This window comes from Acomys minous (genome assembly GCF_964271855.1).
Source record: "Acomys minous genome assembly, chromosome: 8".
NCBI classification, from domain to species: domain Eukaryota; kingdom Metazoa; phylum Chordata; class Mammalia; order Rodentia; family Muridae; genus Acomys; species Acomys minous.
In genome coordinates, this window is record NC_140489.1 from 23957135 (window position 1) to 24018149 (window position 61015).

The 61015-nt window shown below is 35.5% G+C and overlaps 1 long non-coding RNA gene across 2 annotated transcripts; it reads right to left on the bottom strand.

The window, feature by feature from the left end:
* Positions 1 to 53680: 53680 nt before the first annotated feature.
* On the bottom strand, positions 53681 to 58947 carry LOC311603777. Of its 2 annotated transcripts, XR_014781258.1 has the most exons (4): positions 58827 to 58933; positions 56050 to 56339; positions 55739 to 55811; positions 53681 to 53829 (listed from the first exon to the last, which is right to left on the bottom strand). It is a non-coding gene; the product is annotated as an uncharacterized lncRNA (long non-coding RNA). The 2 variants fall into 2 exon arrangements; XR_014781257.1 differs by lacking the exon at positions 56050 to 56339 and having other exon boundaries at positions 58827 to 58947.
* Positions 58948 to 61015: the final 2068 nt, after the last annotated feature.

The window sequence follows — 61015 nt, forward strand, 5'->3', positions numbered from 1 at the left end:
CTATTAGTGTCATAAATTTATCTGGGATTGTTTGTTAGTGTCAGGAGCCTTTTATCCCAAAGATAGTCTAGCTTTCAGAGAGTATTACGATTCAGTACAAATTAAAACCTTGAAAGGCCAAGTCTGGTCATGTGAGTGACAGTTTTCTTTCTCATTAGTCTATTTATACATAACAGCACATATAATAAAATTCAATATAAGAACTATATCAAAATTAATAGGTTCTACCATTCTTAATCGTACCATCTTACTCTTTCTACAATAGACAGTATATATACTTCATTTGTCTATAGGCTTATTCATAGTTTTATTTTGTTGTCTTTGCTGTTGTTTTTTTTATTCTTGACTAACCTAACTTTGCCCCAGTAAAATTCTAGCACATACTGCATGTTCTCCAGTGAACTAACTAAAGTATCTATAGTGAATCAGGATATTCACCATTTTATAATTCCCTTATCAGTGACTATATAACAAATAGAAAATATGTTATAGTCTTTTACTATTTCATCTTGTTACTAGCATCATATACTTGCCATTAGATGAACTTACATGTGACACAAGTTAATGTTTTGTCAGTCACTACCTTTTCTTCTGGATAGTTTATGACTATTTAACACAAACTAGTGTTTTCTGAAAGGATGGAACCTCAATTGAGAAATAGTTTTCATAGAATCCTGCTGTAGAGCACTTTCTTAATAAGTGGGTAATGGAGAGGACCTAGTCCATTATGGGTAGTGTCATATCTGGATTAGTAATCTTGGGTAATAAAAAAAAATAGTCTAAGCGAGCCATGAACAAGACAGTAAGTCACACCCCTCCATGGTCTCTGCATCAGCTCCTGTCTCCAGGGTCCTGCTTGTTTGAGTTCCTGCCCTGACTTATTTCAGTGATGAAAAGCATTAGCAAAGTGTAAACCAATTAAGCCCTTTCGTCGCCATCTTAATTTTTTTCATGGTGATTCAACACAGCAATAGAAACTCTAAGACAAGCTTAAAACTATTTTTCCTTAATATTTTTACATATGACTTTTGAATTTTATTCTATATCTGTGGGTGTTTTGCCTACATGTATGTGTGTGAATCACACTCCATATGGAATTACACACAATGGAGATCCCCTATATGGGTGCTCAGGATTGAATCTGACACTCTGGAGTAACCAGTGCTCTTTACCACTGAGCCAATCTCCCCAGCCTCATTGCTTCTTATTTTATATGTGTCAGGTGCCACATCCATGTTATTGTACATGGCAAGGTTATTGTGATTAATAATAACTTATTATAGAAAGAGTAATTTGGAAGGTTATGAGCATTCACAGAGAATCTGCAGTGGCATCATAGTTACCGACACTATCACCACCTTCACCATCAGCATCTCCTTAAGATAATATAAGTTATAAATACAAAATTCAAGTTTGTACATATACTACTGCCATAGGTAAATTATTAGTATACTTTGGTGTGAATACAGTTTAACTTATTGATAATTTTATTCTCCTCTTCTGCTCAATCCTATTCTCTAGTCTGCCTAAAAACCATGCAGTTCTCTAAACTCTTTCCTAGCTTTATTGTATTCATTGTAAAAATTTCAGTGTCAATTTAATACAAATTCCTAGAGCATTCTTTTCAGGAAAATATAAACTAGACAGTGAGTAGTCCGAGGTTAGATGTTGGCTTAGATGTTTTTGAAAACATACTTTGCTTAGGATTCTTAAACATTTAAATTTCACTTTAACCCACTGACCTCAGGAAGGGGAGAAAGGCTGTTAATAGGAAAAAGGGATCGAGAAATTGTTAGTTCCTTGGGCCAATTCCACTTTGGGTTGTCAGGATACCAGTCCAATAATAAACACCAACCAGCGACAGAAATCTGTAGCAATCCAGCACAATCCAACAGAAACAGCAAGGCTCGGGAGAATCAGTGTGAGTCTCGGGGAAGTGACTAAATTCAGCCAGGATACTATGAGAAATTCTCTAGTATGTTTCTCTTTGTGAAGCAAAGACAAGCGAAGACCAGGAAGATTAGTGAAGACCAGCTAATCATTGCATCGTGTCGGTGTCCAAAAGTGTTGTCTAGCTGTTTGTGGGGTTGATATTCTTTCTAAACATCACACACCCTTTAATAAGCAGTTTTCAGGAAAAACATCATGTGTCCTCTTACAAGACTGTTTTCAGAAAAATATCACACGATACAACTGAGTTTGTTTGTTTGTTTGTTGTTTTTGTTTTTTGTTTTGCTTTGTTTTGTTTTTGTTTTTGTATTTTTAAACCAGAAACTTCCGCTTCAGTTAGGTGTTCTACAGAGAGGCATGAATAGCGTGTTTTTTCTTAATTCTTGCATATAAAAATGTGCGTACTAGAAGATTCATTGGCTGCGAGGATTGGCTCAGGGAGTAAAGTGCTTACCATGCAAAAATGAAGACCTGAGTTTGGGTCCCCAGTCCTCTTATAAAAAGTCAAACTTGGTGGGACACAAATCTATAACTCTAAAATTATGTGTAGGGAAGAAACTGATGGATCTTGGGGATGGATATCAACTCCGAAAAACTAAGGTGAAAAGCAATCTCAACCCATGGGTTCCACAAACACCCATGGATGAGCATCCACACAGTGTCCCTAAATCCACATACTAAAAAACATGCTTCAGATAACCATAAATTTTTATTTGTGGAACATTTTATTTTATGGTATTCATATATATTAAAAGTCAATTCTTTAAGGTTTCCCTCAACTAATTTAGTAAAACTAATTAAGAGTTCATGTTATTAATTTCGGTTTTGTTCTATAGAATACATGGAAAGTTGTCTTGAGGGACTTGAAGGATATTCTAGGGCTTGTCTTGAACAATTCAATACTTTATAAATTTAAAAACTGAGTAGAATTTATTTCCATTATTTTTAAAACTATAATTACTCTGTGTCTATTGCTATATACACATATTCCAGTTGAAGACTAAAAGCTCTACTGTGTGTCAGATGAACCATGACAAGAGTGAGACCTGATGACACAGTTCTGAGAACTTTCTTTCAAGGTTTTACTCATTCCAATTGCATAGAAGAAGACAATTACCTTCTTGCAATGCCATATCCATTTTCTATTCAGCTACCAAATCATGTTAGCCTCTCAATCTATCCCTACTTTTAGAATAAAAAAGAAAAATAGATAAGAAATGTTTAGCTAGCTAAAGTTGGCCATGTTGTAAGCGTGAACCAATAACTGCTTTGGATGGATAGTGAAATTACTCATACACTTCAGTTTTCTTCAAAGTAGGAAAGTGACATTCCTTTGTATTCTCCTGTCATCATCAGGTACTTCAAGCTTAAAAGAGTCATTACACATGTATTTGGTGAATGAAACATCTGATCATCTGTCTGCTTTACATGAGGCCCTAAAGAAAATCATTGGGTGGAAAATGCCCTAAATGAATTCAGGAACTCTAATATGAATGAACGATGTGATCAAGAAATGAAACTGCTTGAATGGCTTCTCTAGGCTTTTCCATTCATGTGCCATATAAGATTTTGCTATAATGTTCAAAATTAAACCACATTAAAGCAGTCAGCATCCTCTCAGGCTTAACTCTGTAATAATGATGATTGAAGCTTAAAGGTACATCTGGCATTCATTAAGACTAAAACATGGAAATTATTTAAAGTAAAATTAAAAAAAAACTTTTAAAAATTGTTTGCATTTTAGAATATTAATACAGGAAGTGATCAGGTGGAAATGACTGCACAATAAAAAATGGCTGTAGCCGTTTTCTTCCTTTTTAATTGTGAACCTTTGAACACAACAATGTGGAAAAGGATGGAAGTTTGGCAAAGCTGTTTATATGAATTCAATATTTCGCCAATTTGTTTTCCATATGCTAGCATATTCCTCCCTTATTTTGCTCCTGGCGCTTCAGGAAGAAAAATTATATTTAAAGCTTTTCTCCCACCTATATAGCCCCTCCTTCCTCTTTATTTACTAAAAACATTTTCTTTTCCAACTAGCAGTTATTCTCTGAAAGCAGTTTGTGCGTGTTACTTCACAAATAGGCCTGTTTAGAATCTAAGTCCTTCAAAGTAGAAGTCCATTCTTCTTTTCAAGAATACGCATAAACCCAATCTTTCCAATTACAACAAACGATAGATTATAATGAAGATACTATAGTGCAGCAGAGAGATTATTTTTGATTAAGTATAAAATCAGTTAGGATATTTAAAGGGCCTTTGTTGAGGATTTTACAGGATCCACTTGATTAGAGGTAGTCAGTTGACATATTCTCCTTTCCAGACACTAGAACTAGCATGACCATTGGGTTTTATTATAATATTTTTGCTTGTTGCATGATTCAGAATACAGCTCCAAGCACAATAAAGACTGTATGTATTTTTCAAGATGGATAATTTCGCAAAACATGCATGTTTCACTTGGTCAGGCACAGCAAGTTAGGGAAAAAGAATGATGAAAACTATTACATCTTGTTTAGTCATCATTTGGATAGATTAAAGTTTTCAAAATGAGTGGCAACATATCAAAGATACTCTGTCCTTTCACAGCATTAATTTTTTCCATTCGTTTCACAAGCCATTGTAGAGGAATTCTGATTGAGAACATGGATGCTCTGACAACAGATCACACCCAAAGACATAGGTCTGTGTGATCCAACTGAAATACAAACATGCCTTTTTCTCAAGAAGACAGAGGCAAGCCTATCTAATTTCAATGCCAGCCTGGTATAAATCAAGTTTCTGGTAAAGAAAAGGTGATATTCAGGCATTGTGTACATGCCTTTAATCCCAAACAAGGAAGGTAAAGATAGTTTATAGAAGGAAACACTCACATTTTAAAGTGATGATGTCTAATTAAGTATCAGAAAATATGACAAATTAGAGAAAGATTTAACAGAATAGGATATACCCAACTCTCATGAGAAGAGAGAAGAATGGGAAGATACTTAGTGGGCAATGCAGAAAGAGGAGACAGTTTTATCTGGATAGCAATAGGAAGACAGTCAGCAGAAGGAAAAGAAGCGAGACACATCCGAAGACCGAATGAACCAGAGAATGGGAAGGAGCCAAGAGATGAGAGCAGATTGCTGGAGTTAGTTTTAAACCAGGTAGAGGAAACAATTCACTGGCAGAGAGAGAAGCCAGATTAAATAAATCAGCAGGGAGAGGAGTTACAAGCAGAGCAATGGGGTTTAAAGAGCCAGTCAGGAGCTCAGTATAAACAAGAAAGGGTGTACTTATTAAGCAGTAAGTCTCAGAGGCTGAAAACATTCTAGGCCTACGTTAGAACATAGGGAGGCAAGAAGCTTCCAGGACCAGGTGTAGGTTAGCAGAAGGAGGCAATAATCCTCTGAGTCAACAATTACCTCAGGAGAATAAAAATTCCTTTTACAAGCCAGTTATTTTTCCTCATATTTTCCATTCTTTATTTAGGAAACCATACTTGGCTATATGTCATTCCTTTCATGACAAATGTTTCTTTTCCTCCTCTGGAGATCTTTCCTGCATTTCCTATTTTTCGTGGAGATGTTCTCTCATATTGGACGCTGCATTCATATCACGTTGCCCTTTATGCCCAAGCCTACCTGTCAGTCTTCTGTATCTCATTTTCTCTATAACATAAATGTGGACTTGTGAACCTTCATACAGTAGCTATTTTAATGTCTCTCTTCTAAGTAGATTCACCTAACAGTGGATCAAGTGTAGTGAGTGAAAGTCTCAACATTGTTTTTGTTCTTTCTCTGATATTGAGACACACTGAGAATCTTACTAAAACATAGACAGTTTCCCTTATTTGTAATTTGCTTCAAAACACCCAAAACAAGTGAATAATCTCTATGCATCAACACTCTAAGAAATAAGAAAGGAATTCCTCTATAGATTATGATCAAAATCTATGCCATCACTGAAAGAAAGCTGGCATAAATTCAAGTCTGTTCCCTTCTTAGAATTCCTACCAGATCTATAGATTCATTCTCTCCCCATGCACAAACACGCTAAAATATGTCAGAGGATGAAATTCCTATCGCTTCTTTAGAATTATGTGTTTAGTCATTATTATGATCTTTCAATATGCTAGTTTCTGATACAATATTTACTTAATTCTTGAATAACATGAACATGTTCTCTCTCTGTCACTCTTTGAGAGTTTTTCTGTAAAGACTATGTACAAACTTGATAAGTTTCATCTACCTACATTGTTGAACATTTTAAATAGGAACTGTGTATATTTGTCTAATAAATTGTTAAATATCTTGAAAAACCTAATAATGAAATTCCTTAAAATATTTAAAAATATGTAGACATTACAAAGTTGAAATTGCAAAAAATACATTGAGAAATTTTATTGACTTAAATTATCATGTTATGTTAGCTTTTGTCATATTTAATAAGATTTGCCTATTTTAAAACTAATACTTTGTCTCTATATATTAATATTTCTAAACTTTTTATTTGATAGCTCTTTAAAATCATGAGTAACCAAAAATGTCATCATTGGACAGGAATATTAATTACAGTTTTTGCTACCTTATTTGCTTGCCAGTAGTGAGACTGAACCTGGGACCTAACATGTGCTGTGCAAGCAGTCTTCTGCTGATCTACGATTTATACACTTTTGTTGTTATGGTTGTTCATTTGTTGTTTTTGTTCTTCCAATTCCAGAATGTATAAATTCTTTCCACTCTGATGATAAATCAAGATTCATAAAAATTCTGCAGTAGACAATGTATAAATCAAAGAAAAAAAGAATTACAGCAATCAGACTTATCATCATCATCATCATCATCATCATCATTGTTTTCTTGAGCTGTGATATATTTTTAAATGCTGTTGGGTTACTTCCTCAGCTTACAATGGTTTACAACAGAGGTGAATGTATTTAAAGCTACACTTTTCTATATAATGAAACCAGTATTAAATGCTGGAACATATAGACTAAATAATTATTTATATGATATAAGGTATATCTTTGAATTGTTGTTTGGTATGAAGATATTTATTTAAGTCATGTATTGTGGCAGAAAATATTTTTTCAGACACATATTTTTGAAAGTGAACATTCATTTAGCTTAATAGCTATAGGTGTGTGGCTGACATCAGGGGAAAAAAAGACTGGTGTCAAATGGAGTTGTGTGCTATTTGCAAAGAAAGTGAGAGAAGAGGTGATAGGCTTCCATTTTCTCATATAAAAATCATTTCTTGCGTTTGTGTTGTTATCCCTTCTTTCATATCATTCTAAAAGGAAACATTTAAAGAATGGCAGTTGAATAAACCAAGAATATGTTATGGTTTGGATATTAAATGTCGCCTATAGGCTCATGTATTTGACCAGACCTGGTGTGGTGATTGAGAAAATCATGGAACCTAGGTATTAGGGCAGAGCTCACTAGAGAAAGTGGGTTACTGTTAGGTTTATTTAGAAATCTGCAGCCCAACCTACTTCTTGCTCCATCTAACCTTTTTAATTTACTTACATGTGAGTCATTTCTCATTCCCTCACCATGCTGCTACCGTATCTACATCTACCTAAACTGCACATTAAATTAACCCTTTTGCCATTAGGTTGTTTTTCAGGAATTTAAAAAATATACCACACAGAAAAGTGTGTAAAGAATTGTTTATTATAAATTAGGAAGAACTATCTGTACATTAAACCAAAGTGATCCACAGCTACAAATAAGCTTTTAAAGTTCCCAACTGACATGTTGTAGACATGCTATTTCTCTGTTAAAAAACATAATCATATTAGAGACAAATGAGAAGCATACCTAACCCAATTTCCATCAAGTAGAAAGACTCCAAAGAACAAGAATAATTGTCATCAGCAGTACAGTAGTGATAATAGTTTGTATTTCTTCTTCCTGGAAGATTCTAGTAACACATATTTTTAAATTGCAGTCAAAAGTTTAAGAATATTTTGTGACTAGAGTAAATATTATGAACTCATCAATCAATCATAATGCATTGAATTGTATTGATTATTATAGGAAATGGCATGAATGTCTCTTACCTTCAATTCTCTTTCCATACTATCCACTTCTCTCTGTGTTCTATCTATAATCAATCGTTGGTACTGCTGGTTATATGAACACACATTCCATACTGACTTGCTTAAGTCTCTACTATGCTAGGAGTATGACTCTTACTCCACATCTCACCGGTTTCAATGAGAGATGGTTAAAATAAGGAAATACAGAATTTCATTCACACTAATTAGGTATAGTCTGAATTTCAGCAGGATCTGTAGAGAATCTAAGAATAGCTGTCTAAAAATGTTATTTTCCATGTTGTATCTACACAATTATTTGAACTTACTCAAAGAAATAGAACAATAAAATAGACACAGCTTCCCTGATAGTCTCTCTCTCTCTCTCAGCCCCCCCCCCTTTAACGTAATGACCTCTCCTTTGCTAATATTATCCAAACTCTAAATCTCTACTGTCTGCCACTTATTGGAGAATATTTATCTGTTCCAAAAATTTCGAACCAGAATAGAAAAGTTCCTTAGCATTGTATATTCGGAGAATAGCGTATTTGCTGTACTGAAGAATCAAACACTTTGCAAAGTCAAGTATTGAGCTCTTATCCTTCATCCACTATCAAACAAGTTATGGAACTTGTTTACGTTTTCAGCAAATACACTGCAGAAGTAACTTCACCTGTTATCTATCCCTGGATGTCTACCAATAATAAATTAGCAGGTTAAATCTCTCACATTGAATTTATTAAATTGTAACCACCAATGCTTGGAAACACGGAATTACCCTTGGATTTCACCTATTCCTTCTTTTTTTCTTCTTCATAAACATCATTGTGAAGAATGTGACAATTATCACTATTTTCATATGATGAGATAGAAAAACCTTCTAATATAGAAATATTCAGTCATACAAAGCCTTTTGTAGGACACTAGTGCTGTAGTAATATAACACTATAGCAATAACAGCTGTAAACAACCAGAAACTCACCTCTCACATTACAAGAGGCTGTGGAGTCTCATGCTGCATTCATGTATGTATGTATGCATATTGTGTATATATGTATATATGTATGCTTGTTTGTTTGTAATATCTAATATATAGGAAAGGCCATTTCTGTTTTTCAGGTAATAACAGCGTGTGTCCCCACATGGTAGACAACAGAAATTGAGAGGAACATTACGTCTTATCTGATATAGCAATGTTCCCAACCATAAGGATTATATGTTAGTGACAGAACCCCCTTTTAAAGGCCACACCTCCAATACTGTATTATTGGGACATAGGATTTTGCAAGTGAAATAACTCAGCTAATGGCACAAGCTTTAAACATCTATCTGTGAGTCATAACTCATCAGTAACTTTGTGCTGGATCAATTAAGGTTGTAATTTGCTGAAGCCGTGGGTTCCTATAAAATGCTTTGTTAAGGTGAGAGTTTTCATTCTCACTTACCTGAGGAATCCAAGCATGTTCTTGTCCTTTGATAGGTGGTAATGACCTTAATTTAAATCATGAAGAATTCAGTCAAAATTGAACAAAAATTGTATTTGGAATTAAGACACAATGAGATTGTAAATGTGCTAATATTTAGATCCATCTAGTGTTAACCTCAGATATGACCTGTAAACAGGTAATAGCAATGGGAAGGTGAGGAGAAATTTGAAATAAGACCATTCTACTATTACTAAAGGCTGACAGAAATACAATATTACATTGTTAGAAAAATATTGTTATAGCGAAACAATGAAGAAGAAGATTAAAGCAAAATCAGTGAACATTTCACTCTTTCTCATATAAAGAAATAAAAATGTTTTTGTCTGTCTCTCTCTGTATTTGCGTGTATGTGTGTATGTGTGTGTGTGTACGTGTGTGTGTGTTCGATGTATTGGATTATGAATTAATATATTCAAATTTTATGTTATTATTGTTTTCTTCCTTTTGTTGAAAATATATATAACACATAATATATTTCTTACATAATGTAGTCTATTTTTAATTTACTTCCCTTCACTCCTTCTAACCCTCTTCTCCCCCACCTCCATTGTTATCCATGTTCTTTCTGTCTCTCCTTAGAAAATAAGCAGTTTTTTTTGGGATATTAATATAATGTAACAGAATACAATAAATATAATATTTAGAAACAAAAGCAACTGATCAGAATTGTATAAAGCAAACAGAAGAAAAAGAACTCAAAGGAAGGCACATGAAGTAGATATTTACTATTTCTAATAGTCAGGAACAGAATAAACAGTAAGGCAACAAGCATGGGTCAGCACTGAGACTTGGTGAAGTCTCTGTGTATTCATATAGGCTTTGATACTGTTAGTTGGGGTGCCTTCTTGTTTGGTGTCCTTGATTCCCTATAGCTCTGACACTCTCTCTTTCTCCTCTTCTTTAGGGTTTCCTGACCCTGAGGTTAGGAGTTTAGTAAACACATCTTGTTTATTCTGAGTGTTTCAGGGTCTCCAACTCTGCATAATATTTGGGTGTGGGTCTCTGTATTTGTTCCCATCTGCTGCAAGAAGATACTCTCCTATGATGGTTGACCAAGGCACAGGTATATGAGTAGACCAGAATGTCACTAGAAGTCACGTTATTGCTATGTTTGTTGTATTTATTTATTGTAGAAAGGCGGTATTGGCTTAACCTTAGGCCCCTTAGCAATGACTCAGGTTTGCTAGATGTTTTTTGCCGGGAGCTTCTTTGATTTAACATTTCTTTTGGCTAATGTACCCATTTTTTCTCATCATGTTTTCAAATCCTGTGATTCTATCTTCCATCTTTTGTATTCTATTGTTGAGGTTCCTGTCGTGTTTCTAAGTTTTTCATTGTCAGATTTCCCTCAGTTTTGGTTTTTCTGTTTTGATTCTACTTCCACTCTCAGATTTGAACTGTTTTTCCCACTATTTGTATTTTCATAGATTTCTTTAAGAGATTTCTTCATTCCCTCTTTAAAGACCTCAACAACGTTCATAAAAGTCTTTTAAGGGTCTTTTTCTTGTGCTTCAGCTATGTTGTAATACTCAGGCTTGCTATGGTGTGGTTGCTGAGCTCTAATGGACAATTTTACACACACACACACACACACACACACACACAAAGACGTTATAATCCTTATCCTGCTGCAAACTATGTTTCAAAAAAGCTGTGGTTTGAGTACACAAAGAAATAATAAAGAGAAAGATGCCATAATTGGATGATATCAAAATATTTGTTAATAGAGAATTTGAGGAAAGTTAGGCTTAGTGATACAGAAACAAGAAGAAATGGGAGAAACATTTTCTAGGAAAAACGGCTGTGCTGAGAGAAGAGAATCTATACATTTGATATAACTGAGATTCACGTTGTCTTTACTCAGCATCATGTAAAGCACTGAACTTCAAGGTCCAAATTGTATAATACATTAAAGTTTTATTTATGTAAAATATGATACTAAAATATAACAGGGAGGTTATGGTTAAGATAACAAGGAAGTTCTCTAGTGGAAACTCATAAGTCCTTAGATTGAGAAGAGAGAAATTGGAGGGTTGAATCATGTAGACATATGCAACATGAGGTCAAAGCAACGAAAGTTTGAAAGTGGAAGCAAAGATTTATTTATAGGACTAATTGGGAGATAATTTTCATATAGAGTTTCAGTAAATGAAATTTTAATTTAAAAAAGTAAACTATGTAAATTGCTAGCTTTTATGACAAATGTTAATTAGCAGAGGAAAAATTATTATTTTGCATACAAATTGGTAAATTAAATTTGGAGACGAATGAAAATCACCCCAGCATATATCTCCCCTAAATATAATTTTAGGAGATATAACTATTTTGAAGCTACAGTTCATCTTAGAAATTGAGTATGACCATCCCGAGTTGAGAAGTAACTGAGATGCTGATGGTTCTTCTGTCCCACAACCTACACAGCATGAAAAGGACAGATTTTGTGGTGACGTAAGATGAGTCCTGGATACACAGCTCAGAAATTATCTGAGTGAGGAAAAGATTAGACAATTCCAGGAAGCACAGCACAATAGACAATCTATTTACCATTCTCTTTCAAGAAAATGACCATTTCCATAAAGAAGCAATTCTCTCCTTTCCTCTTGTTTCATTTCTTCATTCTGCTACCCTCAGTCTCCCTCTCCCCATCATGTTCTATCTTTTTTCTTTTTCTTTCTCTCCCCTCAAAACAGAATCTCTCTTGTTATGATAGTCTTAATTGGGAAATCGTTATGTTCAATAAAACACGTCATCATTATAATGCTAATCCATCTCCAACATCCTCAGTTTTGAAGTAACACCAACCGGTGACTGATTCCTAGAATATGAGGAAAATTATAACTCATACCCATACAAAACTTATTGATTAAAGATAATGTTGTGCCTTAATCTGAAGAGGATACAAAGATGGCTAAGAAGGGATTCCACAAAGATTATTCCAAGTTCACTGTCGTGCTCCAGAAAAAGAGTTGAGGAGACAGAATATTTTTGTTTTAATCATTATTTCTTAAAATGACTAGCTCTATGAAGCTCCCTGTACATTTCACTGACATTCAATTTAATCTACAATGCTTACTTTCATTTAGTATTACTTGATGGTAAGGTTGTCCCATTACTCAATTTATTCATTATGATCTTGTCTACTTAATTTCTATATGTTTCAGAAAAGGATTTGTATGAATTTGAATAAGAAATATATTCAGAAAAAAAACTTGTCCTCACGTGAGCATACCCATGTACAGATAAACATGTGTATATATGCTTAAAGATATAAAGAATAGGCACTGTAGATCTGGACTAATGGCCTGAAAGCAATAACTCCCTGTCCCCACATGTTAAGATCTAAGTAGAAAACACATTTGCGGAATGGAAGATATACTCTAATTTACAAAAGACACAAGACAAAAAGCACCTCTAAATGCTGAATTTTCATCAATATTTTATCATTACTAATGACATGTGTAATGAAAAGAGAACAGTATTATCAAAGAGCAGACAGTTACATCTGTCAGCTTGATATCCTACTAGAATTGGGACCCTGGGAAAATAACTAGCTTTTATGGACTTTGTTAATCTAATTAACAAAAAAATGCATGGTGCCTACTCTTAAATATATACAGCATTACAATCAATACATATGTGTAGAGGAATTAAGTTTAGCCCAGTCTTCATATATTAATGGCTATTTCTTATAAGAAGAAATGAAGTAAATAGATTTCAAACACTGTATGAGATTAACAATATCCTAGGAAGGAAGGTAAGCAGATCTACTCAAGGAAAGAAGGCCACTCTAAAGTTTAAAACTTCATGGCTGAGGTGATCAAGATCATTGAAACAAACATCAAAAATTCATGAATTTACCTCTGTAATACTTACTTCAAAGACACAAAATATTATTATATTATGCTTAGTAGCTATAAAGCCCAGAACAGATAAAAAGAAAGTATTTGAATTTAGGTGGCCCTTTGAAGATTTTTGGCACATATTAGAAGATAGTTACTGCTTTTTGATGGTTGGTTCCTGTTTATTGAACAGTAATTTCTAAAGATAGAACAAAATGGCAGTGTGCAGATTGGAAAAAGATCTTGACCAACCCTACATCCAACAAAGGACTAATATCCAAAATATATTAAGAGCACAAGAAATTAAGCACCAACAAACCAAATAATCTGATTAAAAAGTGGGACACAGAGCTAAACAGAGAATTCTCAACAGACAAATATTGAATGGCTAGGAAACACTTAAAGAAATGCTCAGCGTCATTAGTCGTCAGGGAAATGCAAATCAAAATGATTCTGTGATCCCATCTTACACCCATCAGAATGGCTAGGATCAAAAACTCAAGTGACAGCACATGCTGCAAGGATGCAGATAAAGGGAAACATTCCTCCATTGTTGGTAGGAGTATTAATTGTACAACTACTTTGGAAGTCAATCTGGCAGTTTCTCAGAAAATTGGGAATATCTCTAACTCAGGACCCAGCTATATTACTCCTGGCCATATACTCAAAAGATGCTTTGCTCCACTATGTTCATAGCATGTTTATTCATAATAGCCAGAAAGTAGAAACAACCCAAATGTCCCTCAGTTGAAGACTGGACAGATAATATGTGATATGTTTAACAATGAAATATGACTCAGCTTTTAAAAACAAGGGAATCAAGCCCTCTGATGATGAGGTGGAATAGGTGGGTAGGATACACTCTCATTTTCTGAGGAATAGGGAAAGGGGAATGGGGAAAGAAAGGAGAGAGTAGGACTGGGAGGAGAGGAGGGAGGAATGTGAAGTGAATAAATGAATTCATTTTTAAACATGAAAAACATTAAAAACAAGGAAATCACAAAATTTAGGTAAATTGATAGAACTATACAAGATTAACCATGAGTGCAGCATCCCAAACTCAGAAAGATGTAAATGGTATGTACTCACTCATAAACATATATTAACCATATAGCACAGGATAACCAGACTAGAATTCATAGACCCAAAAAAATGTAAGTATAAAAAAGGGCCCAATGGAGGATGCTTTAATCTCACTCAGAAGGGGAAATGGAATAGATAGCAAAAGTGGATGAAGAGACGGAAAGGATAGGAGAGGGAATGCAGAGAATAAAAGGGTGGGATCAGAGGTTGGGAGAGTGGAGGCAGGTGGACAGACGGTTTGCAGAGAGAACAGAAACCATGGGCAGGAGCATCTCTGAAACAAGCTGGAGACTTACCACCAGGCTTCTTGGAGGCTATGTGGGTGAATCTTCTTGAGACCCATAGGGGTCATGGAGATTGAAGAGGCCACCCTCTAAGCAGACATTCCTCCTAGTGGAGGGAGGGGATTACTAACTCACACACAAGAACATTGATCAAAAATTTACCCTGCCTACAAGATGTGCAGGGATAAAGATATAACACAGATGGAGAGAATGTCCAACTAATGCCTGGTCCAACCTGAAACACACCCCATGGGAGAGAGACAAGCCATGATACTACTAATAACTCTTTCCTATGCTTGCAGACCAGAGCCTGGTGTGGCTGTCTGTGAGAGGTCCTACCTATCAGAAGATTGAAACAGATGTGGAGACTCACAGCCAAACATTGAGTGGACCACAATGATCCCTGAGGAAGAATGAGGAGAAATATAGAAGGACCCAGAGTAGAAAAGAGTTCCACAAGATGACGGACAGAGCGAACTAACATGGGCCCAGGGAGGCTTGCAGAGACTGAAGCACCAACCGAGGACCAGGCATGGACTCGTCCTACATCCCCTACACATATGTACCTAATGGGCAGCTTTGTCTTCATGTAGGTCTCCTAGAAAGGGGAGAGCTGGTTGTCTCTGCCATGGATGCTAGCACATGATTTTCCATAACTTTCCAATGCACATATACTTTGCTAGGCCACAGTGGTATGGGATAGTCTCAGTCCTGATGTAATTTGATGTGTGGGATGGGTAGGTGAGGGGGCGTCCCTTTTCTGAAGAGTAGGTGAAGGATGGAAAGACGGTGGGACCAGAACGAGTGGAGAGAAGGGGCTATAATTAAGATGTAAAGTGAATAACTAACTAACTAAATAAATAAAAACTGGATTGTCCCTTTGTAGGCTGGAGCTTACGGTGTAGCACTTGTCAATATCTAGAAGTATTAAAAATAAAAGAAAGACAGTCAAAGGTTCTAGCATTGGCTAGAACTGTTTGTAATACCTATTCCTTTGCATTGGACATTAATTAGGACAGGATTTGAGAAACAGAGGTTTACTGTAATCTGTGAAAATATAAAATCAAACCAAGTAACAGAACAAAATTTGAGTTGATTCTGAGAGTTTAAAAGGCCCTGCTGGGTGTGGTAGCAAATATTTGTAATCCCAACACTTGGAGAGACAGAAGCAGGTGGATCTCTCTGAGGCCATCCTGGTCTATGAAACTAGTCTACAACAGCCAAGACACAAAGAGAAATCCTCCCTCCACCAAAAAAAGTAAAGAAGGAAGAAAGAAAGGAAGAAAGGCACAGTGGTCATAGAAGGAATCAAAAGTAAAAAGACTCCTAATACCTAGTTGATGGGTTTACACCTTCAGTGTATAATAACAATTGTACACTATTATTAGCAATGGTATAAGGACATACTAGTAGTTGATGCCAAACATACTGTGGCTTTCTAGATAAAATTCTGCACCAAAAACCTTATTCAAATTTCTGAAAATCAAAAATTTATCCTTATTCCTTTTATGTATGATGCACATTTCTAGACACACATTTCAGTTTTCAGAGGATTTATAAGTTTATATATGCATTATATGAATAATGTACACTCTATACGATGAAGCAAAAAATATGAGTAATCAATTTCATGTCATTGTTAAGAGATTTACATGGAGATCAAAATAAAGTTTTATCCCTGTCAGATTAAGAATAAGTCAAAATAGAGTAAAACTGGTATACAGCATGTAAACTCTGATTATGTTTAGTATTATTAATATTCATGTTTCCTCTTATATAAATACAATGAAATGACGCTCACATTATTTCAAGACATGAGGTTAAAACTTGAGAAAAAACTAACATATCTTTATGTGAAGTAAACATCAATGTATGTTAAAAATGGGAAGAAAAAAGCGAATAGAAAAATTTCACTTCTATTTATATTAAAAACAACATTTCTGAATTGTGAGTAGTATTCTATGCCTACATAACCTACATTTCACTCTTTGATGTCTTGATAATGGGGCCATGAAATCACAATTCTTTTTAATTTTCAAATGCATAGGTTCTATATAATATGATAGTCTTGAATCTGTAATATAGTTTAAAATTGAAGTTCAGTTTAAATGGAAGACAAAAATAGTTCCTATTTGAAGTTTTAGAAACAGCTTGGAAAGGATTTAGTTTTTTTTTTTTTATCTAAAATGAGTTTTCAGTCCATAGGCAATAAATAAATAAATAAATAAATAAATAAATAAAATAGTCTGTTTCTGTATAGAGGCACTTTATTTGCAGCCTGACCGTCTCTCCAGAGTATGCATTTCTGAGTGTTGCCTCATGATCATGCACCAGCATTTTGCCAATAATATTCTCCTTCCCTAAATTGAATTTGCACATATTTTCACTGCTTCAGATACAAAAGACTGAGTTTTATAATGTAAACACATGTAACTTCGGTGCCCAGAAGAGAATCCCGAGTCAAAAAGACAAGATCAAAAGCAGGAAAACTAAGTAGGCATATGAGAACACATCAAATTTATGTTCACAATTATAGGATTAATGGATTTCATATTGGAAAGGTATGAGAATATGACAAAATAAACAATTCAAATCATAAAATATGTTCAAGAAATATGATCAAAGAAATAATAGTGTAATTCCACATGAAAGAGATCCTATCAATACGGATGTTCTTGTTACCCTAACCTCATAAATATGTCCTGGAGAAATAAATCAGTGTCTACATGACTAAACTCAGAGACACATAATAGCAATATAAACCCAACTGAGTATTAACATTCCAGCAAGGCTCTGCACAGTTACCTATGCTTACCTAAGGGCAAAACGTGTTTCAAAGTACCAAATAAAACCCCCACTAATAACTGTTTCAGGGTGGAATGTGGAGGACTGGGAAGTGGAGTACAGAGGCAATATTTTGTCTTTATCTGTTTTGCACAATAAGTGAATGTTCTTTGCTTTCCTTTTAATTACCTTTTGCTGACCATTTGATATGATAAACCTACGGGAATTATTTAGGAAGAATTTGGGGAAGTTCTTCTGGATAGACTCATGACACATGTATCATCAGGAGAAGTAGGGCTTTATCTTTATCAGTGTAAGGGTGGGAAAGGTAAAATTATTGAGATTTTCCAGGTGGTATTTTAAAAATAGAATGAATTAGTCTGCCAATAATGGTCACTGTGTGCTTCTCTGTAAATAGTATCCAGCCCTGAGGACAATAATGCATTAGGATAAATGAGATACCAAATGTGTTAGTCAGAGCTGGAACTTTTGTAGATAGGATAAAAGACATAGCACAGGGCGCAGAGCTTTTAACAATACTCCTCTGCTAATTTTAAAGTGATCAATAAAAAAGAAATAATTTTGTACCATCTCAAAATACTTTCTATTAGAACAAGTTTGAAAAGACACAAAACATCCAATCCTTCGCACCTGAAATGTCATAGTTGGAAAAGAAGAGAGTCCATTAAAAACAAGGAAATCCTGAAAATTTCAGGCAAATGGATGGAACTAGAAATGATCATACTGAGTGAGTTAACGCAAACCCAGAAAGATACACATGGCATATGCTCCCTTATAATTGAACACTAGCCCAACAGAGATGTCCCCTGAAAGTCTTCACTTAGCTGGAGATTGGGATAGATATTAAGAATTCCTACTGGGATTCTAGGTGTGAGAGGTAAGCAATAATGGGGAAATAGAAGCATCCAGACGGTCCTAGAATCCAACAAGAAGACCGTTAAGGCTGACAGATCTGGACCCAGGCGGGTTAGCTCAAACTACTGTACCACCCAAGGACAGTGCATGCAGTTAACCTAGTAGCCCTATCGAGATCTAGGCAATGAGCACCACATTTTCCATAATTGTGTGGAGAGCAGGGACAGATTTGCACATGAACTCTGGTGCCCCCTATTTGACCACTTCCCCTTGTTGGGGGGAACTGGTGACACCCAGAGGAAGAGTAAGCAGAATACCTGGAAGAGACCTGATAGGCTGTGATCTTATAGTGGGACACGAGGTCCCCTTCTGTCACAGACCTAGGGGTGGGGAATAGAATTAAAGAGGGAGGGAAAGGGAACGGGAAGATACAAGTGAGGGGATAAACATTGAGGTGTAATATGAATAAATTACTTAAATAAAAAAATTAAAAAAAAAAGAATTTTGTACAATCTCAAAATACTTTGTATTGGAACAAATTTGAAAATACACAAAACACCCAATCCTCACCTGAAATGTCATAGTTGGAAAAGCAGAAAGGTGATAAAAGAGTTGATCTAAAATGTGTAAGAAAACTGCCAATAAAAGGACAAACAGAACTGTGCAGGCAACACTAACTTTAAGAGAAGAGCTGGTCTGTCTGTAATGAAGAAAAAAGGAGTGCATTACCTTAAGTGAGTTTAAATGTTATCAGCATCTGACGTTAAATATAATATTTCAACAGCATTTTATCTGTCATTACTACCATCTGCCTCCTCTCAAAGGAGTCCTCCATTTCATAGTTGAAAACAAAAATAGAACCATAACAAGTTTTCCTGCTTAGTGGTTGCCCAAGCCTCGCCTCTGAAAACGAAAATATATAATTGTGACACTCCCTCAGTGTATGGCTTCAAGCTTATCTAAGACCGGTTGAGTTGGGAAGCCTGGGAATGGACCCCTGCAGGGGGTGCTGTGGACAATTCTATGGCTGAATGTTCTATTCACTGTGGAAATTAATATGATGGCTTTTATTACTGATCCATTAATGTCTGCTATATCAGTGGGTGGGATTTAAACATAAAGTAGGTTAGTTTTCTTGGACTAAAGATTTAGAAAGAACACTACAATTGAAAGAAGGCAGACCCAAGATTTTACTGTCAAAAAAGGCAATGTTTTCATAAATCTCTGAGATAAACACCGTAGTGCGAAGATGAGAATCTGGATTACTTCCCTATCCTTAGAAATAATCAAATGGGAAAATTTAGAAATCTGTATGGTTTGTACTAAGTGTTCTCCAAGCCCTGTTTGTTACAGATTATAGCATTTTATATTCTGGAGAAAGGAATTGTTTGATGTCCAGGAATGGCTTGAAGGAAAAAGTATGTACAGGGTGTACCATCTTGCAGTTTGAGGTTTGAGTTCAGTGGTAGAGGTTTTGCACAACAAGCCTAAGGTAATACTCAGTATTAAATAAACAAATATTTACCATTCAGAAGAGGGTAGTAGAATAGAGTAACCATATCCAAATAACTCTATGAAGAATGTATCAAGACTTAAATTGCATGTTCTGCTGAGAAAAATACTTTGAGAAATCTCAGATGTCATCCAAAAAGGAAAACAGGGGTACAATTTATTTTGCTTGTTGCTTTTTTTTAAAATTTCTGTTATGACTTTCAGGTTAGTGCTTTCATGGGATTCCTAAGTGTGCAAATGAGTGGGTCTCTGAATCTTGGGCTTCCTCTTTCATTCTTTTCCTTTTAACATTTTTTTCCTTTTCAATTTCAAAGTGATAGTTTGTTGTTTTATCGTATTACATTGTGTTTTATTGTTAACCCTGAGAAGCATGCTTGTTTTTAAATGAATAACAGAAAGATAACAGGAGAGGTAAAGGAGGATCTAGAAAGGGCAGAGGGAGTGGACATGGTAACCGGGACATAGTATGTGGGAAATAACTATATTTTCAATATAATTTACAAGATTAATTTAGCATCCAGACTATTATGTTTCAGTAAGACATTAGCATACATATATTTTTCTGGTTCTCCTCTTTCACCTCCTTCCACATCCATCTGATCATATGCTGCAGGTCTTCATTCTCCCCTTTTCTCTCATGGATTGCTAGGTCCCTCTTCCCTTCCTTTTACCACCAAATCATGACTTAAAAGTCCTTCTCCCTATCTCATTGTCCACTCTCTAGATTTATGACCAAATCATGCATATATAAAAATATGAGAATAATTAAAATCTCACAATCACATTTGAGATGATATTTAGTATTTGTCTTTGTGAGTCTGGGATAATCCTCAACATAATGATTTCTAGTCTCATTTATTTTACCATAAATGTCATGTTGCCATTTTTCATTATGCTTCAGTAGAACTATGTTGGTTTTTTGTTAAATAAGTTTCTTCTGTTTTCATTGGTCTACAGACAACCAGGCTTGGGGCACCTTTTGTTTGTGTCTTTCATGGAGTCTTAATTTCCTTAATTTCTCTTATTTATTTCTTCTTTCCAAGTTACTAAACATTTAATTATTCTGGCAACTCTCTTTCCTAAGGTATAACTTCATTCTCTTATTTAAATCTTCAAAATGGTTAGTAATCCTTTTAAAATTATTATTCTAAAATATTTTTCATCTATCTTATCTAATAAGTTATCTTTGAGATGATATGTGTCTGTGGGGTATCAGAGAAGGTTGGAAGACAGAATAGGGAAAATAGAGAGTACATAAGAATGAGAAGGACAATACTTGTTTCAGAAGTTTGAGAAGCAGAAAATGAACTACTATGAAGTAGATACTATGAGAAAAAATCCAGTGTGGCATACTTAAAATACTGCTAAGCAAATAAAGCACAGAAGTATAATATGAAATACATAAAAAGAAAATGAAATAAACAGTAGAATTAAATACAAATCATTAACCTTTCCTCATGGCATCCCAACTGATAAGATATGAATCTCACTGAATTTTATCTTTTTTCTGTCTTCACAAGAGTGGTGGCAAGATGCTACTCTCAATAGTTCAATCAAGTGAAGTCAATGAGATCCATGTAAGAAAAACTTAACGAAGTTTTTGAAGACCCTACTTAACTATTTTATCTCATGTAGCTATTATTAGACCTAGAGTATATATTTTTGTGATAAAATTAGACCAGTTCTTGACATAAGCATGATTTTCATCAATATACAAATTTCAATACCACTGAATTAAAAAAATAATTTTATTTGTGAGTAACAATTAGGGCCTTGAGATAAAGACAGGCTTCAACAATCGACTGTTTGTTCTACCCTCCCTCTATATTTTTATATCCCCCTTTCCTTCTTTTCAGCTCCTATCTCCTCTCCTACAAATGAAAGATAAAAGAAGAGAGATACATCCAGAATATGGCATATAATGATGTTTTTATTATTCTAAAGATTCTCTGAAAGCAATACAAGTTAACCCCTGGCAACACCCAGCCTGCAACAAAGAAGATGAGCATCAAAGAACCTCCTTACAGAGTTTGCCCCTGGGCAAAATGTCCTCATTTCTGCCACAGACAGAATTCTGGGCAAGTTTAGATGCAGGCAGAGTTGATAACCAAACTCTACCAAGACAGGGTAAGGAAGTCTTCAATAGTTCCTGCCTCGCAAATATGTCTGTCTGATATATTGGGCCAGAAGGCTGAAGATGATGCTCCAACATTATAGAGAGTGTTGAGTAACTGTTCAGGCAGTAAACTATTTCACTCATTTTTTCATTTTGGAAGCTGCTAACCTGCACTCTGGGTTCACTCAGGTATTTAAATTCGATCCCTTCTCAAGTCTCTGATGAGTTTGAAGACCAGATAGTATAGTCTTTCAACTAAGCTCAGTAGGTTAGGGGTTAAGATGTTTTTAGATCAAGATAGATGTTTTAAGTTAATAGAGATGAGACATGATAGATACCATTCAGAAATTTAGATTCAACAACATAGGAAATATTTTTGCCAAATTCAAATTGCCAAACCACTATGAACATAACATTTATACAATTCCTAATTGTCTCGTGGTTCTACTTGCTGTATGTGTTTTTTTGTTTTTTTGTTTTTTTTGGTTTTTTTTTGTTTTTTTTTTTTTAACTAATGTGTAAGGATATAAATGGGAGACCTGGTGGCACTCAGAGGAAGGACAGCAGGTTACCAAGAAGAGACTTGATACCCTTTGAGCATATACAGGGGGAGGTAATCCCCCTCAGGAACAGTCATAGGGGAGAGGAATAAGGGGAAAATGGGAGGGAGGGAAGAATGGGAGGATACAAGGGATGGGATAACCATTGAGATGTAACAAGAATAAATTAATAAAAAAGTTATAAAATACAAAAAGAAACATTTTTTTTCAAAAAAAAGGAAAGAAAAAGAAAAACTTGTGTGATCCAAATACATCCTTTGTCACAAACCCCATTCTAACATCATTGTACAGGCATGCAAATTAAAATCTTGTTTCAGGAACTTGGAGAATCAGCCTTTTTTTTTAAGTTGAGTTATTTGAATAATTTATCTATTGTTTCATGTTAAATTATTATCTATAATTTATTGTATAAGATTATTGTTTATTGTATTGTTATTAATTTACTTATTATTTATTATTGTATTTGTTTATATGTGTGCATTTCTCTCACTCTCTCTCTGACTGTGTGTATATATACGTTTAAGTATGTGTGTGTGTGTGTGTGTGTGTGTGTGTGTGTGTGTGTGTATAAGTATGTGTGTGTGAGTGTGGCAAAATGTGTGTATGGAGTTCAGAAGTCAATCCACAGGAATTGGCTCTCTCCTTGAATTTAGGCTAATAGCTTTTATAGAAAGTACATTTATTCTGCAATCACTTTATCTACCCTGGGATCAATCTTTTTTTATCCAGAACATGTTGTGACTAAGGATGTGGGGCCATGTGAAAAACCTCCTGACTATATTTATTTTATCTTTTGTCCATCAAGATATGGCTCTAAGTTCTGCTGTCAGCCTATGTGGTTTGTTAGAGCCATGGACGCTAATGCCACATTTTTGTTGTTCCTTCTACAGACTCCCGTGCTCCTGTTGTCTCTACAAACATTCTACCACGAGACTCTTATTTGATGTTTCTTTCTCTCTGGATTTTGCACTGCTAATCACCTATAATTGTTCTTCTTGGCAGCTAAAGTTGGACCAGGAAAATACACTACTGTGTTTTTGTTGATGCCATTCTGTACTGTACAGCCAACCAAAGGGGGTTTCAAGTGAATTTTGAAACAAATATCAAAATGCAGTGGAGTGGATTTATTGCCAAACTTGTCTATGCCTTGGACTCAGATGGTTCAGTATTTTCAGGCAAAAAGTAATGTTAGAGCCAATTGCTTTATTCATCGTTGTTCTTGGCAAGTGTGTCATGGTGAGAGGCAGCGTCTCAGGGTAGCACCAGGTGGTAAGGATTTCAGTGGGTGTCTCACTGTTTTAGACAGTTGTAATCTAACTTGAAAGCTGGCAATTAGTTGATGGACATCTGCATAGTAATCGGCTAGTTACCTTGTTTTATTTGCTTTCTGGAGGAACTAAGTATGAAGAGTTATATGTGGTGTGAATTGTCATCCAACTATTAGAAAAAAAAAAGAATAAGGCAAGTGAAATAAAATGCTGGAAGGACAGGAATGGTCTAATGTTGAATAATTTTCCCACTTAGAGAGGGAGGAAAGGTTCAGAGATTGTTAGGTATGATGATGAAAGTCTACCCAGGAAACAGTTAATTAACAGAGATGTGCTTATTTTCTATTTCTGTAATGGCCCACTGCTATATGTTTAAAAGCTTAAAAATCATAAACATATAGTCATGAAGACCTGGAGGGTAGAGCTGAAATCTTGTTCTCTTTGGCCTGAAATCAAGATGTTGACAGGACAGTATTCCTTTCTGGAAGTTTTAGAAGAAAATATGTTTTACCACAGGGATTTGTCCATAGTCATTGACTCTTGGTCCTTTTCTAACACTAAGCCAAAAATCTCAGGCTATACTAAGCGTTTTAATGAAATTGTGTGTCCCTCTTCTTACCCTTTTTTGCTTCCATTGATGTTATATTGGCTATATCTGAGCCATGTAGGATTACCTCACCACCGCATGGTCCCTCTCTTTATTTTGGTGTTAACATATACTTTGTCATCCATAAGTAGATTGGCACATACCAGGAATTCAAGCATGGACTCTGTGAAAGAATCTTATTGTGAGAGTCACTAAGCATCCCTGCTTAGATTGTCTGAATATCATGACTCTTTATTTCAATCAGAAAGATGATAGTGCCTTTCATGCTCTCTAAGTTTCAATCAAGGCTATTTTCTGTCTCAAAAAATATAAAAATGAAATGGAATTATTTATTAGAATAGCATATAGATTCATGTGAATTTATCTTAATTTATTTTCTGATATTAAATGTATGTTAGTATAAATTCCTTACCTTAAGTTCAGTAACAAGCAACAGAGTTGTCAGTGCTGTAGAAATCATAAAGTTTCCTCCCTGAGTCCATAGGCTGTAAAATACATTCTAACAACAGTTGAGCCCCTCAGGATCTTGTCTTGGAAATCACAATTCTAAGTGACATTTTTTTTTCCATCTGGAGCACAGGTCTCAGATTTGTAATAATTTGCCCTTTGTACTCCTTGGTAGAACCTCTTTCAACATCAAAGTGTATGCTTTCTAAACATTTCAGATTGTAAAAAGAAGAAATTTTGTGCTGCACCTCATTTATTTCACCTTCTCTCCAAGTTATCGTGTTTGTATGTGGGAGGGACAGTCAAGTTCTTCAACAATATTACTCAAGATTTGCCCAGTGAAGTAAGTCCATCTTTATAGAGTCAGCAGGACCACACTGGGGCCTTCTGCCTTCATTCACTGTTGGCATGGGAGTACAGTGAAGATTTCTGAAAGTTACAAGACTTTTGAGAGCCACTAGGAGATGGATAAATCACTTGAAAATAGAACAAACTGAAAAACTCTGAAAGATTGAGGAACAGAACACTGTTGGTTTGTGTAGGCGTTCACTTCATAGCTGTTAGAAACAGGAAAACAGAGTTAGGGCTGGAAAATAGAGCTCATTGAAAGGAGAAGTCAAAAGCTCAGATATTGTGACTGTGCTGAGATATGAATGGGAAGATGTGACCATTTATCAAAGGAAATCAAAATATGGTGAAGAGGGAGATGAGGGGTTGTTAGCCAGCAAAATGTAGGCATAGATTTTTTTCAAAACCTACTTTATTTAAGGTTCCTAAACACTTCAACCCACCAACCAGAGGAAGGAGAGAAAGAATGTTAAAGGAAAAAGGGCCTTCAGATCTCTTTAGACGCAGTTACTTGGGCCAATTCCACTCTGCGATGTCAAGATACCATCAGTCCAATCCAAGAGCCAACACCTAACAGCACAAGAATCTATAGAGGTGACAAGTTTCCAGAGACGCTAAAAGGCTCTACCAAATTGGCATGAGGCTGTAGAAGTACCTAGAAACAACCAGAATACCAGAATACTGGAGAAAGACCAGCGAAGACCAACAAAGACTAAGGGTTTGTTGCAAAGCATAGAAATGTCAAAAGCCTAGTCTCACTGTCCATGGTTCCTTTTGTACTCCTTCCTGCCCTCACATACTGTTTCAGGTGTCTGCTCCCAGCAAAATATGGCGTGTCTTCTCTTCCAGGGAAAAAAATCCCATTACCTCTCAGAAGACAGTTTTCAGCAAAACACCAGGTGACACAATTGAGTCTTCAAAAAAACCAGAAACTTACACTTCAGCAAAAAGATGTTATAGTTTGGTACTAATGTACTTAAGAAATGACACAGTGTATCATTTTTGGCTTTATTGTTAAAGTTCAGTTTCTTAATGTTATGTACCCTTTCATTATTAATTTCTCTTTCCAAAGCTTCCACAATGTATATATTTTGTTGGTGTAATTTTAATTTGTTATTCTATATGTACTATACTATGTAAATATGTTTATTATATATATATATATATATATATATATATATATATATTACAAATTTACAATTACCCCAAACCGAAAGCATAAATAAGAGAATAAGTAGCATGCCAAATCATTTGTAGTTAAAGATTCTTATAAATTGTCAAGTCATAAATACTGAAGGAATTCAGAATACAGTGTCATGAAATTGTCCTTTAAATAGAAAAAAAGAAATGCATATACTGTATCCCAAAGGATGCTACAAATTATCATTATGACTTCTGTCTTAATGACAGTCCATTTTACCTACTTGGTCTCCTGTCATATAGGAATAATAATTTCAGCTATTTCATGCAATTGAATAATAATAAACACAATTGTGGTTAACATATTAAAGGTTTTAAAGTTATATGTAATTATTTATGATGTATTGAACATTATGGGTCATAAATGTTAGTAGTATGGTTTAGATAATACAGATCAGTTTCAGTAAATTTGCTGAAGGACTGGGTCTAAAATAAACATAAAATAATCTGCTCTGAGTGGCATTGCACTGATGGTAATTGATACTGTAGAAAATTGCAAAGAGGAAACGTAAGGCTCATTACAGCATGGTGTTTCTCAGTACTGAACATTGAAAATGCTGATCTCTCTAATCTGGAATAAAGACAATTTGACCTCCAATTTTTATTGCTATCTTCGTTACAGCTGCTCAAACTATCTTCTCCATAACAGCCTTACAAAGCCATATTAATGTTTCCCTGTTCCCAGTTAAGCTAGATTAGACAATGTTGCTTAACAGATACCAATGTTCATGTTTAGTAAGTAGTCTCCAAATGTATTCAGATCTAGGGCCTCAAATTGGGAAGCGGGGAAATGCATTTGTATGCAGAATAAAAGTGTCACCTTCTTCTTATTAGGTTTATTATATCTTTGTTTTGTTTTGTTTGAATTTCACAGCCCAATTTAATGTGAAACAAACCTTATGTTGATTTTTTAAAAACCTGCAAAAACATTTGAATATAATACCCTTTGAACTCAAAATATGAGTTTCAAAGTATGATTGTTAAAAATCCTTGTGACGGATGTGATTATCTTGGAAGCAATTATAGCGTGTGTTTTTTTTCCTAAGAAATTCCTTCATCTTGAAATGTTTTGGATGTCAAGACCTTTACTGACCCTTTGCCTTTATATGGGAAACATCTAAAGATAGGTGAATTTTGGTTGGGCCAACATCTCCTCTGCAATATTGTTTCATAAAGCACCCAGGGAATGGAGTGTGTGAAGGAGAACCTGAGGTCATAAACTTATAGAGTACTTAATCCACAATCTCTTTTCCAAATTACTTTCAAATTCTATGGATTATTTTTGGATGTTTCAGGTTATGAACTTATGGGATTTATAGATATTTTTCTGCCTAGAGAAAATCAATAACAGGGAAATAACATATTCTTTGGTTTTATAAATCAAAATGAGAGAAAGGAGCTTTATTCTGTAATATATCATGATAATTCTGTAGTATATCATGAAAGTTTAAAATTCATCTCACATCAAATTATTAGGAAATTTTGCTCAGGAGGTTTCTGTGAAGGTAACATTATGTTTCTAGAAATTATGCTAATAAAATATTCTTATGTTGCTTTCATTTTGCAAAGAACACATCTAATGAAAAGCAATGCATATATTTCTTGGAAATTAATAAAGACTTGCAAAAACATAAGGAGATTTCTATTTTTTCTTACATATAATTTAATAAGAATTTACAATGTAATTCACCTCTAAAATTGTTAATTGATTTCTATCTTTTACTGAATATTATTTACAAACTAAACAAAGCAAAGAACGGAGTGTTTTGATTATAACTGATGAATGGAATAAAACGACTGTGGACTGTGATTTCTTAAACATCTGAGCTTTGCCTTTAAAGAAAAAACTATTGTACTTTATCTTCAGCATTGGTAAACAAATAATAATATATTTGTGTTCTTTAAAAGGAATTTGCAATTTAAGTATTTTATACAATATGACTTCAATGAACATCATCGAAAACATAATCTTCCCTTCAAGAATAAAAATTTTTTTAAGAACACCTATCAGCACTTCTCAAATGGTCTGAACACATTAAAATTTTTCAGATATTTTTGAGGCAGCAGACCTATAATTCCTTTCTGCTGAGATTTCAGCATTCCAAAATTATGCTTATTAATGGATTTTTCATGTATGTAGGATACCAGCCCTATCTGACTGACAGCTTGGTGCTAGAAAGAACTCAGCACTTAATATACACAAAAGTTTTAATGAAGGAATGGCTCTGTATGCAAATCATTATTCAATGACCCTTTAAGGATGCAGATGGTTGCACAATTTGAATCTACCCTTAAACTTTTACCCCTATCAATATTTTCTTTAATTAATAAATTTTTATTGTTCCAGCATATTTTATACCATGTATAAAATACTGTACAAAAAGACCTGACACAAGTAACATAAGGAAGAACAGCCTTATTGTTGACAGTACAAGATTAGCTAGTCTGTGAAGGAAAGAAGGGAGACAGCAGGAGCATTGCTGCTCTTCTGTGCCTACAGTTACTAGAGAGAGAGATGAGTGCAGGTGATGTCTGTCTCCTTGGCAGGACTGGAGCTCAGCCCATGGAATGGTGGTACTCTCCCAATTCAGAGTACGTCATCACTCAACGCAGCCTCTCAAGAAAATGCCCTCGCACCTTTTCTGAGGCATGTTTTCTAGGTAATTCTAAATTCTGTCAAGGTAAAAACTAAGATTATTAGTTCACTGGCATTGTATTTTCAACTATCAAAATTCAAAAATTGTATTATTCTACGTTGTGTTGCATTTGAATAAATATTTGGTAAAGTTTTATGTCCATAGAGTATATATAGATGAAAGAATGACTACGTGCCTGAATGGTGACTTTATTCATTTTCAGGTGTGTCGTTTACATTTTAAATCTCTGGTTATATCATATGGAGGAAGACTACAAGGCATATAATATACACTAAAGAAATGCTAGCCCTGCCCTTTCTTGCATAGAATGTAATAATGAAAATGTGTTAAGCTATAAACTGAAGAAGATTGTTACTTATAAACAAAACAAACATTAATTGGATCATATATGGAATCACAGGCAGTGGTACTGGGATAACAAAGTGCTACATTGAAAATGCAGTCACCAAGAGGTACATCATCTCCTTTTTCCTCTCATCAAAATCAGAGAAAAGGTGTGGAGTACACTTTTATCTTTCTCATAAAGATTCTCTAGCCTGCTAAAGGTCTCTAGAAGACAGCTAGTAAGACATTTCTTTCTTTTTTTTTTCCCAAGAGATTTTATTTGGGGAAAATGCAGTGGAAGCCAATGAACAAATACTATTTCACTGATTCATATATTTATGCAATGAATATTAAGTATCTGCTCTTAACTTGTGGGCAAGAGATATAACTATTCAGGTCACAGATACTGATTTTTTTCTAATATGTCTGGCAATGAAAAAGAAACCAGAAATTAGTGACTAAAGTAACAGAAATAAAGAACGACTGTTGAGTGTTGTTCTAAAAGCATTAGAAGACTGGACCTCTTTTCAGCTGAGAAGAAAACATGGCATTCTGAGACAAGTAATATCCTAGGAATAAACCAATTCAAGGAGGAAAGAATATTTGAATGACAAAATATGAGTCTTCAACATTTTCCTAGAAACATTAAAAAAATTCCAGTTTCTAGAGTATACATTCCAATATGATATAAATGAGAGGTTAAGTGTTAATCAGGGATGAGACACGACAAGGCTACAGAGAACCTGTTAGACATTTGCAAATGGTTTGGAAATAAATGTCTAGAGAGAGAAAGATACCCAGTGCACATGACAAATTATGTGCTGTTTTGAGAAAATGGAAACACTTTGGTAGAAATCTCTTGTTTGTCCAAGAGTGAGAGGGTTGCATGTGTTTATGGAAGGAGGTGCTTGGTCAATATATTTCTTCTATAATGTGAATATGCATTTTTCATGTGAATATATATTTATATATAGACAATAGATAAGCATATATTCATCTATATATTAACATATATATATATGTAAACAAATCTCTGTCCTTTTATTCTCACAATGCTCTTAAAGCCTAAATATATACAAAGAAAATTTCTCTAAACTTGAACATAAAAATCATTAATATTGAGCCAGGGAAATTTCTCTTTTTGTAAGAATGTTCACTGAATAAAAATGAGACTTAAATCAGGATCCCCAGGAACCACTTAAACATCAAAGTACTGATTATCTGCTAACTCAATGCCGGTGGCCTGTCAATGGGGCAAAGACAGGAAGGTTGCTGGGGCTTATTGAAATCTAGGTCATCTACAGAGTCACTGTGAGATCACATCTCAACAGCATAAGGCAAAGATTGACAAAAAAGGCACAGTTTTCTATCTAGCCTCCATATAGGTAGTTGTACATAAACACATACATATACACACATGTATATAATCTACATGCATACAACATGCATGCACACACACACACATACACATACACACATGGAATTTAAAATCTCAATATATAATGCTAGTTCATCTTCATCAGTAATCTTCACTTGGTTAAGTGGTTATAGTATCATTAGCAATAGGAAAAATTCTAATATTCATTTATTTTTGCATGAAATAATGTGCATTGCATTCCATATACGCATGGAATAAATTGTGACATGAAAACTTGTTTATTTTAATTTTATTAATTTATTCTGATTACAACTCAATTGTTATCCCATCACTTGTATCCTCCCGTTCCTCCCTCCCTCCCTCCCTCTGTCCCTCCTTCTCTACTGCTTTCACCCTATTCCCTTCCCCTAGGTCTAAGACCAAGGGCCACCTCCTCCTCTGGTATATAGTCATAGGCTCTCAAGTCTTATCTTGGTAGTCTGCTTATTCTTTCTTTGAGTGCCATCAGGCCTCTCCACCAAGGGGACATGGTCAAATACGGGGCACCAGAGTTCATGTCAGAGTCAGTTTCCACTCTCTACATAACTATGGAGAATGTCCTATCCATTGGGTAGATCAGAGAAGGGGTTTGATGTTTACTACTTGTATTGTCCTTGGTTAGTTAAGATTGTGTGTGTGTGTGTCCAGTTTTAAGTGAAAATTCAAAGCAGCATCCAGAAGATTGTTAAGTAAATGAAAATAAACAAATGTATTTGTTCTTAGTAAATGAAACGGAAACATAAGTATAAGCTGCAGAGCAAGAGAAAGTACCAGAAAGAACTAGAACCTCCATGCATAATGAGATTTCAGAAATTTAACATGACAAAAGTCAATGTGTAAGCTTGTCTAAGGATCAGACAGATATTTCCTTATTGACCTCATTTATGAAAATATAACCAACATCATGACTACCAGGAAAATGAAAACAACAAATGATGCATCACTACATATCTTAAGGATGGCTAAATTTAAATTTATAAAGATATATTATGACAAGATCAAATGCTGGTAAGGATAGGCGGAAACACTTTATTTATATCTTCCTAGTAAAATGTATGGAGTCATATAGTGAATCTGGAATCTGACAATTTTTTATATTTACACAAAAATCTGTAGAACTTGTTCATAGAGCTTTTATTTGTATTGATCAAATCCAGATGCAACCCTGATCATCTTCAACCTAATTGTTTTTATTTAAATGGTGTTATAGTCTTTTTTTTAAATGTATACTTTAATTATAACCTAAAGTTGGTTACTAAGATCTCATTTTTTATCAAGCTATATCTATATAAACACTTGAATGAACTTTATGATCATAAATATATTGAAATTTGACAATTAGTATGAAAGTAACTCTTTTTTATTTCATATCATTTTCTCATTAAAAAAATATTTTTATTAATTTATTCTTGTTACACCTGGTCCCGCTCAACTAAGGCACCAGCCAAGGACAATACAGGCAGTAAACTTTAAACCTCTAACCACATCTAGCCAATGGGCAGAACATTCTCCACAGTTGAGTAGAGAGTGGGGTATGACGTTCACATGTACTCTGGTGCCTCATAATTGACCATGTCCCCTGGAGGGGGAGACCTGGTGGCACTCAGAGGAAGGATAGCAGGTTACCAAGAAGAGACTTGATACCCTATGAACATATACAGGGGGAAGAAATCCCCCTCAGGAACAGTCATAGGGGAGGGAAATAAGCGGAAAATGGGAGGGAGGGAAGAATGGGAGGATACAAGGGATGGGATAACCATTTAGATGTAACAAGGTGTTATAATCTTATTGCAAAATTTTTAACAACACACATAGGAAAGCACTCAACACATTTCCTTGTATTAAATTCAAGAAAAGAACATTGAGGGAAAATAAGCCACTGTCTGAAGAATGCAAAATCACACTTTTATTTTTTGTACCATTTTAGAAAATAGATAGTCTTTAAAATGCATACCATATTAAGGACTGCCATAAACTTTTGGTAGTAGGTCAACAGCAAGGAGGTCGATTTGGGATGGAAGTGAAAGCACAATGAAAATTGCTTGTTGATGGAAACTTGAAGATTCAAATGCACATTAAAACAAAAATAAATGGATCATGAGGTTATAGAAATGTCAATAATTTCACTGGGTGGCTAGCAACTGGGAAGATCCTGCACCCTTTCATCTAACTACCTGTAGTTCTTTAAAGCATCTTAGGAAACAATTAAAATAAACCCTTATTATTTCTCAAGTATATTAAATCGTTTTTAAGAATTCCATGAAAATTATTTCAATTTCTTATTTTTTTGACCTGTAGCTTTCTATCAGCTTACTAAGTTTTTCTTCATGTTTTTCATGGCTCTATGGAAATTCCCATTGCCTATGTTATCCCATAACAATGAATATTTATTAAATTCTGTTAGATAAGTAAATGATCTACCATGTTTTGACATTAGATAGCCATTGTGATCAAGGCGGGGCTATAGGTCTTTGTGTATTACACCATTAAGTACATAAGGCACGCTCAACTTTTTGTCATTAAATCAAAATGATAAGAATTCTATGTTATAGAAGAATGAAGATGCTGAGTGTAATGAAGAATTGACTTATATTTTCTATTATCGCATTCAATTTTTTACTTTCTTTTTATTGCATCCTTATGGAATGAAATCTGACAACACCGAATAAATCCTTTTAAAATAATTAACTGAAACAGCTATTACGTGAAACTTCCATTTGAATTATCAGATTAGTTCAAGTGACTCCCCTAACGCTATATGTTATTGTTACTGTCCTTGATTGCCTGTCACAGGTTTTACAGTTAAGTCTCTATTGATGAATATACCACATATTTCAGACATAGGTCTAGGAATAGTGCCCCTGTAGCTAACCTGAAGGCATCAATCATGACTAGCTTTCAAGGGGTCTGAAGGATCTATGTAAGCTACCAATGGAAGGAAGAAATAAACAGTTGAACCCGGCGGCACTGATATCTATGAGCCACAATGACCATCATGATAAGATATCTCTAAAGATGCATAGTAGTGCATATATCTAAGTGGCAACCAAGAGCTGTCTAATTCTTCTCTTCAAAAGTAGGTAAGCTAAGCCTGGTACTAGAAAGCTAGTCAAGTGCCTAGGTTTAGTAATGTCATGGATCCTATAGGAGAATCTATTATTATCATTTTATTCCACAAGCATAATCAACACGTAACTGCATATAACACGCTTTCCTTATACCCATAGGTAAGTATAGTTTTCCTTTCATACAAGAAAAATTTGCAGGAAATACAACTATCCATAACACAGAGGAGATCTGATCATTGGGAGGACAGCTCCAACAGGTAGATCTACAACATAATTACTAAACTTGAGGTTCAGAGAACCACAGCAAAGACATGACTGGAATATGGTAATAGCCAGAAGACTACAAAGTTGACTGAGAGAGTGTAACTTATAGAAATATCATAGAAGCTGCAGCCATGATAATTCAATGTTATGATTGACTAAACACGATTCAAGCAGCAACAATAATAATAGATGTGCTAACCAGGAAGGGTAAGATCTTACCAGGTCAAACCCACAGATCAACAATGACAGGTAACTAATAGTTGTAAGAGGGAAAATTAGTATCTCCTAGGTATGAAAACTCTAATTGCTTCTCCAATACAAAGTTGTCACCACTGAAATCTTACCTACATAAGCAATACTAAATAGATTCAGCAGTTTATGTTTGTATATATTTTTTTCTTTTTTATTAAATATCTTACATATACATTTATATTATTATACATATATACAATAAACTACCTATAGCAAGAAGAACCATAACAGAATCAGGAATTATATAAATGTTACATTCTTAGTGTTTTGGCTATTTGTATTTGGCTGCCTTGAAGAAAACATCTTTTCTATCTTGGTGTGTCAAAAATCTGAATTCTGCCTAAAAAGGGGCGAGCTTGCATACAGACAGAGTTGACTGCCAAACTCTGCCAAGACAGGGTAAGCAAGTCCTCAATAGTTCCTGCCTCACAAATATGTCTGTCTGATATATTGGGCCAGAAGGATGAAGCTGATGCTCCAACATTATAGAGAGTTTTGGGTGACTACTCGGGTAGTAAACTGTCACTGTCTTCTTCCCATTTGGAAATCTACTAAACTGTGTTCCCAGTATACTCAGATAATTAATTTTATATTTGTATATTATAAGTATGTAAGTAACAATAATAATCAAAGAAAGAAAGAATCATTTTGAGGAGCATGAGTAGCATGGGATCAGTTTGAGGAAAGGAACATAGAAAGCGTTGGAGGAACAAAAGAAAAAGTGGTGATTTCAATAAAATATAAGAATTATGTGGGACATATGACTTCATAAAATCATCATCGAAAAAAAGGAACTTGCTGCTGATTTTAATTTGAGTGATTCAAAAAAAAAAAAAGAAAGAAAGAAAGAAAGAAAGAAAGAAAACAGTGACTTCACAAGTAAAAGATAGCTTCTAGGTGATAATAGTTGCAAAACAAAACTAAGCACTTTTTCAAATATAAAAATAAAATATCAAGACATATTTTTGTCCTCTTATACATTTTATACTTCTTTTCCAAATACAAAAGTGTTTCAAATTAAAGTGGCAGATTTTTTTATTCACCAAATCTTGTTAAAGTAATGTGAAATGTTACATTTACTCTGAACTTTTAGAAAGCAGTGGAAGATTTATGTCTAAGAAAGGCATGCTGCAATAGCCGTGGTAGTAGGTAAAATGACTTAGAAATGTTCAGTCACATGGACCGAGTCAACATTATATAGAACCAAATATATCTAATTCAGTCTTTAGCTTAACCTATAAAATCCAATTAATTTCTTTTATCTTGTGGCCACTATTAATTATAATTTGAATGTTACCCACAGTTTTGACTTTAAAATAAATTTAGCCCAGTTTGGAATAAAATTCTGGAGTCACAAAGCCATAGACACTGTAATATGACAAAGGAAAGATCAAAGCAGTTATGTTTTCATTCAGAAAAGATCCCTTCCTGATATGAAAGTGCTTATTCCTTGGCAGATAATTTTTTTCAAAGACTGAATACTTTTCCAAAACATCCAATTACTTAATCTTTGGATTTTTATATGGATCACTTGAGAAGATGCAAGAGTAGTGTATTGAACGTTTTGGTTTCTGTAAAAACTCAGTTATGTTTTGTAAACAGGTTTTTGTTTTAATCCCACGTGTGGGATATGGAGAGGCTTTTAGTTTGTCCACAGCTGATAATAGCCTCTGGGGGCCCAGAGAGGAGCTTGGTCTTTGCCAGCTGCAGATAGTTTAATTCTGAAGACTCTGAGAGGACATAAATATGAAAGTCTAAAAAGAGAGAAAAGTAACCTTCAAAAAATGGATGCTTCAAGAAATACTCAGAGAGAGGGGGCGGGGCTTTGAAGAACCAGTCAGCTTGGGCAGGGCAGCTGCTGAGTAGGACGCAGAGGTGGATGAAGACAGGAGAGAGCCAAGAAACAGTGTCAATAATGAAGATTTATGAATGGAAGAGAGATCTTGATATCCTATATTGTCTTTAAGGACACTGCCTTTGGTATATATATATATAAAAATTTCCCACTGAGAGATTGAAACTGAGTGTAGCTTACTTCTTTTAAAAACATGAACCATTAAAAACAACCACATAGACCATGCCAAGAATGAACTGGGTGAGGTGGAAAATAATAGTAAGATTGGTACTTCCTTCAGATGACCAGCTAAGTACTCAATCCCCACATATTTTACATCTTTCCATACAGTTCTACTTTAATTAAATATATAGGGTAACAACACATAATTTAAACACATGAGAGAAACCTTGTCCTAGTTCCAGACTTGTGTTAAAACAAATGTGGAGACCCCATGATACAGACCATAGTCTTGTAATGCCCAATGAATCAAAAGGTCAGGAGCTTAGATATTATATTTTCATGAGCAGAGAAAAAAGTATTAATATGAAATGAACTTTATCATATTGAAGTTGGTGTTTGTACTGCTCACCTCTACTCTGAGTCTAGGCCAAGGTTCTTATTATATTCAGTACTGGCGTGTCTTCCCCACTATATCAATGTCCATTTCACAGCAGCCTTAGGGTAGAGTTGTTTTAATTTTACCATTAGTTCTTAAGTATACTTTCAGAGATAAGGACTATTTTAGAGGCCAGGATTTAAGTTACTAGGTCATACTATTATATATAACAGTAACTCTTTTTAAAAGCCATGCTTCCCAAAGACATTGGAGATAGTTCCTTGGGGGCTGCTTTCCTCTTTTTCAAAATGTATACCTATTATGGGATGGCTACTGCCTCTGCCTTTGGTTACTTTTCAGAAAAGATGTGTTAGAATTTTTAAGTCACTTGGCCCAAGGACAAAACCAGCATAGATTCAGCAGGATCTCAGGAGTTAAGAGAAACACAAAAGGAAAAAAAATGTTGATAGAACTTCTAGAATAAGTAAATCTTGATGTCTTTCCTGTTTTCAGATTTCCCGCTCCAAATCGCTGCCCCTTTCTCTGAGAAATTCTTGAACATAGCAGCTGTTTCTTATACCCACAGTTTTATTAATTAATAGATCTCTTTATATAGTCTTCAAAGTTCAGCTAAGATAAACTCCTTTAGATGAATACACATTCTTACTTATGGATTAATTCCTAGGTACCAGCAGCTTCCTTAGATACTTCATGTACATCGAGTAATCTGCCTTGCAATCTTATAGAAGCATGATACTACAGTCTGCAGGCCACAAGATCAAATGGTAATTGAGCAACAAACTCAGGATCAATGGCAAGGATCAGTCATTGATCAACCACATCTTAGAAAATGGTGGTCTTATGGGATTTTATCACCCTATGATATTATCATTAAATCAGTTTTTATTTTATAAAGCATTTATTATATATAATAGCAAACTAACATAACAGGGCACTGTAGTGAGAATTTTGGTGTCTTTAAAAACCCAACTATATTACGTAAAAGCATTTTTGCTTTTACCCTAGATAAGGGATATGTGTTTAATTCAGATTGTCCACAGCACAGACTAGTTGCCTCATGTGTGCTCTGGCAGGGGTATAATTCCGCCAGGTGATGATTGTTTAATTCTTGGGACACTAGAGAGGGTATAGAAAGACCAGAGCTCCAAAAGAAGACACATGGCTGTTCCTCCTGCTGGTTTCTGCTCCTGATGCTAGTCTATCACCTGGTCTTCAGAAAAGAGATGATAAGAAACTGGAAGTATCTTGAAGAGACAAAGATTGGACTTGTCCCAAAGGAACTCAATGCTGATAATCTTCAGTAGTTTAAAAATGTCCCGATGGTCATTCGGCTCACTCACTTTCTGTCTCTCCTACCTGATGTTGGGATGTTGGAAGGTACTTTGTTGGGGAAGAGTGGTAGATATAAGAACCTATTAAAATAGCAAAAAATTACTCCAGCAGGGCATTTCTTTTTTCATTTTGGAAGATGCTAACCTGCAGTCCGGGTTCACTAAGGTATCTAAGTTTTATTCCTTCTCAAGTCTCTGATGGCTTGAAAACCAGATAATTGAGTCTTTCAGTTAAGCTTAGTAGGTTAGGGGTTAAGATGTTTTTAGATCAAGCTAGATGTTTTAAGTTAATAGAGGTGAGATATGCTAGATATTAACATCTGTGCAGAAATTTATACACAAGATACTTATTGTCTCTTATCTTGTGTTTATTCTGATCACTCCTTTTTGTACTCCTAAAACATTCAAGTATAGACTCTTCTAAGTTTCCCTCTTCTGTCTCTAAACTACCTCACTCTGTAAACCAATATGAGAATCTTTAGATAATAATTCCTTCAATAACTTTATGTAGTTTGGAGAAATGGCTCAGCAGTTATAAACGTCTGTCACCATGCATGATGATCTGTGATGAGCATCCATATGCTGAGTGGAAAGAAGAGAACTGATTTCTGCAAGACCATTTGTCCTCTGTTATTCACATGTCTAGCATGGACAGAGAGACAGATCCACGAGTGTGTGCGCATGCATGCACACATACACACACACACACACACACACACACACACACACACAGACGAAGTTACAAACTCATATGGTTCTTTTTCCGTTTAAAATTTACCATGCTAATCACCTTGTATCTTCATATCACATTCTTCTCCCATTGATTTTCATACCCATTTCTGCTTGACTGTCATGTGATCTTGGATCATTGGCTCTTTTTGTTTGTTTGTTTGTTTTAACTGTTTATTTTTCTTTCATATATTCATCTTATTTCTATCACAGCAACATTTGCTTGAGAATAGTGCTCAAAGCTCATGTGCAGGAAACTAACAGAAATAATATCATGTAGCATTTCACAACTCTGTTGCTCTTGTGTGAGTCACCTCCACTCACAGCCAAGTTCTGAGTGCCTTACTTCTGTAAAAATTTTTAGAGCTGAGAAGCCCCATGAGCTAACTGGTAGGATCTGAAATTAACACAGGAAGCCTTCATATAATGCAAAGGCAAACATCTAAATATCCCAAAATAGAAGTCAAGTAAACAGTCCTGTCCGCAACACACACACACACACAAACACACAAACACACATACACACACACAAACACACACACACACACACACACAAACACACACACAGACACACATATGACAAGAATAAACTAATGAAGGAAAGAAATAATTGAATGATGAAATCTTTAAGATATTGAAGAAAGAAGTGAAGGGGAAATAGAGTATGGAAAAGTCTTGCTGCTCTTGAGTCAGAAGCATGGTGTGGAGAAAAAGGACACATTGCTGCAAACAATGTATATATTCAATGCTAATCTCAATCAAAATGACTCTCCACAAATAAACTCAAGATGTATGTTGAGAAACAAATAAGCAAAAAAGCCAAGACAAATCTAAACAGAAATAATATTTGGTAGGCTATCACTGTACATGATTTCAAGCCATATTACACAGCCACAGTAATAAAAAATGGATGATACTGCACTAAAAGAGACATCTGGATCACAGAGCCCCAATAGCAGCTATAGTTACCCAAGTATTTTTTTAATAACAACAAAAATATACACTAAGGGAAGCTATAACTTAAAAGTCCATGAGAGACACAGGAAAAACATGAAACCCACTTATTCTTTATTAGTAAAAGAAAAAAAATCTCGTAGTAAGTGTTGCTGTATTGTTTACCTAACAAGGGGAGCCCATTATTACCTTGGAGCTGAACATTTCCCACAACCTATGTTATTTAAACTTGCAGTACATTTAATCAAGTTTGAATGGCTCCATAACAAAAGAGGGATTCCAGATAGTATTAACCCTCATTCTTTTATTCCCTTGGCAGAAAGAGAGTGAAGAGGTAAAGACATGAGCCTGCGGCATGAAGATTTTCAGCATAATACACTGACCTCCAGAGCAAACTCAATCCACGTGAAAGTGTTCATGCTAATACAAAGGTTAGGATCCTTAATTTCATGATCTCTTGTTTTGACAGCCAAGAAGAGCCTGTTTGTTTTCTTAAACATTCTATCCTCTTTCCTGGACAGGGTTCACTTTCACAGCGATGGCAGTGAGTCAATTTATACAGTTCTTAAGAGGAATTATGTCATCATGACCAACAGACCGCTCAAGACAGCATTTGAGGCATTAATAATAACCTAAGACTTTATAATGATTTCACAACTGTCTTAAAACATTCCCTCTAGGTCTCTCTTTTATACAGTTTGCTCATTGTCAAGTCCCTGTGAAATGGATCAATACTATAACTAACCTATATTATCTAAACGCAGCTATTTGGAAAAGGAGTGGCATTGTCTCCATGGTAAAGGCTAAACATACAAATTCCATTCCAATTGATTGTAACCTGGAATCAGTGTGTTTTAATGCTAGAGCCCTTAGATTTGAAGAGTTAGTGGATGCACAGCCTAATAGCAACCAAAAATCAGAATCATCACTAATAAATTCCTAAATTACTATCTTGAGGAAAATAAGCCAGCACCTAATGCACAGGACTAGATGGTCGAGAGAGGTGGCTGTGAATACCTCCTTTCTTTTACTGGTATATGTCCCATTCTGGTTCATAGGCTAAGGATCATGAGAAGTTATAATAAGCGTGAAAATACATAAGGTAAAATTTTCTTAGAAGGACTGGCCTAAACAGCCGTAAAGAGAAGCAAAGAAGATATGGAATGCTTAGAAAGAAACAGAACGTATTTTCTAATTTAGCGTTAGGTCAAACTTCATGAACAGACTTCTTTCCATTGTGAAACAAATTCTGAAGACATGGGGATGTTGTAATTTCAACTTCATGTTATCAGCCATGAGTTCAGTCAGTGAAAACCTGGTTTTCCTTTGCTTTCTATGTCTGTAGCTCTTCAACCATTTCTACATTCTCCTTACCACTTTTACGTTAAAGGGACTGTGTAATTATTTTTTTTCTTGGGGAGATGTTAACAACCATCTATTAGTTTCAGATAGGACACAGATGACAGAAAAAAAAAAAAAAGACAGAATCACAACCAAGGACCAATGAGATCATGGAACATGTGTTACACAAGCATTTGTATCTCCAAAAGTCCCATCCTAGAATGAAAACTCAGGGGAACTGCCTCGCTTTGTTTATCTCAACCTTCAAGAAGCCACAACAGTGTCTCCTATTCCTGTAAATAATTTATCATACGTGCAACCTGGTGATAGATCTCTTGAATTCAATACTTTCTGAGGTTCTTAGTATACTCAGCTTTCTGAATCATTGGAACTTTCCACTTCCTTCCAGATCAGAATATGTCAATGGAAAGGCCACTGCCTTGAGATAGTTTCTGATGTAGTAGAGACTTAAATAAAGTACAAGCCTCTGTCTTAGAAGAATGAAGAATTCTGATAGGAAGGAAGGTTTTCTTTCTTTTTTAATATTTTCCTGAAGATAAGAGGCATACCAATTTCCTTGATGGAAACATTATTTTTGCCCATAGGAAATACATGTTCAAAGCATCACAAGGAAGCAGATTAGTAGAATATGTCCAGTAAGCCTAAGATATTAAAGTCGAAAGGAGTATATCTCTCTAATTCATAACTTGATCAATTATACCATGAACACCCCTTGCATGTTAGTTGTGGACACAATTTAGCTATTGAATGTTTGTGAAATGCTAACTTGGATGACTGAGTTTTGTTGCTTAAAATATGTGTGTGTGTGTGATTGATAGTGTTTTCCATATAAGCATCTCCATATTTTATACATTATAACATATTTTATTTTATTAGCACACAACTCTAGAACTGAGACTCAACCATGACAGGTTTGTGAAAGTGATCACTTAAAGAAATGAAGCTTATGACAATTTAAAACCTACATAAATCTGTTATGAGAAAATATTGCATTTACAGTCACTGTCTCAAAAAACATTGGTAGAATTTTACTTTGTATCGTTAGTGTCTCACTTATCACTAGTTCTCTCAACTGGGCTGCATCACTGTGTGAGTCTGTCTGCCTTCTCATGATTCCCTGTAGTAATAATAAAGGGATTATTTGTATTTCAGGAATTTTGCCACTGGAAAAGGAATGTAGAATATAAAGCATGTGATCTTATCTTGCCATGCAGTAAATCAATTTAATACTTATTTATTTTTGGCTCAGTGTTTGATACAGATCTACAATTATAGAGTATCAACACAGATGACCAACTTTACTTGACTGAACAATCCTCTGTATAAGGAAGACAATGCAAGGGTGGGAAACTTGAGTTTTAAGCATTTAGTGTTTACTATTTGACTCAAATAATTGCACCGTTCCCTGCTTAATTTCCATCTTCTCTGCAATGCTGTTGTTATGCAGTTAAAGAAGAATCATGAAAATAATTCAGTAGAGAACTTGGTGCCTAAAAGACATCTACTATGAGTCAATAACTTTCTTTCCTTCCACAGAATGTACATTTGTTTCAGTTGTTAATGTGAAGTATATTCTAATTACTTTTATTACATAAATACCTAAGATGAAATACACAGCTAACTTACTCCTGGCAGAAGAAAAGTTCAACTAGTTCCACATACCTTATAAAAATCACAAATCATAACAAAACTTGTGGCATTTCAAGATATACAGTAATAGCTAAAAATTGAGTACTAACCATATATTTTGCTTTCTTCTAGATCCATAAATGAAATATTGTATTTAAATAACCCCAAATTACTTTGAACTAGCCTATTCTTTGATCTTATCCATTTTCCCAATGAAAACCTAGATATCCAATTTTGTAGATCTGCCAATTTTAATAGTTCATCAGAGATTGGAGCTATATATGAAATCACAGACTCTGATACCTGCTTGGAAATCTTTAAAATATTGAGAGAATGTGATAGCACAGAATTGGACAAATGATCAAAATTAGAGGGAAAGGTCCCAATAAAATATTTTCACCTGAAGTTATTTATTGTCACATTCTTTTTGTCTGTTATTCCTTAAAATTAAGGGATTTTTCTAGTGGGAATCTAATTATGTTCATCCAGTGTTTGATCCAACTGAGTTAAAGATCATGCTGCAATATTAACATGTGTTTTTTTTGTTTGTTTGTCTGTTATTAACATATTAGGTTGCATTTCTCTGTGTAGCCTTGACTGTACTGGACTTGCTTTGCAGACCAGGCTGGCCTCGAACTCACAGCTATATGCCTGCCGTTGCCTCACAGAGTACAAGAGAACACCTGGCTAAAATGTGTATATATATATATATATATATATATATATATATATATATATATATATATATATATGTGTGTGTGTGTGTCCACATATTCACAGTGTATGTATATACTTATTTGTATGTGTATTATGGGTGTATCATGTACACAGGGACTAGAATAGGACTGTGGATGCCTTGGAACTGGAGCTATAGCCAGCTGTAACCTCCTCAATGTAGGTGCTGGGATTTGAACTGGGATCTGCTCTTAGCCACTGTGCCATGTCTTCAGATCCAGTCTCTCACTGTTTTGGTTGAAAGGAAACCCTAGTTGGATTAATTAATACAATACCTCTTATGAGTTGTCAGCACTTAGTCTCATAAGAACTATCTAAATGTTGGCCATAAAACAAAACAAAACAAATCTATACATAGCTGACTTCAAATGAATATTTGTTAGCTTACAGTTGAGGACTTTTATGTGACAAACTGTAAAAAAAAAAAAAAAAAAAAGGAAATATAAATTGCTTGGTTTAATTTACTCATATCCCCAGCAGGTGATACAAGTATATGTAAAGTATTTCTTAACTTTCAATGCATTTTTTATGAAAATTTGAGTTGCAAATGTGGTAAAGGGAGTGAGCCTTATAAATCACCTGAGCTGTCCCAGTATTGGCATGTCTCCCAGTCATTATGCATAATTGGTTAATGGCGTATTTATTCGCACACTATTGAATCAGCTTCAGGGATAATCGCTGATGAGTTTCAAAACTCCAGGGGGATTTCAATGCAGAGGTAAATGAATTAAAACATAAGATAAAACTAATTACTTTTATTTAAATTCAATTTGGGGGTAATCATTCTGTCTTGGGGGGGTCTTCCAGCAGTTTTCAGAAGTGATAAATTTGCTTTACTTTCCTAACTTGCATTTCCCTGGAGCTGAGAGATTAAGTTATTGGGATGAAAATCAGAAAAGAAGATCCTCAAACTAAATTTTGTGGTGGTGTACTTCCTGACCTTTGCTCCTAATGCTCTCTACTGTTTGATCTTCTTTTTATTTAATGTGGCCTCTGCAAACTTGAAGTAACCCTATTGAGATTCAAAGTCACATGAACATTGTCTAGCAGTATTAAAATGTCCAGAAAGTAAATACCATTGTAGGAACAAGCACACCTTTATATTTAAATATATTGATGACATTCCTAGGACTCTGAAAGAACTGGGGGTTATAGCTCATACTATACCTTTGATGTAACTTAACTATGGATAAAAAAACGATGACATAGTTATTCTTCAGAACTTCAGTGTTTATATCCATATCCTTGAAATGTACTATTTTGCCTACTATCTGATGTGATGTCATGACAGCCTATTTCCTTTGACAAAATATTGTATTTTAATATATATATATATATATATATATATATATATATATATATATATAAATGTTTCCAGGATATTTATAATTTAGTATTTTACCCTTATGTTTGGTTTAGACACATCTTTCCTAATATGTAATTTGGTATTCTAGTTTGCTTCTAATGCTGGGACAAACATCTTGACCAAAAGCTTCTTTGTTGATCAATGCTTTGATCTCAGAGTATACTTCTGATTCACATTGTGTCAATGAGGAAAGTCAAGACGAAATCATGCAGAATAAAAACATAAAGTAGAACTGGAGAGGAACATGACTCGTCCCAGGGTAACTCATTGGCCCACCATTCACCAGCTGTTTTATAACCCCACAGTAACTTCTGTAGGGTTGACAATGGCAACATTGACTAGCCCACGGCACATCAATTAGCTGTAAAAAGAAAGACTCAAAGACTTGTCTACAGGCCAGTCACAGCTAGGAAACTACACAATGGGATTCCATTTTGCTTGGTTTCTATGGGTTGTTTCAAGTTGACAATAATAAATAACTAAACAAAAAGCATACATGTGTTGAGGAAATGAATGCAGCATGAAATGGGCTGCATGAATCTTTGTTTAGGACATCAGTTAAAATTAACTTTACTGGCATATAAACCTAGTGGAACAAGAGTTGATTTATGCAGATTTATGAAGAGAACAAGAAGGTATTACAAATTGTTGTAATCATGCTGTCACTGTCAAATATCAAAGTTGACATTTGTTTACATTTTTACTGATGTTCCCCTTTCATCCTTCACTTGACCTGGTGAAGGAAGAGGCCACTGAATTAGCAATATAAAAGTCTCATTATTCAACAGATCACCTGTAAAGGAATATATTAAAAACCAGTTATATTTATATTTCCAGAATTTTTGTCCCAAGTCATTGTAACTTACCTCTGGGGAGCTAAAGGGTAATCTTTACAAGATTATCTCTCTGTAGGTACCTGTGCCTCCCACCAATGGAACACAGCTTAACTTGGAAACTCCCCCTTCTGGTTACTCCAGCTTCATAAGATATAATTGGCAACTACGTCTATGAGTTACCTAGTGGCCATGTTTTGATGTGCAAAACAGGCTGATTCTCTGAAAGGAAATTACACCTACACTCTATCTCAGTTTTAAATAGATGCCCCTCTTCCCAAGACAGACCACTGCTGTGTTCAGGAAATGAAAGACATTTCATTTTTATTCCTTCCTGTCAAAAAGACTTAAACCCAAAGGAATGTATACTATTAAATGTGTGTACCATATGAGGATGACTTATCATCAAATCATCTTTCAAAAGGCCAAAAATGTAAATGTTAGATAGCGCACAAGAACAATTGCAAGGAGAGAGTTGCTCTGTGAAGCGCAAAGCAATTTTTTTTGGTCTCTTTATTATTCTAGTCCAGGACCAAAAAGGCACAACTGTATGAATGCTTGTCAATCTTAGAGCTTCAATCTTGTTTTATTTGTGTTTTTTATTTTTCCTTTATTTACTGATATGTGTTTTTAAACTTGGACTTGCTGAGCTATGATGATTAATTTTAAGCTTTAATGTCCAATGTCTTGTATTTGGAGAGTGACAGAGGGAGAATTCAGACTGACTGTTGCAGATGGGCAGCAATCAAAGGCCAAGGACAATTCAAATACACAACACACTTATTATTTACTGAAATTCCTCTTAAAAGTCATCTCAGGAGTCAGGGAAGGATAAAGGGATCTACATCATGCTTAGACTATGTTGTTCATCGATAGTTATAATTCCTTAATATTATATTGAAGGGTTGGGGAGTGCTTATAAGAGATCAAAGAATACACCTATCCTATTGCAAATAGTTTAGGAAGATTCATGTGTCATAGTATAAATACAAATCATCTATATACCCTGAAATGAAGATCTATACCGAAGTGAGTTTGATTCTAAGGATGTGGTACAAGGGTAGAAAGGTTCACGTTCAACAGTTCATTTTAATATAAATATTTATTGGATAACATTAAAAACACAATTAATGGAAAACATAAAAACATGTTCCATGAAATGCACAGAAATCACTGTGCTTGCATTTTAATAAGTATTTTTTAAATGATATCTAAAGGTTTGCTTAAATTTTTAGTGATAGTATAATGATTAAGGTTCTCAACCTCCCTAATGCTCCCTAGCCCTTTAATAAGTTTCTTATTTGTAGTGATCCATCCAAGTATAAAATTATATCCATTGGAACTTCATAAATGTAGTTCTTCTGCTGTCAAGCATTGTAATGTAAATATCTGTTTTCGGATGGATTTAGGAGCTCCCTGTGAAAGAGTGTCCATTTTGTTCCACCCTCAATGATGGTGACCCACAGATTGAGAACCAGTGGAAGAGATAAAAAATATTTTTCATTTAGTTTCCAACAACCACATATGTACTAACCAGAAGAAATTAAATAACTTGTTTAGTATCTAATATGGCTTGTTAGAAACCCATTCTTTAAATGTATTAGTAATCCATTTCCAAAAAGATTGCAGACATATGACTATTATTGCCTGGGACTGTGAAGGAATTTCCTTCTAAATTGCTTCTTGCTATGATTCCTAGTGTTTATTTAAGTGTATTAAAATAAATAAATGACTTTGAGAATATCTGAAAACATACACTTGGCATTAAATTATTAGTAAACAGTAATGAAGCATCTTTTTTATGTTAATCTCTGCCTTTGAACCTTTGTTTGCTGTATTTAAAAGCATCAACAATATAGCTGACATTCCCTCTCTTCAGAAGATGTAGAACCTTAGGTTTTTTGCAAAATTATTACTACAACAGTAGATTAAATTACAACAGGTAGGCATTCTAAAGTCATGTGTCCCATGAGAAGTTAAACAGTCCTCTGGTTCCTAAATTCTTCTTTAGGTGGCAAGAACAGGATTCAGGTCTTTTTTCCCCCACCATGGTTCACATAGGCATGCTCCCAAAGCAACATATGCTTACGCCTTTTAAAATGCTCCCTTAGTGTCTTCTCTGTGGCTGTGACTAGTTACTCTGACAACCTAATGGAGAAAGGGTTTATTTCAGCTCACAGTTCAAAGTTATAGTCTATCGTCGTGCCCTGTCCACCACTGGCTAATCCTGGAAACTTGACTAGCAGTGACTAGAGAAAGAAGAAAGGAAAGGTATAGGTTCAGAAGCCGCAGGGATTGGGTGAGTGTGTAGGTAGGTTCTGATGGAACCAACAGCAGCCCACTGGAAGCACAGTGCCCTTTATTTCATACATTGAATCAAAGGGGCATGTTTTATAGTATACAGTGGAAAAAGAAGGCATATATAGCGAGTGTTTGCAAGAGGTCTCCAGAGAGAAGAAGTCTAAGGGCTTCAAAATCTGGGAGGAGAAAGCTGCAATAGATGATGTCTCTATTCACAGCCAACATTTGCACACAGACCAGAGGGAAGCTTTGTGCATTCCTTGAACCTCACCCAAGGAAAGCTTTTCTAAAGTCCGTGGGTATGTGACATTGTGGTTCTAGCCAACAACACATATTCCGTTTTTACTACCCAGGATACCAAAGTCCACAACTGGCCCATCTATTGACCCATTCAACCAGGGCCCAGGGACAATCTCCTCAGAGGATGTTTTATAATAATCTTATCTATCCAGAGGCTTCTAGCGATGAAGGCTCTAGAACATCTGCTTAAAACATTCTGCTAACATGTGTTTTGAAATGTTTATAGTCCATTTAAAATTAGCAAGCATTAGAGTGATTTGCAGCTCTTTGAATCCTTCACTTGTCAAGCGCTTTAAATGAAACATGTTTCATGGGTCTGCCACACCTACCCACAGTGGCTGAGACTCATGTCCTGTTTGCTTCATTCCTTTTGGTATATTTTAATGGAATGCTTATGAGTGGTTATGAAATAAAACAGCTTGTGACAGAAGAATAAATTACATCTTCAATACCAGACCATTTTTTCACTTATGCTGTCCCATTATACTATAAACTCAACAGCTATTTAGCATTCTCAGCAGGGAACATCAATTTACAAATTCACAAATCACATATGTCACACTTTTGTTTGGGAAGATGTTAATTTGTTTAAATAAAACCACCAATCTCAAATGTGGATGCTAGCATCCAAGAACAATACTGTAAACTCTTTTTGAGGAAAAAAATAAAATAATAAAGTATTGAGGTCACAGTTACTATTTTAAAGAAGTCAGGTTTTATATATATATATATATATATATATATATATATATATATATATATATATATATATATATTATTTTTTACAGGGATGAATGATGGGAAGAGTTTGTAGCAACTGAAGGACTTTGGCATCTATATCTGGTACTGTTTTTCCTTGCCAATCAACCTGGAATTCCACTGAAAAATCTATTATTTATCCTTTTTGTTATTCATGGGTGATGTGACACCTTTTATTTCTATTTCAATAGAATGTCAGCTAAAGAAAAATCATCTAAATATTGACAGAGAATTCTTTGTAAATTCACGTTTTTGTTTTCTTTATGTTTTGAGTTTCTCATGTCTCTCGGTTTATATGTGAATGTGTATTCATACCACAACACTTGTGGGAGAGTTAGAGGACAGCTTGAAGGAGTTCTTCCGGTTCCACCACTTGGTGTCAGGGACGGAAATCAGGCCATCAGCCTTGACATCAAGTGCCTTTCCTCACTAAGCTATCACGTCAGCATATCATAGTTCACACTTTTATTTGGAATACTTACTTCTACTAAAGTTGCTTAACCTATAAAATAGCTCTCATTTTTCAGGTGCATGAAAAGACTATCACACAGAGAAAATTCTAATTTTATTTTTAAAAAGTTTGACATTTACCCTCAAGCAAGTCATTTGCATTCAACACATCTGCCTTCATAACAAGAATTGGAATCTAATTTGATTTTCTTACCTGTGAGTCAAATGAAACAACAAATGTGAAAATGCTGCATTAATTATAAGGTTCAGGGAAAGACCTGAAAAATAAATAACAAAGCAAAGCCTTAAAAGTAATTAGTTTGAAAATGTAAGCTTGTTTACATAATCTTCTGTTCCTGGACGTAAAAGTCTTGTAGTGATAACTAGATGATCAATAGCTGAAAAATATGCTGCAGCTAGGTAGCAGTGGCATTTGAAGTATATTCCCACAGTTTTACAATAATAAAATTCCCCCAAGTTCTCCTACTTCTTTGAGTTAAAAGAAGCATTATTTTAAATGTACTCACTCTTTATGGATCATTTTTTCCCCAAGGATGGATGCATAGGGCAACGTCTAAGAAGCAGTTTTGACTGCTACAGTTTGGAAGTAAATAGGTACTATCACCTGGTGATCTATGCAGAAATGTTACTAAAATATAACCCTTCTACTCTGTCACCTGGTTTGTCCAGCCTCTTATGGGCAAGTTGGAGGGATCGCCCTCTGACTGGGTATATTACAATGCTGTTTTACTGTGAAAGAGATTCCTGAATGAATGGTGAAGGCTGTAGCCTAAAGGAAGAGTAAAATGCCCCATCACTCCCATCTAGGTGTACCTTTTATGTACTTTATTTGGTTTCTTATGACTCTGCCTCTTCCAGGCATCCAACATTAGGTTAGAGAGAAGAAAGTTAAAGGAAAGAGGTTGTAGTCTATCTTGAATGTATTTCCCTGGGGCAATTCCAATCTTTGTAGTCAGTGTGTTCAGCAGTCCAGCTCACCTGCAAACCAGCAAACAGCAAATGCAGCAGTAGAAAGAACCAGCAGCAGCCTTCTTCCTCCTAGTACCATTTTCTTCTCAGTCTCTGGCATTTATACCTTCTCAGAGTGTTCAGAATTAAACTATCTGAAGCTGGCAAAGACCGTGACCCTCTTAAGCCCATAGGAGACAATCATAGTTAATAGCTGTTGAAAAACTAAAAGCGGCCCCAGATCCCATACTTGGGATTAAAACAAAAACATAATTACACAACATAACTGAATTTTTATAGAAACCAAAACTTCTACCAGACCCCATTTTTCAGAAGTCACCAGAAGTGCGGTCTATTTTATTTTGTGCCTTGTGAGGATTCTTTGCCTTCTGACATTTCCCAGAGCTCTCTGGCCACCCTACATGTCTTCTCTCCTAGCATTATGCTTGCATTTCCATACTGTACTCTGAACTGACAGTCATCTAAGCTTACTGACTAGACCCTTCAATTTAATGAGTAGCACTAGCCATTTCTGCGGTTATCCAGGATATCCGGGCCGGGGAAGGGAACTGCCTTTAGCACGTGCTCCAGAAGTGTTTTTTTTTTTGTTTTTGTTGTTGTTGTTGTTGTTGTTTTTTTTTTTACTATCTCATGGCTATAGAGCAGGTTGAGGGAGTCACACGTGTCTCTAGTGTGTAGTGGTATAACATTCCTGCTGCTCCAAATCATGCTAACTGTTAATCTTCTCTCATGCCTCGAAACTTTCAAAGTAGAAGCAATAGGCAAATCCATGGAGCTGTGATAAAAAGTTCCCAAGTCCTCATCGGTCTTTGGAAGGACAGAGAAAATTGTTACCATGTAGATGGCCTTTTTCATTATTGAGAATGTAGAATAGCTCAATTTCGCCAGCGTTAATTGATTTTCACAGCTGGTGTGGGGACTCTAAGAATGATGTGAAACTTGAAAGTTCTTTGGTCCAGACCCCAAAACAGATAGGGTCTCACAGAAACTTCAGAAATGGACTTAGATAAGAAACGCTGGAATCTTTTGAAATAACTTTGGGCACCAGCTGGAAAATGGATGGTTGTTTGTAAAGAACACTTGCATAAAGAAGTAATGGCCTGCCATATGGCATTCCCAAATATTCATTATTTCCCCCTTCACATTAATCAGCATTATGTTACATGGAAGAAGCCTGGTTTTCACCCTTGATACCAAACAAGATGTGCCATAAGAGGTCAAGTTTCCTGTTTGACACAGATCCTTATGACTGACTTTAATCAATCTGTTTGGCAACTTTTCCTGATTTTTTTATTAAGAAAGATGAAAGTATATAAATATCTGAGGCAGAGATTCTGTGAATGTGCACAGTCACTGGAAGTGGCCAATGAGGACCGGGGCTGTTTTATTACTGGCAATAGTCAGATCTGTTTAACACCTTCATGCAGTCTGACACAGAATAATCCCAAAGAGCACTAGACTTGAAGCAGATAATTGTACTTTCAACCCAAACTTACTCCAAAAGGGCTAAAGGGTAATAGGTGAGTTCCCTTTTACCAAATCTAGTGGTGTAAAAATGAATCTGCTTCTCTCAAGTGTTGGGGATGTCATGACATCCTGGCTTCTTCATCTTCTTGCCTTGCAAAACTAAGTCAAGGTCATGTTAGATGAATGGTATTTGATGTTTAGTCTTAAGGTACTATGCAGACCTTGTGCTTTCTACAGAGTAGTTCCTATATTTAGGATGTCCACTTACCTGGAGAATGTCTACAAAACAAAAAATGTATCAATAAATATATCACTAAGACTAATAAAGACTACTATAAGAAACACTAGCCAGAAAACAGTTGAGTAGTGTCTACAAACAGAGGACAAGGAGTTATTTTTATCTTGACAAGTTCTCATTTTAGATTAAATAAGAAAACAATTTGACAGTAAAATGTAATAATACAAAAGTGAACACAATCTAACACGTTAGTAAATTTATTTACAAATCATAGTTTTTGTAAGATATTCTTGATAATACATAAACCAGTAGAGAAAACTTGGCTATGAGGTATTATTTAAGGACTTAGACATAAAAATGTATTAGGAGCAAAAGAAGGGGCTAATCACATTGTGCTTTGAGTGCCAAAATATTATTCTCCAGTAGTGATGACTCATATAATTATCACCACATGATTTATCATTTTCTATACACACAAAATAAGCTATGCTCATAATTGGAGAATTAAAGGAAGACTGTGTTCAAGGATAAAGGCAAAGTACTACATTGGGTACCAAGTGTTGTGCAGTGTCTTCACTGGATGGCAGAATGTGGAATATGATGTCTTTTAATGTGTATTAATAGGCTGTGGGAGTGTCCTTGGTAAGGTGCATTCAAAATATTTTCTTACTTTTAACCTTTTCTAAGTATCTGACCATTCATTAATTTTCTTTGTATTGTCTTTTCATTTAAGAAAAAATTACAATAGTCAAATATATATATTTTTTGTTAATACATTCTGTAATAAGCTGAATAGTGACAGGTTTTAAAATATTGTAGCATTTTCATAATTTATAACCAATACATTTCTCTGTCTATAATGAACTTTCAGATATTGTAGATGTATTTTTCTAGATCAACTGTTACTTTTCTAGCTCTTTTCAAATGATTTCATGGGCTCCTGATGGAGAATTCTTCAGGTTAACATTCATAAAGTTTGTCTAAGGATTTCAAAAGCCAAACAGATTAATTTGCATGCTTTTTTTTTGGCTATCTGCCTACGTTCTTGTCCCTAGCTATGCAATTTACAAAATTTTAGTTTAAGAATTATTAACATGTTAATACCTATATTTAAAATATAATGACAATTTAAACCTCTAACTTGTCCGTTCTAAGGTACCTTACATCAAGCAGGCTTTAGAAAATAATAATTTGTATCTATAAATAGCTAGCAATATTATGTTATTAGGTTCTATAATCCATATACTCAACAAGTTTATTAACATTTATATAATTAGTGATAGAATAATTGTTGAACTATAGAAAGTTATCTTTTAGTTGCTATTATTTGAAGTCATTTCATAATGAAAATGTATCTGATAATTTCATTTCATATTTTTGTTAACTTTATTTTTGTATAGTTTCATATTTTAAGTAGAAAATAATTGGGGATAACACATGTTCTTCACTTTATTTTTATTAAATAAACCTCCAACGTGTAGTAAATGCCTTTGGTTCAAACTGAAATCTTCTTCCTTTTCTGTTTGCCTCTTTCCTATGAGACATGGTCTCTCTTCTGTATGCAATGATGATGTCAAAATTATGTTCTTCCTAAGTACTGAAATTAGAGACACATGACACAGAACAATGTCACTGTATGAGTTCTTACATTAGATTATGTTCTTTGGTTCTATAGTGGCTTGAGGCTAATATTTTGTGAACATAAACAGCATTGTTTCCTTGCTGGTTGAGGCCTTGTCTCGAATACCAGTTTTCATTGTGAAGGGTAGTTTTGATTTTCAGTGGCTGTCCTACTAATGAACCCAATGTTTCTTAATAATTAAACACAAATCTTTTCAAATGATTTCATGGGCTCCTGATGGAGAATCCTTCAAGTTAATATTCATAAAATTTGCCTAAGGATTTGAAAAACCAAACAGATTATTTTGCATGTTATTTTTTTTTTTGTATTTCAGCCTACATTCTTTCTCCTAGCTATGCAATTTACAAAATACATTTTTTACTGTAATCTGTTCATATCTTGAGGTCTGACTTGAATTTAAAGAAACTCTTAAAAGCAATATCATGTTCATTTGATTATTTTCAACTTTATTAAATAACCCTCTTGATTTATTTTTTGATTGGAACAGAGTTGTAAAAAATAGTACCAAAACAATATTTGAACAAGCCTATTATTATTTTTATGCCTACTGATGTTTGATTTCTTTTAAAGTTATTTCTTTAGTAAATTATTTTGAGTGTCTAGTATGATCTAGACACTTTAGATTCATTAATGATCAAGTGGTGCTTCCCTTTGCTAAACAGTTCTCTTTGTTTATTGTTCATTTGCTATATATACATTAAGATTTACCTGAGAATAGCTAATTTATAAAGTGACATGCAGTTTTAATTGAAAATCCTTGATAGTTCTATTTTACCAATAAAGATTCAGCAGCCGATGCCGTGGTGAAAAACCTGCCAGCTCAGAGAGGCAGAGAAATCACCCAGCTGACCTTCCTACTCAGCGCACAACTTAATGGAAAAGATCCAAAGGCTCATTACCTCAGATGACAGCCCAGGAAGAAAAGACCAAAAATCCCACAGCCAAAGGCTTCCTAGTTCAAAGCCCAGAAGCCAAAAGTGAAGGAGCTGAGGATCTAGAGCACTAGAGAACTAAAGGACAGAGAGCTAAAAACTAAAGAGCCAAAGAGCCCTTCTACCTCTCTACTCTGTCTTAAATACCCCTCAACTCAAAGTGCCTCTTGCTCATTAATTCCTGCCAGCTGGTTTCTTGCCCCAACTCTTGACCTAGGGCTAGCTTTATTAAATTCTGTGTACAGCTAGCTCTTGCATTAAAGGTGTGTATGTTAGGGCTTAACTAATGTCACACAAAAGACACGTTTTTATAGTTCACAATCTCAGGGATCACAATGGGATAAAATACCCTTGTATTCATAATTCTAAAAAGTGAGTAGTTGAAGAGTACATGACTAGCAGGTATCTCCTGCTGTCTCCTCTCATAGCCAGTAAAAAAAAAAAAAAAAAGTTAAGCAGGCATACGAAAAAGGCAGTTGAGAATATAGAAGACAAACTTGCATTGTAATTTCTTGTTTTTGCAGTATCTTATGCATTTAGTCAACAGATCGAAATCTCTTGTTATAAATCCTTCTGTAAATCCTGATTGCTTCATAAAGGCCTCACCTATAAATACTGAGAATCAATATCCCAACACATAAACTTTACTTTCTGGGATAGCATTTAGGCCACAGAAATCAGCATACTGGGCAAAAATTATGAAGCATTTTATAAACATATGTTATTTTATCATAAGTTAATATAAAAATGTAGCATAGGATAAAAGATATTTAGAGTACTGGGCAAATGATGAAAAATAATCTTATATATAAGAAGGCCAAAGCAGAGGTTTTAAGAAAGCAATGGAACAATGAGGAGATTTACCAACCATGACCTAGTAGAATTGAGACCCATGATAAAGCAGTATAAAGGTCCAATATGTTTCCATTTACCTTTCTGCTCTTTAGCACACTCCAGATACAGGCTTATCACATGAGAAAAACCATCCCCCATGAAGAGAGAACCCTGTAGAAAGAGATGGTTTGACAGTTTATTCCACTAAGAACAGGAATCCAGATAGGATTGCAAAGGGATCTTTATATTTAAATAAGATCCAACTTTATATTTTATTTAATTATTTTATTTACTTATTCACTCAACAACTAGATCATAGCCTTCTCCCTCCTCTCCTCTGGGTCCCATCCTCCCTCTCTCTTCCCCCATACCCCCATTTTATTCCTCAGAGAAGGCAAGCCACTCTTACTAAAGGTACCACATGAAGTGTGAGCTTCTCATCAGCTACATCTGTGTAGGGGGCCCAGGTCCAGTCTATGCATAGTCCTTGGTTGGTGCTTCAGTCTCTGCAAACATCTCTGAGCAATGATAGTTGGCTCTGTTGGTCTTCTTCTGGCTCTGCTGCTCTTACAGTGCTCTGAGTCCTTCTATCCTTCCCCCCACTTTTCCACAAGACTCCCTATTCTTCACTCAATGTCTGAAACTCCTTGTAGCATTGGTTATGGAGACAGGAGGACTTTCTCTAGCTAGACAAGAATCCTAGTGGAGGAAGAGGAACACCAACTCACCCACAAGAACTTTGATCCAACTCTGCCTACAAGATATGCAGAGAAAAAAAATGGAGCAGAGATGGAGGGAAGGTCCAACCACTGCCTCACCTAACCTGAGACCCACACAACAGGAGAGAACTAACCCCTGACACTATTAACAATGCTCTGTTACACTTGTAGATGGGGGCCTAGCATAGCTATCTCCTGAGACGCTCTACACAGCAGTGGATTGGAACAGATGCTGAGACTCACAGCCAAAAATCCAACTGTATAATGATGCAACCAAATAGAAGCTCCTTCCTAGTAAATATACAAGTCTCCAAAGGCAATGAACTCTCGTATCAAAATATAAAGTTCAGGCAAAGTCCTCTTCATAATACGACTCTATTCATTGTCCTATCCTCCAGTTCTAAAGAAAATTTATGAAATAAAATGTCCAGTGGTTTGTTATGCAAAACATTTTATGATTAGATGAAATCCGATTTTATTCCTTCTGTCAAACACACTAAGTGCTCATAATATGTCCACAATTTCATCCTTATGTTTCTCCTTGAGCAATACATAAAATCCATACTTGCTATTTCTCTTCTGTAAGATAGAAATGGTTTTACTGATATTGCTTACCTCAAAGAGTTCTCATAAGATTTAAATTATGTGCTACAGTTAACGTTCTTTAAAATGCTCCTAGCTATATGTTTTCGCTTTCAATATTCTTCCTCTTTCTAAATCTTCAAGGCCAGCAATTAAGCAAGTGTTATATAGTTGTATCTATATCTCTTCTTCTGAGTGGTTGTTTATGATTTCATGGCAAACTTTCAAACATAATATTTTCAATGGCATATTCAATAAAAATCACCAAAACATCAAGAATTCACTATGTTACTGAGACAAATAACAAGTATCCAGTGTTCAGAAGACCCCCATGACAGAAATGTACAGACAGTTTGATTCACACAATGTCCATTCATTGTGTTTCCATCCAACACTAGTAAAACTTGGGGGAGTTACCAAGGCCCTTTAGAGTATATGTTGATGTAAAAACATATATAAACTATATATCTTGTTGCATTCAGAATAACTATTTCAAAATATATTTGTCCCAAATATTAAGAAAACCTCTGATATTCATAGATTTCTTTTTTTTCTTTTTATTGGTTCTTTGTAAATTTCACATCATGAGCCCCAATCCTTATAATCTTCACCTCCCCTTGTATCAACCACCCACTCTTGCATCCTCCCCAACAACAGAGAAAAAAATGTATGGAAGTTCTAATATTGTCACATGTGTCCCACAGTATACACTTGGGTCTACGCTTGTTTGTTTGCAAATGTTCATTGCAAATGACTTGTTGGTCTTATACAAGACCTCTGGTTTCTGCTAGTCTCAGGTATCCTGTTTTTCCCTTGTGTCCTGGAGATCCTGTAGCGTTGTATCTGTAGGACTGATCCATGTGGGTAATCCAGCAGTTCACTGATACGGTAGATGTTGAGGTGAGCCAGTTCAAAGTCCTGGGTCTGGGACTGAGAGTTTTCTGAGCTGGTCAGCCTACCAGCGCTTCTGTTCTAATACCAGAAGCCAGCTCATCAGGCACCCCTGCCAGAACGGCCAGCTCTACCCTGCTGCCCAGGCTAGGTACAGGCCCTGATCTAGAACGAGTTGCAGCCAGTGAGGGACAAGTCCATTTCTTCAATTTTCCTGACTCCAGCAGCTCTCCACCCTGACATAGGTAGAAAAGGATGAGGGAGGGAAGGAAGGCATCTCTTGTCAGTGCCATCACATACATACAGGAGGCAAGGCCAGCTCTTCCATGCTCAGCTGCTCCCCTGCAACCCTCACATTCAGCTCCAGCTCTACTATGCTACCCAGGCAGGTGCAGGGTCTGCTATTCCTAGTGCTGCAGTAGGTGAATGACAGGGACAGCTTTCCTCATCTGATGACCTCAGGACAAGCCTTCCTACCTATAGTAGGTTACTAGGAGTGAGGGAGGGGGGAGTCTCTTGTCCATGTCACCACATAGCATCAAGTGGTGGGGTCAGCACTCCAAAGCTCACTTCCTCAGGGCAGAAATGTACATGTCCCTCTACTATGATGCCCAGGTAAGGTGCAGTGCCCACTTTCCCAAGTGCTGCGGTTGGTGATGGGTGGGGACAACCCTTCTCCTCTCATGACCCCAGAGCCAGGTATCCCACCTGCTACCAGTGATGAGGGGACAAAAGGGGTAGGAGGGTCTCCTTCATCCATGCCACTGTTTAGGAAATTAGTGGTCAACCCTTGGACATCACCAGGTCCCATGCCAGTATCATAGGCCAGGGACATCTCCATGTCCCCTGCCAGTATCACAGACCAGAGACATCTCCTGGCCTTTGGTGGTAGCAGACCCATGATACTGCAAGGCCACAGACCTAGATATGTCCCTCTGTGGCAGCACAGACCAAGACCTCATCATGGTCCTAGGTGGCACCACAGGCTACTCACATTAGTCTATACCGCATCAAGTCTCCAGTTCTGCCTCTCTTCATTTTACCCATAGTCTTAACCTTCTCATTCTTTTTCATTTCTCCACCACTTACTAGCTCACCTTAGAGGCAGCTGGGGTCTGTGAGTGTCTGGGGTCATGTCAGGAGTGTTATGCTTCATTCAAGCATTATGACACTAGGCACGGGTCATCTCAGCCTGGTCAGCCTGCCCCCCTGCCCGCACTGAGCCTATGTAGAGCCGGACTGGGGGTCACTTGAGGCTAGTGCCCTGTCCATGCTCTATGGTACAGGTCTGGTGGTTGTCAGTAGCTGGTTTCTCACCTGGACCTGCCCAAGTGGCTCCATGCTAGGCTTGTCTTTCAGACTCCTTCCCAGGCCCCATGATCTCAAGTGAGGTTCTTCTAGACTCCTGCCCTCTCCCCACCCTGGGTACCTATTCATGTACTTGCTGAATAACATGTATTTGTTGAAAAATCACTGTATCCCCAGACATGTAGAAGCTCATTGGGAAAGAAAAATGTCAGATATTTACTGATAGCAGAGCTAATTATATATGGGCACATTTTCACAAGAAAAGTTATTATGTGCATGAGGAAGTGAAAATAAAAATAAGTCAAATGCGGTGTGCATGAATAATTATAGTGGATGTGACACAAATAGTTCTCTAAATCTGCTTACTGATACACTATTGCTTTGATAGTATAGCAGTTGAGACAAAAAGGGGAGGGCTAAACAACTGAAGAATATAAAGTTGGCAGTTTCATAAATGCCATATATTTAAGTAAAAACTGAAATCCTGACTTTTTTTCACACAAGTCCACCCCATGGAAACAAGTTTTATTTATTACAGTTGCTTGTGTCCCCATCATCACATTTATCAAATACCAGCTTACACTGAATACATGAACATTATATTAATATACATTAAATATATTATACACATTTTATTTGCAGAATTTGACATTAGTTTCCATTTTAAAGTGAAAATCAATAAGAGGAAATAGAACACCATGAGGTCAACCCATCCTCAAACATTCCATGGCACCCTGTTTGTTGTGTCACTTCTTTCAACAAACTCATATTTAGATAAATGAGACAAGGTAACGAAGAGCATTCAATGTATTCTGGAACCTTGACATATTGCTTATAATATTTTATAGAATAGCTCATCTCAAACACCACATACTGTTTTCAGATAATGTAACTTGTAGAGATAAATACATTTATTTTTATCTTTAACAGGTGAACTTTGCTTCTCTTTACTTTTAAGACCCATCACACTCAATTTACTTGAGTGTTAATGAGTCTAGCAATAAATCTAATTAAATTCATGCCAGTGTAGCATTCTAATAATTGCTGCTAATTTGATAGAAGAAATCACTGTCTCCAAAAACTCACCCTCTGATGAACCAAACACTAGCAAAGTAACATAGTGTCAAACAATCAGCATGAAGGTGTCTGCTGTTTTTTTCAAGACTCTAGTTCCACCTTCGATTTATATTAGAAATGGCTGCATTGATATTCTCCAGTTTAATAAGACATAGCACATCTCTTAAAATGATCTAGAAATAGTTGGCATTCAACTACCATCACATAGGTTAGGCTATAAAAATTCAAACTCAAAATTCCTTGACAACAGACCCTGACAAGGGACCTTGTGTTCTAATTAGGGTTAAATGGGCATTCTGTGGTTTTTTAAAAACATTCTCTCCTCAATGAAGAAAGGAATGTTGCCACCTGGCTTACATTATAAAGGTTAAGGCAGTCGGCATACAGACAGGGGAAGAGGCCTTCTGCCTCACCTCTTTTGCTAGTTTCTCTGACCCAATAGCAGAGAATGTTGATTTTCTGACGAGGAAAAAAAAAACTGATCAAAACCTATTCACTAAAATTGATAAAATGCTCCATTACCTCAAGATCAAAGAGAAGTCAAGAAAAAAAATTATACCTAAGGGGACCAGGAAAGCCCATTGAAGCCCTTCAACAAGCAGGCAAGTGACAGACCAGGAAGCAATTGTAGAGCCATCAACCTAACTGCCTGTGAAATCTACCCAGGACCCAGGAGCTGCCACCCGGATAATATTATCTCTAGACCAAAGCACCTGGGACCTGTCAGTCATCCGAGCCCAGAGAATTAAGAGTTATATTATAATTGTCTCCATTTCATAGCCTTGGTTTTCAATGAAG